This window comes from Terrapene carolina, unplaced genomic scaffold (genome assembly GCF_002925995.2).
Source record: "Terrapene carolina triunguis isolate 2854851 unplaced genomic scaffold, T_m_triunguis-2.0 Scaffold88, whole genome shotgun sequence".
Taxonomy (NCBI): domain Eukaryota; kingdom Metazoa; phylum Chordata; order Testudines; family Emydidae; genus Terrapene; species Terrapene triunguis.
This window is the reverse complement of record NW_020664439.1, coordinates 5,542,725-5,614,302: the sequence shown is the minus strand read 5'-3', so window position 1 is coordinate 5,614,302 and position 71,578 is coordinate 5,542,725. Positions and strand designations below refer to the sequence as shown.

General features: G+C 42.0%; 3 protein-coding genes across 6 annotated transcripts in view; 2 read left to right on the top strand and 1 right to left on the bottom strand.

Annotated features, from left to right (window-relative positions):
• Positions 1–8,087: 8,087 nt before the first annotated feature.
• Positions 8,088–10,253, top strand: DUSP28 (dual specificity phosphatase 28). Of its 2 annotated transcripts, XM_024199996.2 has the most exons (3): positions 8,088–8,295; positions 8,396–8,630; positions 9,818–10,253. In XM_024199996.2, the coding sequence occupies exons 1-3, from the start codon at positions 8,237–8,239 to the stop codon at positions 9,947–9,949; spliced, it is 426 nt and encodes a 141-aa protein (XP_024055764.1). In that variant the 5' UTR covers positions 8,088–8,236; the 3' UTR covers positions 9,950–10,253. The 2 variants fall into 2 exon arrangements, with proteins under 2 accessions (XP_024055764.1, XP_024055762.1); XM_024199994.2 differs by having other exon boundaries at positions 8,088–8,630.
• A 2,618-nt stretch (positions 10,254–12,871) lies between these two features.
• LOC112106628 (claudin-15-like) lies at positions 12,872–45,608 on the bottom strand. 3 transcript variants are annotated; one of them, XM_024199987.3, is made up of 6 exons: positions 45,499–45,608; positions 44,798–45,062; positions 21,725–21,889; positions 21,473–21,554; positions 14,413–14,523; positions 12,872–13,046 (listed from the first exon to the last, which is right to left on the bottom strand). In XM_024199987.3, exons 2-6 carry the CDS (start codon positions 45,015–45,017, stop codon positions 12,947–12,949), a joined length of 678 nt encoding a protein of 225 aa, XP_024055755.1. In that variant the 5' UTR covers positions 45,018–45,062; positions 45,499–45,608; the 3' UTR covers positions 12,872–12,946. The 3 variants fall into 3 exon arrangements, with proteins under 3 accessions (XP_024055755.1, XP_024055756.1, XP_024055757.1); XM_024199988.1 differs by lacking the exons at positions 44,798–45,062; positions 45,499–45,608 and adding an exon at positions 29,077–29,408; XM_024199989.1 differs by lacking the exons at positions 44,798–45,062; positions 45,499–45,608 and adding an exon at positions 28,179–28,284.
• Positions 45,609–55,177: 9,569 nt separating this feature from the next.
• PARL (presenilin associated rhomboid like) overlaps positions 55,178–71,578 on the top strand; it is a 16,532-nt gene continuing 131 nt past the window's right edge. The window contains exons 1-10 of the mRNA XM_026649921.2: positions 55,178–55,497; positions 56,620–56,812; positions 58,048–58,188; positions 61,278–61,326; positions 64,104–64,199; positions 65,454–65,603; positions 66,143–66,213; positions 67,631–67,732; positions 70,237–70,334; positions 71,385–71,578. The exon at positions 71,385–71,578 is cut by the window's right edge and continues 131 nt beyond it. Of these exons, the coding sequence (XP_026505706.1) occupies positions 55,427–55,497; positions 56,620–56,812; positions 58,048–58,188; positions 61,278–61,326; positions 64,104–64,199; positions 65,454–65,603; positions 66,143–66,213; positions 67,631–67,732; positions 70,237–70,334; positions 71,385–71,499 (1,086 nt within the window). The 5' untranslated portion in view covers positions 55,178–55,426 and the 3' untranslated portion in view covers positions 71,500–71,578. The remainder of the gene's footprint in view (positions 55,498–56,619; positions 56,813–58,047; positions 58,189–61,277; positions 61,327–64,103; positions 64,200–65,453; positions 65,604–66,142; positions 66,214–67,630; positions 67,733–70,236; positions 70,335–71,384) is intronic.

Here is a 71,578-nt window from a genome sequence, read left to right as displayed (position 1 = left end):
GGGCATCGAGAACTTCAGCATGGAATCATATGGATATCACAGTATTGTGGGAAGAAAAATCACAAATGAGAGTTCTATTACAAAACCTGGTAACAAAGTAAAACAAACAACAGAATGAGGATATAGGGGAGGATTTAAAGGATGTTCGGGATGCTAGGATAACAGGACAGCCGTTTAGGGAAGTGGAAGGAGCAATCAATGAAATGGGAAAAATCATCAACCATCCTAATGTATCAATTAGCAGCTTCCTAATACAGGACCTACATGGAAGGACTAAAGGAAATTCAGGTGGGGAAGTGCCTAGGTTCATAACAAATAAGATGCTAGAACAATGGACAAAAATAAAAGGAGTAGATTGATGCTGGGTTACTAGGAACTACTAAAGGATCTATTATGCTGCGAAAAGGGGCTAGCTTGATGAAACGTGGATCCTTCCTATGGTACTAGCAGTATCAATGCCCACTGGCCTCAGTCCTTAGGTACACAGGAACCTATCATGGCAGGTTACATCTTAAAGGTATATGTCACTCATACTCAGATTCTGGTAAGGAAAGGTGGGGGAGTCTGGAAAGCTCCAGATACCTCATGTTGTTCCAAGAGGCATGGTACCTGGTTATGTCATTGTGATGTACTGCAAAGTGCATTGCCAGCATGTGTGTTCCCCTAAGATGAAGAAACCTTAAATTGCACGATACAGCTGAGGCAATAGGAACAAGGTCAAGCCAACGTTTCAAGGGCTGGATAAGGCAAATATTGTGTAACCTCTTGGGTTGGACACTTCCAATATGGGACACAAACATATTATTATGACTGGCCAATGTTCTGCTTAGTTCCAAGAAAGGTTACTTGACTAGAGGTAAAGGTAATTTTTCCAGTTCCCCAGCATGAGGTCCATAATGTATCAGCTGATGCCCCTCTGATTGGCGCTGCCCTAGATTCTGTGCTACAGTTAGGTCAAGTCATACCACTATTATGTTTAAATGTGCAGGCCTTAATGAGCAGATGTCCAGAACATTTCTTGACCTTGAGACAGGGAAGTCGAAGTATTCAAAGTGACAAAGATACACTGGGAAATGGCCCACGGTGGAAGTTAGTGTACAATATTGGGGACCATTCATGGAATCAATGGGCTTTGTTATTCTCCAAGCCATACTAGTAGTGGTGTTAAGTGTATTGATTTGGAAGGTTAGGAGGTTGGTCAGGCAGTTGGGAAAGAAGAGATGTATCTGAAATACAGACTTTGATGACGACTTAGAAAGGATTCCACAGCTTCTTCAAGGTGGGGAGTGTTGGGAGCGAAGGTAAATTCAGGCCTGCTGCGGATTTTAAGAGTCTTACATTTAACAGCATAAGCATATGCAGAATGCTGTATGTGTAAGCAATTGCAGAATAATCATGTTTAATGTTCTGCATGTGGAAGAAACTGCAGAGTAATCATTGTTGTGAGAACAAAAGAATGAAAAAGTAACTAAAAAGCTAGAACAGACCGGTTTGAACTAACACTAAACCTGTACTGAGGGGGAGAAGAGTTAACATGGAAATCAGAGACTAATACATATGTATAAGAAAAAATAAAAAGAATTATTTATAAGTTTTGTGTAACAAAAGGAAGCTGAAGCTGTATTGTCCAGTGCCAGCAGTAACTGTGATGAGATCGTCCTGATGAGCTTCCCACTTCTGAGTAACTGATCTGAGTAATATGAGTTTTGTCTTAATAAATATTTATTAGATCCATCTGCTGAGTAAATGAACCTCAAGCCAACAATTTCCATGTTCCAAAAAGATTATAATTTACTCAAGGTGGCTCTGTTGACTTAAAAAAGAGTGGAGTGAGCGCTGTGTTTGAATAGCAGCAGAGCTTCAAGAATGAATTCAAACCAGTGTTCATACAGGAACCATCTATTTGTTGTTTTTAAAATATTTTTATAAAATAAGAAACCATTCCTCATGCTACTCCCCTGGGCCTAATTACAACAAAGATCAGGAATGACTGAGCTCAGAGAGCGAAAATAAGCAGGCTCTAGTAACAGACTCATGATAATTTTTGACAGTTTGGCCAACTCTCATGATTTTTGGCATTTTTCTTAAAGCCCCAGTTCCTGGAGGCATGTGATTAGGTGAGAATTTTAGCATAAGTTTAAATAGAAAAGTAAGTTTCTATCCTTCATGGTTGTTGAGAAAAGCTTGAAAATATTACCCAAGTGTACCCTAATTGTTCAAAAACTATGACACAAAAAAGGACCCACTGTTTTTTAAAAATCTCATTTCCACCTCCCTCAAAATTACTCTGTCAGTGTTGCATATATGGGGGGGGGGGTGTTGTCACTCAAGAATGAAGAGAATATTTGAATATATATGAAAGAGATAATCATTTTAGTCTTGTTCCTATTTCTGGAGCTTTAGACAGATGTCATGTAGGAAAGTGCTTATGTTCAGAGAGATTAACAGATTGTACATATTGCCTCTGTAAACAATCATTTATTTCATTCGGCTAAAGACTTCTGTTGGTCTTCTCATACATTTAAATATATAGAAACTCTTTTTGGTGCTTCTACCCTGTAATATATTTGTGACGTTGTGCAGTCTATATGGTTTTATAAAAATATAATAATAAGTCAATATAATGTAACTGGGATAGATTTAGAGAAAATACGGTAATAAGTGATATAATGTAACTGGGATATGCTTCATGCAAAAGGTCTCTTGTAAGGTATCATTACAAAGCTTATAATCTACTGAGTATGATAATCTGATTTGTATAAATGTACCACTCTTATATCTCAAACTAGAAATATAAAACATAACTCTGAGGGCCTATTGTAATTATGTAGAGTGTGGGCCATTAAGGATGGTTTGGAATCTTGATGACTCCCATTGTCTGCAGATGGCTGTATTTACCTTTGAGTCTCCCTGTATATGTGTGTGCTGGCAAGTAAGTAATGAAGTCTTGCAGTGACATGTGATCATGTCACCTGAACTGGAATCCATCTTTAACCTGGTGCTTTTCCAGTGAGGGGGGGTGGAAACCCAGAGGGACAAAGGATTCCCGCCTTATGCAAAAGATATATAAAGGGGTGGAAGAGAACAGAGAGTGAGAGGAGCCATCATGGAGAAGCCCCTAGCTAACACCTAAGCTGGAACAAGAGCTGTACCAGGGGAAAGAATTGTGCCCAGGCCTGGAAGGTGTCCAGTCTGAGAAAAACTTACTGAAGCATCTCTGAGGGTGAGATTATCTGTATTTAGTTTGATTAGGCATAGATTTGCGCATTTTATTTTATTTTGCTTGTGACTTACTCTGTTCTGTCTGTTACTACTTTGAACCACTTAAATCCTACTGTCTGTATTTAATAAAATCACTTTTTATTTAGTAATTTACTCAGAGTATGTATTAATACCTGGGGGAGCAAACAACTGTGCATATCTCTCTATCAGTGTTATAGAGGGCGAACAATTTATGAGTTTGCCCTGCATAAGCTTTATGCAGGGTAAAACGGATTTATCTGGGTTTAGACCCCATTGGGAGTTGGGCATCTGAGTGCTAAAAACAAGCACACTCCTGTGAGCTGTTTTTGGGTAAACTTGCAGTTTTGGGACAAGTGATTCGGACCCTTGGTCTGTGTTGGAGTCAGACAGGAGTGGCTGGCTCAGCAAGACAGGGTGCTGGAGCCCTAAGCTGGCAGGGAAAACAGAAGCAGGGGTAGTCTTGGCACATTGGGTGGCAGCTCCCAAGGGGGTTTCTGTGATCCAACCCGTCACAATATTAATTCTTCTTTTATTTTTAACCAATATCTCTGCCTATCAGATTCCATAATATATTGCACCTTTCACGCCTCCCAAAGCAGTTTATTAACTATACACACTATGTTGAATTATTTAATGTTAGAGCACCAATCACCTTAATATGTGGGCATTATTTACAAAATGTTAAAGATCATAAAATACTATAGGCAGGGCTGGTAGTGCCACCTGTTTTTAAGGTTGCACAACAGTTCCCATTATAAGATCCTGTTTTCAGTTGCTTATAACTTTGCCAAACTTCAACCATTTGGGCCAAAATTCTACATGCCAGGTGTCTGCCTCAGCCTGAATTTTTTGGGGAAAGCTTCAGTCAAAACAGTTCAGACATTTCCAAGAATGAGACTTAGGAAAAATAAGTTTTAACCATGCATGGTAGATCTAAATGTTCCAACCAGGCCGATGACCCACAGGGGTGTCAATATGATGCCACATGATGAAATTTGTTTTTTTCAGTTTGCTTTTTTTTTAAAAAAACATAGGAAATTACACACACAAAAGCTAAAAAAACATTATTAAGGTTGCAGAGTGAAGCACCCAAAAGTGAGGAAATTATAGTATTAAAATTGCCTGTACAACCTGAATTCAGCCCCCTTGTGTGTATGCATTATGATACAGTCTTTAATTACATGATCGCATACTATTTTTTCCACAGGACCCCTGCCTCATTCAGTGCACAGGATGAGCTTGCTCTGAGGATGAATCACCATTGTGTAATGAATGAGACTGTTTCCTGGAAGCCCTCTGCCTCATTTGTTGCAGAAGTAGTGAATGAGGCAGAGGACTGCAGGAAGGGGAAGGAGGGTCTCATGGTTAAAGTAGTTGAATGCTGCTCTGGAGAACTGGGAAATATAATTTACCCCTTCACATAACACAAGAACCAGGGCTCACCAATGAAACTAATATGTACCAGGTTTAAAACAAATATAAGGAAGTACTACTTTACAGAATGCACAGTCAACCTGTGGAACTCATTGCCAGGGGATGTTGTAAAGTCCAAAAGTATAACTGGGTTCAAAAAATAATTAGATAAGTTCATGGAGGATAAGTCCATCAATGGCTACTAACCAAGATGGTCAGGGATGCAACCCCATGTTTTGGGTATCCCTAAAACTGTGATTGCTAGAAGCTGGGACTGGATGACAGGAGATGGATCACTCGATAATTGTCCCATTCTGTTCATTACCTCTGAAGCACCTGGCACTGGCCACTGTTAGAAGACAGGATACTGGGCTAGAAGGACCACTGGTCTGACCCAGTATGGCCATTCTTATGATGCCATTCACACATTCTCCTTCTACTGGCCTCAACCATATCCATTATTATTGTAACTACAGTTATTTCCATTGCTGTTATGCCACCAATACTCCAGGAGCACACTGCTTCAGCTCCACCCATTCCCAGGACTCAAGCAGCTTACAGTTCCAAAAAATATCCAATAGACATGCCTTTCCCATGGCTTCTGGATATCCAGCCAATCATTCCTCCATTCAGATTATTCCCTAGCACAATCCACATAATCACCTATCTCAGTTCAGTGGAAAAATGGACATAAGAAACAAGGTTCCAGACATCTAACACCTGTATGCTGCACAAGACCACTACTAGGCATGGGCTGGAAGCAGAACACACAAAACAACATGAACTAAAGATGATATTGATCAATGCAAGATCTACCATTAACAAACAATAAACAATCCATGACCTCATCAGTGACGAAACACCCAATATAAGCTGCATCACTGAGACCTGGTTGAATGACACAATGAGCCCTGTGCTAGCCCACCTTGCACCCTCAACCCCTTGATACATGGACCATCACAGACCCAGACAGGACAAGAAGACAAGTGGCACTGCATTCATCTTCTCTGCAAACATCAAATCCAAGAGATGTGCCTAGATAAGACAAGTTTATACAAATTAAATCTTTACACCAGTATATGAAGTGCAAATTTTGCTCAGTACAACAAGTTGTGTATTTCACCCTGCTCACTGCGCCACTGTGATGGGATCCCCAGGGTGCAGCCCAGGACCATGGGACCGCTGTGCCCCCTTAACTCTCTCCGGCCTGGGCTGTCTCTCACAATGCCTTGCTAGTGACCAGCCGCAACCCCCTCCAGGTGCTGTTATCAGTCAGCACAACCGGATGTGGAGCCCCCCCACCCAGCTAGATTGCATGAATGCTCCCAGAGCCACTCATGAATCACACAGAGAAAGACACTGGCCAAATCCCCGCAGCTCCCAGTACTGTACCTCAGGAACATACCATCTTCCACTGCTCAAGACAGGCAGTGCAAATTTATTAATTGGTTCACCACTTCATCAATGGAAAGTAGACATACACCAGCCTTTGCAAACCTGAGCAGATTTGCCACGCACTTCAGGCAAACTCACTGGTAAAGATAAACAGTTAAACAAATTTATTGACTACAAAAGAAGATTTTAAGTGATATTAAGCGATAGACAAAAAGTCAGGCCACACAGTTTTTGAAACACGGGCAGAGGTGAAAGTAAGCCGGTACGCCCCAGTACGGCATACCGGCAAGAACCGGTTTGCCGTACCGGGGCGGCCCAGCTTCCCCAGGGGGCAATTTAAAGGGCCTGGGGCTCCCAGCAGTGGCTGGAGCCCCAGGCCCTTTAAATTGCCACCAGAGCCCCACTGCTGGAGCCCTGGGGTAGAGCTGCGGGGCTCTGGGGGCTATTTAAAAAGTCCGGGGCTCCTGCTGCTTCTACTGCCCTGGCCCTTTAAATAGCTGCCAGAGCCCTGGAGTAGTGGCGGTGGGGCTCCGGCGGCTATTTAAAGGGCCAGGGCGGTAGAAGCAGGGGAGCCCTGGGCCCTTTAAATAGCCCCCGGAGCCCAGGGGTAGCAGGGGGCTCCAGGGGCTATTTAAAGGGCCTGAGGCTCCTGCTGCCTCTGCTGCCCTGGTCCTTTAAATAGTCACGGGAGCCCCGCCGCTTCCCCAGGGCTCCCGCAGCTATTTACAGGGCCGGGGCAGTAGAAGCAGGGGAGCCCCAGGCCCTTTAAATAGCCCCTGGAGCCCCGGGCTGCTGCTGCTACCCCGGGGGGGGGGCACTTACCTTACAGGGTGGGCTGGGGCTGGCTCTGACTCCCTCAGCCACGCCCCTTCCACCCTAGGCCCCACCCCTTCTGGGGGCCAGAGCTGGCCCCAGCGTACCGGTAAGTCCCTGGACTTACTTTCACCCCTGAACCCAGGGACCGCGGCATACCACGGCTCCAGGAACCGGAGTGTGGGGGGAACCCCCAACAAACTCTATACTAAGACACTAATAACTCTACTAATACTAAGGAACTAACTATATACAACCAGATAAAAACCGAACTTGCTGAGCAAGAGCTAAGGGAAGTTCCAGCCACCGTCACTGGCGGTAAGAAGAAACTGAAGGAGGGGCGGGTTGGCAGGGCTATATACTAGGCGCCATGAAGGCGCGACTCCAAGGGGCACCCAGGCCAACCCAACGGATGCTGCTAGGGGAAAAATCTTCTGGTCAACGTGCACGCGCGTGCATACACCTGATTGGAATGGACATGAACAAGCACTCGAAGAAGAAGTCATAGTTTTTACAAAGAATCATACCAACATTAATTAATCCTTGTAATACTCATGGGAGATAGGTAAATAAGTATTTTATGCATCTGATGGAGAAACTGAGATGGAGAGGTCAAGTATTTTCCAAGGTTGCATGGCAAACAAGTGGGTTGGGCAGGATTAGAACTCAAATTATTGTCTCCTAGTCTCTTCATTTTTCAATCCATCACCTTTTACAATAATATATGATATCTTGCATTATTATAGTACCTTTCATTATATCATTTCTTTGCTCACTTTTTAGCCACAAAAAGTGCAGAGTGATTGAAAACTTTCATCCACAAACATTCTGCAAACTTCAGAATGCTGTGCTGAGCAAAATGGGTGTGCCGTTTTCTATTAACATTAGCATTTTAGAAAATACTCCAAGCTCCTAAAAACAATCCACTGCTTCGGATTTGGTGCAATATATTCTATTTGCTTCAAGTTCCATTTTATTCCAATATTTCAGGGGTTACGGTAGTATTACTTTCTGAATAAGCAGTAGTCCTGGGGCAGATTAATTTATTTTTGTGTTGAGAAGCTACAAAATTGTTGCAGAAATTGGTGCTATTCAAATTTCTAAACTGTTCTACAATTGCTCTGTGGGCTCTGACATGTGTTTTAATTTATCAGATGTTTCTATCACACTATAGCACTAGGACCTGAAGGAATCCTTTAGTTCTGGTACAGTAAGTGTAGAATAAATATAGCACAGCACAGATGGCTAAGGAACAGGACAGCAGAAACAAGCCAAAGTGCTGCAGGAAACAAACTGCACTTTCAATTAATAGGGTTTAAGTATCATTTTGTGTTCTGCCACAGTCCTTAATGCTTCTCATCAAAATCAGCCTATGAAAGCATCAGAGGGCAGTGGTGACACTGCACCCTTTGTTGCCAATGTTACAGCTCTGTAAGATCACCGACTCTTTGCTAATCAGTAATTCTAGAGCAGCCTGCAACAAAGAACTCCTCACTCAAGAGGGAGTTACATTCTGTATTAATGTCTCCAGGCAGCAGCCATTCCCAGGCCTTCACCACGTCCGAAGCCTGCGCGTTCCTGTTTTTGATGACCCTTTGGAGGACTTGTATAAGTATTTTGAACAGTGCAACAATGCCATAGAGGACACAGTTCAAAGTGGTGGAAAATGCTTAGTTTACTGTAAAAATGGCCGCAGCAGATCTGCAGCGATCTGCACTGCCTATCTGATGAGACACCAAAATCTCACTCTCAAGGATGCCTTTGAGGTACTGTACTCATGCTTGAAAGTTATCTCTTATGTTTGATAAGAAATTCATTTCAAATTATGTTATGAATAATGACCCAATTCCTAAGAACACAAGAAACAAACAATATAGGAGACAGCATTCCTATCTGAAAAAAATAAGCAGCTGGAGATAAAACTATTTAAATTGCTTTACTAACTTGGACACATATGAGTGCCATTATTGATAATACTGACAAAATCTGATGTAGTTTTATAGATGCATTTTAGTGGCCTTAGCCCATTTTATTTATATATTAAAGCAGGGCAAATCATGCTTTTTTTATCTTTTCCAATTTTATTCACAAATTGTCTGAACATTTTCAAATGTATTCACTTGAAATCCTGTGAATATTATTGGACTGTGGTTTGTAAGCAGTTTAAGAATATTCAGCATTCCAAATTTGAGCTGTTATGATTGGACACAATCCCATCCTAAATTTCTGGTCCCTGACTGGACAAGGGAAGCTTTTAAAATTAGGTTTCTGGAACAAATACAATTACAAAGTCAAATGTTCTTTAAGAAAACACAGCAGAATATTCGCAGAAAGTTGGCTGTTTCTGTGAACATTCCTGATTGCATTTGCAAATCCATGGCAAATGAACATAAAATGAGGTGTAGACAGAGAAAGTCACTCAGTGGAAAAAATCAAGCAAATCTGTGCAGATATCACTTGGCAGTGTTAATCCTGATCTCCTTCATAGCAATGTTATCTATGTAATAGCCAAACATTGCACAGAGACAATATTTATTGTTCCTGATAAACAGTACCTTAGATAATAATAATGCCCTACTAATAATGCCTCAACTTTGATTTGGAGTGCCCACCAAGTGGGGCTCAGTCTATATGTGCTTTCACCCTTGGCCTTTCTATTAGACCTACCAGAAAAGTTACTAATTAAGATGATTGTCATGTTGATGCCACTTCACTAGGAACTGGACTAACCCTCACTTCCCCAGATACAACAGATCAGATTACTCAAAAAATGATACATGTATTCTTTGGCATACGCAAAAAATATACAAAACAAGGACATTTCACAGTTATTCTCACATAGAAATATCAAAATCAACTTTCTCAGAAGTCATGGGGGCAGAGGAGGGGGAATATCTTGCCTGATTTCCTGCACAATTTCTACTACACATGCAATGTTTGTCACTTTTTCTAGACTGTGAAGACTGCCAGACCAGGAGTAGAGCCCAACGCAGGATTCTGGACTCAGCTGCAGAGATATGAAGAACATTTACAGACGCAGCATCAGTTGGGTCATTCTTCTGAAAAAATGATTTCTTCCAAATAAATATAATTCTGATTAAAATTTTCTTTTTCAAAGTTTTAAACACAATTGCTTCTAAAAGGCCTAGCAGGGCTGCAAAACCAACTAGAAGAACATAAAACATCCAGCCTTCTCAATGTATTTTTGAGGTTTGCATGACATTCAGATTCTGCAGATTAAGCAGACTTTTAAAAAAATTCTAAACTTTATGGGTGCAAAGATAATCTTCCAAATGTGAACAGAGTGTAACCAAAGCAGTATTATTTTCCCCGATCCTATAAACAACCTACAACAATGACATGAGGTGTGAATTTCCTCATTCAGCTCACTGAGGTGCTAACTTTAAAGCCTAATGAAATATTTAACTGTTGATCATTTTAGCAGATGGAATTGGGGTAGGAGAGCAGCCCGCAGGTGGCGGAAATTGCTGCAGGGAAAAAGGTGCAGAGTGAAGCAAGGAAGAGAAATGAACAGGGAAGAGAGACAAACATAAAGGATAGGGAAGGAAGAAAAACAAAGGGTGCTGTCCTAATGATGAGCATGTTTTCCCTTTGAGTGATGCTAAATATGACAATAGGATACTAAATAAAAACTTTTCATTACTAAATACAGGCTATATTCTACTCTTGATCTTGGTACAAAGCTCCCAATGACATTAGTGGGAGAACTACTGTGCCTAGAACAGTATATAGTTCGAATCTGTACCCCATCCATTGGGCAATAATTAAGAGTGCAATTTGGCCTCTCCACAAAATAAGTTTGACAACCCTCACCTACTTGTTTATAAGTAGGTCTAGAACTAGAATAGAGGGGCACTGCAGACCACAGGCTGAATACTGGCAGAGTTCTGTGTGGGAAGCTTACACAGCTACTGCTCATTCTATGCCTGAATTAGCTTAGTTTTCCCTTGGTTTCAGCAGTACTGAAATATCCATCACAATATTAAAACAAAGGGGAAGAAACTGGCATTATAACGTAATCTCCATCCATTCCATTACCATTTACTAAGCCAAATGAGATTTAACAGTCCCCAAACTGACGTACTGAATAGATCACCAGGGTGTAAAAGAACATTCTGTATCACACATGCAAAACAATGTTTCTGCTAAGAGCCCTTATACAATTTAATAGGAAATATGTTATCTGGGTATATTGGAGACAGAATTTACAACTCAGGCTACATTTAAATTTAATCATGGGGCTCAACATCGGACAAAGTAGAGGATTATTTTGTTGAACTGTTTTAATACATTTGAAATTTAAAAAATAATTATGAAAACTGTAAAATTGTCAATGTGAAATTTCATTTGGCATTGCTCAGCAAACCAATGTAATTTTTACAAAGGTTAGCTAATCTTCAATGACTAAATGCTTATACAATACAAAGGATGTTCCCAGCAGCAGAGTAACTTGAGATGAAAGTGCTAATGACTGAAAGTTACAACCATAAAATTACTGCAGACCAGAGCCACCTTGGAATAGTTTGAATTAGACAATTCTAATACAATGGGTTTTTTCAGTTTCAAGTGTAAATGGATTTTTTTTAATCCACAAAACAATAAGTAAAAAAATAATCAATGATTTGGGAATAAGGCATCAGATAGATAATGCATCCCTTTATCAGATGGCTTCTCCATTCCTGACTGTTTGCAGTATTCCTTGTATATTATTCTATTTGTATATTTGGCATCCACTGGAAAAGGATTTTAGTGTGTTGTGTTCTGCAATTTTTTTTTAAAAGTTCCACTACAAATCCCACATACTAGACCAGTGGTTCTCAAACTTATTTGATTGTGCCCCCCCCCTTTGTGCCTATAGTAGCTTATGTGACCCACTACCCCGCCCCCACTCATGCCACACAAGTACCTATACCAATGTATGTGGCAGCAGTGCTTCACTTGAATCAATTTTGGCTTCTTTGTTTTTCACCTGAGTGGGGGGTTTTTCTGTTGCACGAATGAGCCAGTGATCCATTGTAAGAAGAGCAAAAGCAAAGCTGTGATTGTGGTCCATGCTTACAATTAAATATCAGAGGGGTAGCTGTGTTAGTCTGTATCCACAAAAACAACAAAGAGTCCGGTGGCACCTTCGGGTTTTTTACCCATGAAAGCTTATGCCCAAACAAATCTGTTAGTCTTTAAGGTGCCACTGGACTCCTCGTTGTTTTTACAATTAAATGTGCACATCACGTCATAGCAAACAGATTAATGTACAGATGGCCATGACTTTTTATAATGCTATGCAAACTTAACAGAAATCCATCAAAATGCACAGAGCCATCTACAGGTAAATGCAGAGCGCCATCTGAGGACCTGATATGTCTGGAATAATCAGCTTTGCTAGTTATTCATCGTTGTGGGTAAAATGTGCACAGTAAGTTTTTTTCCCCCTAAAGCTTCTCACCCCACCCCAAATACATTCCAGACACCCGAGGTGGGTGCACCCCCCAGTTTGAGAACCTCTGTACTAGACATAATGTGAACATCAATAAAACATATGTCTTTAAGTGCAAATATAATAAAATTAATGTTTCATTAATACTGTCCATAACAACTTTAATTAAGAACTGCAAATCACTCAAGGGTTAATTCTTATTTACTCTTAAAAGCTAAAACATTTTTTAAAAAATAAGAAGCTGAAGTATTAATAAAATTACAGTAAATTTTACAACACTAGTTTTATTAGGTTGTGATTAGTTGCAGCATGTCAGTTTCACTGTTTGAGCCAGTCAAAAATAGATTAACAATTAGTCTTGGTTTGTTGTCAGGGTACACCATACATTATGGCTTCATTTTGCTTGGTTTGTCAATGAACAGGATATCTCCATGTGGCAATATCTTTCCAGAAACTTAACTGTTTCCATTTTCAAAATATTCCCAGAAGGAAGTACTAAAACATATAACAACCTCAATACTGAGATAAAGATTGCAGCCTGAACTAGAACACTCAAAAATTAGTTTCTCTTTTTATTTGGATTGACAAGATGTTAACGTACAAACAATTAAAAAATAAAAGAAGAGTTTACACATAATCTTTGGCTGTTCTGACTGTATCCGAATTTTTGGTGTAAATGCGTGGCTGATGAGCTGTCTGGCCAGCGGAGTAGTCATACTTGCGGTCGCTGTAATTAAGAAAAACGAACTGTAAATTATTAAGTACTATACATCCACATGCTCTTTGACAAAATCAGTTTAACTGATCTAAGCAGGAATCTTTATTTATGCTAGTTGCAAATTTTAACATAAATCAATACGATAAAGAATGTAGTGGAAAATTATCTTGGGTCCATGCTGTTGGTATCTCACCCTTAGTACAGAGCTTTAAATTCTGCACTAGGTTTCACTGAAGGATTTACTAAAATCATGTTGAAAATTAGTGAGTCAGTGCATTATGGGTCAGATCCAAAGCCCTATTAAGTCAATAGAAATTTGTCCATCAACTTCAGTGGCTTTGGACCAGGCTCAATATGCAATAGTATATCGTGCTCAACGTAATACTGTCCCTCATTGGCTGTTCTCACGCAGCTTTTTCTAATGTTTAAGTAAAGCATCATACAACATGCTTCTTCCTTCTGTGCATCGCCTTTTTTTAAAGGTTTAAATTAGGGTGACCAGACAGCAAATGTGAAAAATCGGGACAGGGAGTGGGGGGGGGAGGGGGGTAATAGGAGCCTATATAAGAAAAAGACCTAAAAATTGGGACTGTCCCTATAAAATCGGGACATCTGGTCACCCTAGTTTAAATAAATGTGGTTTAGATGTACTTGGTCCTAGTATTCCTTGGACATTTCAAGGGTGCACAGACCTTTGCTATTTCTGACAAGTGCAACCTTTTCCCAGACAACTGCTGCATATCTGACTTGCTTTAAATAAAGATTATGTTTTTCCAATGAAAAAGGATAAGTAGTCAGGCCAGAAATCTTAGTTTTTCTGACATATTGCTAAACAAACCTTTCTACAAGAAACAAGAAAAATCTCAGAATTTCTTAAGCTGTATCAGTTTCTTTGGGGGAAAAAATGATTTTATTTTCTGCAAGATAAATGGAATTAGATTCTTTTAATGGTAGTGAAAATATATGATTAGAAAATTATAGCACTATTGCCATAATACAAAAAAAAAGTTAAAGATCTGTATTGCAATTTTACCAATACAAAGGAAGCTCTGCTCTTTGACTGCACAATTCCATTGTACATTCATTAGAAGCACCAACACTGCCCATAATTATAAAAAATATAAAACTGATTATTTCAAATTTTAACAAGCCAGTGTCAAAGGTCAGAAGGATAGGCGTAAAGAGTATATACATGTTTACATCACAAGTTTATGGCAAGTTGACTACTTATCAACATGAATTGACAGTCCCAGCCTCTAGTTTTTGCATCTACACAATACAGAAGTGAATAATTGGGAACAAAATCACTTTCTATGCATAAATTGACACTGATTGAAGTATATAATTTATTTTGATCTTTAAGATAAAGAGCTACCTGTGCTTTCCTCTTTTTCTCCCTTTGCATGAACAAGTCAAGAAGATCCCACCAAGCATAGACAGAATCGATCCAGCCCAGCCTAAGTACAGTGCATCTCCTAGTTCATACCTGGAATATGAAGGATTTTATGGAAGCATCATACAACAGGATCACACATAGAAGATTTAAAGCTTTCTCCATGATATTATTATATATTTTATATGAAGCAGTAATACATTTTACACTGTACTAGCTATAAGATGTGCTAATTGTATAAAAAGCTAGCATCATTCTTGGTAAAGAATGCAGAGAATTATAAACCAGGCAGTTTCAGTACCCAATTAAATGTTACATAATAGATGATATGGCCAATAATGTAAGCATTTGTATCTCTAATCAACAAACCTCTTAAGCATATGCTTAAGTGCTTTGCTGAATCAGGGATTTAAAGAACAAAAATTAATAAGCAACCTGGAGATAAAGGGGGATAGGTAATTGCTTAGAAAAACCGAAGAGTTGGTCATAAAGGACATATATTTACAGTGTCTGAGAACAGAATACATGGAGCAACAGCTTGAAGATAAAAGGGGAAAAAAGGTTTACTGCACTTATCCACTTACATCTGGAGATCTCAGTATTATCTCTTCAGCGTAATAATTTTCTCCTACACAGAATTACCAATACAGATCCCCACTATAGGAGACTATTAAACAGATAAGCAATTAGTGTCTGATCTAGCACTCCTACCAAGAAAACGTTTAGTTAAAAGTGTGAACTGATCTGAAAGTAGCAACCCTAAAAATCTCAAAGACAGCAATGTTATAGATGCATATTGTAGATATGGTTCCCTTGCTGTAATGTAGAAAACTTAGTTTCCTTCTAGCAAAGGAACTTCTGTCTATTCATACCAGGTCTGAATGCAAATTCTCATCCAGTTCTAACCTTTGCTTTTCCAAGATTGCTTCACCCTTATACTTCTCCCTATATTCTAATAACAGCTGGTGGACTTCCTGAAGAGCTTAGCTCTATGTAGTCAACTGGAGTTCTCTTCATGTCCAGATTTTTCATATCTAACCTGGTATTACCAGCAAGTGGTAACAGTAAGGAGGACTAACCCAGAATATCAGTAATAAATAGTCAAGAATGACTGGTTTAGTCAGTCTTTCACAAGGCCAGATAGAAACTCATCACCCTTCTTTTTTTAATGGAGATCTTAATGTTATTATTTGTATGATCGCAGTACCTAGGAATCCCAGTCATGGAATAGGGCCCCATTGTGCCAGATGTTGTACAAACACGGAAAAAAAGACAGTCCCTGCCCCAAAGAGCTTACAATTAAAATATAAAACAACAGATGGATATAGACAAATAGTTGAGTACAAGGAAACAATAAGACAATATTGGTCAGCACGACAGGCTGTGGTCTCAGCACACCAGCAGCCTAACTGCTGTCATGTTTTTGTAGGCATCAGGGCAAAGGAGAGTTTGAAGGAGGAATTTGAAGGAGGATAATGAAGTACAGTAGAACCTCAGAGATATGGACACCTTGGGAATGGACGTTGTCCATAACTCTGAAATGTTTGTAACTCTGAACAAAGCGCAGGTCGGACTCCAGATCCAGCAGCTGAAACTCCAGGCCAGGTTTCAGCAGCAGCTGAGCTCCCTACTCAGCACCAGCATGAGTTTGCTAGCTTTCCCCCTCCAGGCAGGGTCTGTAACCCCCTCCAGGGGAGTGGGGGAAGGAGTGAAAGTGGTGCAGACCCCAGTGCTGCTTAGGGTGACCAGACAGCGAGTTTGAAAAATTGGGACAGGGGGTGGGGGGTAATAGGAGCCTATATAAGAAAAAGACCCCAAAATCAGGACTGTCCCTATAAATTCGGGACATCTGGTCACCCTAGTGCTGCTCCTGCTCTACTAGCTGGCTCCGGCTGCCTTGGGCTGGCAGCCCCAATGTCTTGCTGTTAGTGGCTACCCCATGCATGGGGGTGGGGACAGGCAGCCCAGATGTGCCTACCTTTAAGATGCAATACAGGCACAGTACAGTATTTGTTGTTGTTGTTGTTGGTCTCTGTTACTGCCTGATTGGTTACTCCCGGTTTCACTTGGTATCCTGTTGACTAGTCAGTCCGTAACTCTAATGTTTGTATCTTTGAGGTTCTACTGTAGCTTTGTGGTTGTTTATGAGGCGCTTCTCCCAAGGGTAAGGGACAGCATGGGAGAAAGCACAAAAGTGCTTGTTTGAAAATTTAACAAGTGAGCTATGGCTGCAGATTGGAATCAGGAGCTGATCTTTCAATAATGAATGAGAGGTGATAGACAGGTTGGGGATAGGCATGGAAAGTGATGAGTCAGAACCATGCAAAGAGTGGGGTGACATGGTCAAAGTGATGGGTAAGGAGAATGGTCTTTGCAGAAGCATTCTGAATGGATATGAATGGGGAAAGATTGCATTTGTCAAGGCCAAAGAGAAGAATGTTGCAGTAACTGGGATGCAAGATAATAAGAGCAGGATGATAGTTGAACTGTATGGATGGATAGGAAAGGCTGTATCCTAGTGGCGTTATGCTGAAAAAATCTGCAAGATTTAGACACAGCCAGGATGTGAGGACCTAGAGAGAGATCCAAGTTGAAGACGACGCCCAGATTACAGATGAGAGTGACTGGCAGGATGGTGGTGTTGTCTACAGTGTACAAGACAGGAGACAGCGGGAAGGATTTCAGGGAGGAAATTAGGAGTTCTGGTTTAGCCAGGTTGAGCTTGAACTGACAGCTAGACATTCCCGAGGAGATGTCAGACACAAGCTGAGAGTTTAGTTTGGACAGAGGGAGACAGGTCCAGAGTACAGATAGCACTGTGAGTAGTCAGCATAGAGATTGTATTTGAATTTGTGTTTCTGAGAGTGATTACCCAGAAATAAGGTGTAGAGGGAGAAGAGAACAGAACCTAGGACAGAGCCCGGTGGAACCCCAACATAGTGTTATAAAGGGATGGGTGAGAATCCTCTAAAGCAGTGGTCTCCAGCCTTTTTACACCCAAGATCACTTTTTGAATTTAAGGGCAACCCAGGATCTACCCCACCCCTTCCCTGAGGCCACGCCCCACTCCACCCCCCCCCCGTCGCTCGCTCTCCCCCACCCTCACTCACTTTCAGCAGGCTGGGGTAGGGTGTTGGGGTTTGGAAGGGGGTGAAGGCTTTGGGTTGGGGCCAAGGGGTTCACAGTGTGGGAGGGGGCTCTGGGCTGAGCCTGGAGAGGGGGTTGGGGTGCAGGAGGGGGTAAGGGGTGCAAGTTCTGTGAGGGAGTTTGGGTGTAGGGGGAACTCCAGGCAGAGGCAGAGTGTTGGGGTGCAGGAGGGGTGTGGGATGTGGGCTCTGAGAGGTAATTTGGGTGCAGGAAGGGGCTCCGGGCTGGGACAGAGTGTTGGCGTCCAGGAGGAGGTACAGGGTGCTGGCTCTGGGAGGGGGCTCAGAGCTGGGGATTGGGGTGTGGCATCCCACCAGGCAGCACTTACCTCCGGCGGCTCCCGGTCTGCGGCACAGCGTGGCTGCCGCTAAGCCAGGCTCCCTGCCTGCCCTGGCCCCACGCCACTCCCGGAAAGGGCCAATGTGTCCCTGCGGCTCCTGGGGGAGTGGGGGTGCGGGGACATGTGGCTCCACGCACTGCCCCTCTCTGCAAGCATCACCCCCGCAGCTCCCATTGGCCACAGCTCCCCGTTCCCGACCAATGGGAGCTGCGGGGATGGTGCTTGCAGGCAGAAGCAGCCCGCGGAGGGAAACCCCTGCCCCCAGAGTATGAGGTGGGAGGGAGGGAATGAAATGTTTAGGGGGATGGGGGTTTCCCACAGGTATCTGCTAGGATCTGTTTTATGTAACAGCTTTATTCATGAAATGGAAGAAAGAATAAAGAGGAGTGTAATGAAATTCATAGATTAAACTGAATTGGGATGACAGGAACACAACATATACCCACAGCTAGCCAAGAAATAAAAGAACAGAGGTTGCCAGGTACTGCACATCTTCTTACAGCTTCAGCGCCAAATAGCCAGTGCTACAAGGAGGCATTCATGCAACCTTAACAGATATTGCTTTTATAAAAGGTTCCCAAATCTCAGAGGAGCAGCAGTGTATAGGCCATGCTTGATAGATTCCTAATGTCTCAGAAACATGCACCAGCCAGCTTCCAAATGCCCTCCCCTTTCCTTCAGTTCAGTCACCAAGGCAGCTGGCTAAGACATCCACCAACGGCTCTGTACTATGAGCTGACAAATTTGGGCCCTGTCCATTGCAAAGTGTGAATCCCAAAGATCTGCCCTTTATCCACTTTAACATTCCCAACAGGTAGTGGAGATAGTTCTGTATACAATATAGCCTGGAAAGATGGACATGGGTGTGACGGTACCTCCCATAAGGCTCTATGGAAATATGCTTAGAATGTGTTTTATGCTACATATGCCATGTAACATATCTCCATAAAGGTTATGATCTACTGAATGTAGTAATCCTATTTGCATGCATCATTTTTGTATTCAATGTTATGAATGTTATGAATGTTGTCTGTGTACTGGCTTGATTTCTAAATAACCTTAATAGAGCATTTGGTCAGTTCCTGGAGAAAGGAATGTTGAAATTAAGTACCTAATCAAGAAACACTTAAAGGACAATGGATCTTTGAATGCTCCAATCCACATAAGAAGTCTACTTGAGGACGTTCAAGGTAGCATGTAAACCAGGGGTAGGCAAACTATGGCACGCGTGCCGAAGGCGGCACACAAGCTGATTTTCAGTGGCACTCACACTGCCCAGGTCCTGGCTACTGGTCCAGGGGGCTCTGCATTTTAATTTAATTTTAAATAAAGCTTCTTAAACATTTAAAAAACCTTATTTACTTTACATACAACAATAGTTTAGTTATATATTATAGACTTATAGAAAGAGACCTTCTAAAAACGTTAAAATGTATTACTGGCACGCGATACCTTAAATTAGAGTGAATAAATGAAGACTTGGCACACCACTTCTGAAAGGTTGCCGACCCCGATGTAAACAATGGATGCTACCTGTAAAAACTGTGAGTCATGCATGGACATGGGACTGGCCCAGGTGACTCCTAAACTCCATCTTGGAGCTGGACTTTGCTGGAATGAGTGAGGAGTGAGGAGGGGGTCTCCACCAACAAGAGAAAGTCTATTTAAACCCCTGGGAGACCCCTCCATTTTGTCTTCAGCTGGCTAAAGAGAGCCTCTCCACCCCCACCCCACCCCCAGAATACCTGGAAGAAATTGGAACAAAGGACAGTGACTGCAAGGGGTGTGAGTGATTGCTGGACCCAGGCTAAAAGGAGATTAGTCTGTAAAAGGGAGCATTCTGGAACCGGTGAGGATCTTATCTGTATTCAGTTTGATTAGGCATAGATTTGTGCATTTTATTTTATTTTGCTTGGTGACTTACTTTGTTCTGTCTGTTACTACTTGGAACCACTTAAATCCTACTTTCTGTATTTAATAAAATCACGTTTTACTTATTAATTAACTCAGAGTATGTATTAATACCTGGGGGAGCAAACAGCTGTGCATATCTCTCTATCAGTGTTATAGAGGGCGAACAATTTATGAGTTTACCCTGTATAAGCTTTATACAGGGTAAAACGGATTTATTTGGGTTTAGACCCCATTGGGAGTTGGGCATCTGGGTGTTAAAGACAAGGACACTTCTGTTAGCTGCTTTCAGGTAAACCTGCTGCTTTGGGGAAAGTAATTCAGACCCTGGGTCTTTGTTGGAGCAGACGGGAGTGTCTGGCTCAGCAAGACAGGGTGCTGGAGTCCTGAGCTGGCAGGGAAGGCAGGGGTAGAAGTGGTCTGGGCACATCGGATGGCAGCTCCCAAGGGGGTTTCTGTGATCCAACTCGTCACAATGGGTTATTGCCATACTCAACAAGTAAGCTTTTAAGCCTAGAGACACAGGAAGGGTGGGGATATGGAGCAAAGGTAAGATTGGTCCTGGAATTTTTCCTGGATGTTTCTGAATTTTAAACTGTTCATATTATTCTGAAAAGGCAATATATTACCTTCAAGTTCTTTCTTTGGAATTTATATTCCATTCAGACAAAGGGATCTTGGGGTGGGCAGAAGTCACTCTATTATGTAATATGATTTATACTCGAATTTGGTGGTGGCTATTTTTAAGACACTCTTAACCAAAATCCATTTAGTCTGAGGGCACATATCATTGCACTGTATATTCTCTAGACAGAAGGACAGGATACCAAAATGTCCATCATTGTCATATCCTCCAAAGCTGTTACTGCCATTCTATGAATAGGCCTCCAAGATGTTCCAAACGCAGTTTAAGTTGTATCCATTCTACTTAGATTGTAAGCTCTGTGGGGCAGGGACTGTATTTATGTTCTGAGTTTGTATACCACCTGGCATAATGAGGTCCCGGTCCCTGACTAGGACTCCTAGGTGCTATGGTAATACAAATAATTACTAATAAAGCCAAGTCCTTCCCACAGCACCACCTATTCTGTGTGTTTCACCTTCCCTCAGAAATCTCTGTGCAGCCACATAGGAGAGGCTCTGAATTTCAGGGAGCATGAAGGAACAAAGAAGAAGCCATTTTGGAGCAAGCACACCTGTGAATCTGGAGGATTTCTTGCTGGTAAATGCTCCATGTCACATTAACTTTGGTTCTGCATTCTAAGAGCCACAAAAGGGTCACAGACAGCCAATGCAATGGTGCATTAGTGACAGGAGATCCTGCCAATAGAACAGAGGGATGTACACTCTGTGCCAATGCGCCATGACTGAGAATTTGAGGCTGGTATGCCTTGCACATTCCTTGACTCCTTGAAAGTGAGAACATACCCCAGTCCTCCCAACCAGCAATAATTCCTCCATCCTGTGGGAAAGAGGATTTCAAAGGCTGAGTTGTTGATAAATTTTTCTTTAAGCAGGATGGGATAACTTGACCAGTACAGACTACGGGGTCCTGGAAAACCCTTACAGGAAACTGCCCACTGAAATTACTGATGCTATCTTAAAAATATTCACCAATTTGGTACAACAGGTCCATTTACTTACTTCGTTCCACCATACAGTGGGTCAAAAAACTGAGCAGTAATCCTTGCAGCATACCAAGAAACAGCCACCATGGAAGAGAGTCCTATGGAGAAAAATTCAAAATGCACATACTTAAATAAACCATTAAATAGTTCTACAGCTTTAAATTATGAAAACAGATGTACATTTCACTTAGTTTGCTAATCATGAAAACAGTATTGAGCACCAATGGTGTCCTAAGTTCAGTCTCAATGCACAATGTTGGTATCTTACCTGCTAAAATGAAGATCGCTCCCCCCGTTACAGAAATCTTTACTTTTGTGTTTTCATTACTCATCCCAACTTGCGTGCACTTTAAACCAAACAATGACAGCACAGTAGCCAAGAGACCCAAGACGATGGAAATGATCATCAGGGCACGACATGCTTGTATGTAAGCTGCATTAGAAAAGCAGGACAAAAAAAATCAGTTCCTGCACAAGTAATTTAATAAAATTCAATTTTGAAAGTACATGTTCATCAAAGAAAACGTCAAATAATTATCAGAATTATTGATGAGTGAAGTTTACAAGGTATAGCTATTTGGTTTACAGAAGCATCTAAAAGTCAGAATGTTTATGCAGTAAAGAAATTAATGAGGTTGCAAATTTTAATGCTGAACTGGACTAACTAGTAGTGATGGGGTTAATGGTTTCAATAACACCTGACAGAGGTTTTTGTAAACCTGAAAAATTACATCCAAATTAGTGAGTTGGTTATCTGATCACCAGAACTATATGAACCATTGCTTGTTGTAAGGCCAAATGTGAGTTTTTGTGTCCATTAAAAATGGTGCATGAAAAATAGTAGGTACTAATTTAGAGGAGACCTTGGAAATCTGGCTCTTCATGTTTAAATTCTCTGATGCATTTATCAGATGTCCATTGTCCAAGGTATTTGGGCTTGAAATCTCAAAAAAAGATTTTTGCAAATTGAACTTCCCTTTTAAAAAAAACTTGCCAAGTGCCTCCAAATTGCCCACCTTAATCCAGTTCCCAACCACAAGCAATAAATGCCTGACCTACTGAGCTAAAAACTCCAGAATATTAAAGGGTACAAGTGTTTGAGGAAACAAATATTTTATAAAACATCTATTTCAAGCTTTCTTGAGGAAACAAATCACAGGCAATAAAAGGGCAAAAAATCGTTTTCCGTAAAATGAATAGTTTTAGCCCTGATTTTCAGCTAACCTGGTCTTTGGAGGCATATAAAAAGGGTGAGTGCACAGCCTGAACAGTCACAGCTTTCTAGAAAGTTTAGGGTTGCATGGCACGGATGTGTGTATCACCAAAGATAGGGATCCATATGGACAATGCTCAAAGAATGTTAAGATTTAGTTCTTTCAAACTCCTAAAGTATTAAGCAGGATTACTTGTAACTCGACAGAGTATTAAGTCATACCTTTTGGGTAACTGATGTAAAGTTTAATGATTACATTATTTTCTAACAAAACGATTTACTACTACACCCCTTACCACATTATAATAATCTCAACAACCTTAACTATGGAGCTCCTAGAGTTAATTCCATAAGAGGAGGGGTTACTCTCAATTTTTTTTTATAGAAGGTATTTATTAATCAGGTTACAAACTAAGCTAATTTACCAATCAATAGTAATTGCAGCACATGATTCTACATCAGAGATGGCACAGAGCTAATTGCACCACCTCAATCTGTTTCATTGCCAATGTTCTATTTACACAATAGTTTTATTGTTTTTCAACTCAATTTATATTTAGTCTCTGACCTTCTGACATCCGTTCGATATCCTAGTTATTGTTTAACATTTGCTTGGCAATAGTTTTTCCACTTCCAGCTTTGTAGAAAGTAGCAACAATTTGCATATAAATGGCATCTGTCAAAGACCTTGAGAAATCTAAGTATTATTCCCATTTTATAGATAGGAAAACTGAGGCACAGATACTCCGTGACTATCTGATTCCCAGTCCCCCACTCTAACCATTACATCATGCTGACTCTAGATGAAAATATGTTACTTATGTTTAAGATTAGATAATATATATGGTGCACAGACCATTCAGAATGAACCACTTTCAGGTTGTGTATATAGTACATAATAGTTAGTGATTAAAATTTGTTTTGTTTTCCAGTCAATCTTGTCGGGTAAATATTTGAACCTTCAAGCCAATCCTGTTTTTAAAATTTAAGACTCACAAAAGGAAGCCCAGTAGGTTAAGGAATATGCATCCTTTGTGTATGAATTAACACCACAAAGGGCAATTTAATTCCTGTCTTGTTTTAAGGCCTGATGATCAGTATGTAAAGAAATAGTCAGTGGCGATAGCTGAATCTCAATTTATTTTGCCAAAAACATATTAAATTCAATTTTTGTTTTAGTCCAAAGTGCTTTCACATACAAGATCCCAAAGGAATGTGAATCTGAATATCAAAAATAGATTAGTTGTAGGAGGTGGTTGAAGAAAACAAGCTGGTCAGTTTCACGTTCTGGGGCTTCATCACCCAATTTGAGGTCCTGGGATCCTCCTTTTAGATACTGCAAAACAAGTCTCTGCACCCTTAGGCCTTTTGTTGAGCAGCTCATCTTCTTTCCATGCAATATTGTTTGATGTTTGCCTTCTAAGATTCTCTGTCTGCACTGATTTTGTCCAGTAGCTTATCTCTTGGACCCATCATCTCATCTTTCTTGTTTTTCATCAATCTGCTCTTCAGTTTGTTTTTCTATTTTCCTTGTTCAGTTTTCTTTTTCCAGAACATCGTTCATTCTTTACCTACTTCAATCTCCTCCTTTGATGCGATGATGAGATACAAACTATCTACAATAGCACCTCAGAATTATGAGCACCAGAATTACAAACTGACCAGTCAATCACACACCTCATTTGGAACCAGAAGTACGCAATCAGGCAGCAGCAGAGACAAAAAAAAAAAAAGCAAATACAGTACAGTACTCTGTTAAACATAAACTACTAAAAAAATAAAGGGAAAGCCACATTTTTCCTCTGCATAGTAATTTCAAAGCTGTATTAAGTCAATGTTTAGTTGTAAACTTTTGAAAGAACAACCGTAACATTTTGTTCACAGTTACGAACAACCTCCGTTCCCGAGGTGTTCTTAACTCTGAGGTTCTACTGTATTATATATTCCATAAGTATATTCCTTATATGAAGCCTTGATTAACCTCACTAATCTGAAGCAGAGACTTTGAATCTTAACTCAAGGATAATAAAACTAGAGTTTAAAGTGCCAATACAAATAGAAATTGGCAGCTGATTAACTGCTTAGTGACAAATGCTTGATCTACAGCTGTAACACAGGTGCTAAATACATAAGTAATTTAATATAGTTGGTCTCCTTTGCACCGCACTCTGAATTAGCAGTGCCTAAAATAAGATATTCAATTCAAACCCCTTATATGTGTTAAAGGGATCTGGATATCTTTGACTACAGGGAGTTGTATTATACAAATACAGATTCTGGGCCATATCCTGCCCTTTGTCTATGCATCAACTGTGGTCAGATTGTTAAGTTTAGTTTGTTCTCAATTCTGACTATTTCATCGACGGTGCTGTGAATTGCCCATGTACAGTTGCTCAGATAAACTTTGGCTGTCATAACTTTTAGGCACCTGACTGGGTGATATCTTATCTCCACAGTTTTGTTTCCTGAACAATCCCCAAACCCTGTATAACACTCCTTTCATTCTAAAGTTTCATACTTTAAAAATAATTGTATTCGTGTCCAAAGAAGCTCAAGGCATCTTATACAATAGATGAAAATGTAAAAGTTAAATCAAAATTAATATACTAAGTAAAGTCCTACTGATCTCAAAAAGGTTTTAAACCTGATTTAAAGGGAGCTAAATCTGATATCAGAGGGCACTCTAACCAGCTAGGGCTGCCAATGCAGAGACCTTCAAGAGATCCCTCCTGCTTCTGTTTAAAACCATGCTCTAACAGCCCATCACCAAAGATGCCTTTCCTTTCTACCTCTGATCTCATTCATTTTCATTGTTTCAGTTACATTTCTGCGCAGATGATTCCTGAATAACCTCTACATTGGAGCTGAACCCTGACCCTCATCTGTGCGATCTTATGCTTCCAGCTCTCTCTGGATGTCCTGCTGCTCTCTTAATCTTCAAAATTGAGCTACTTATTTCTTCCAAACCTTTTTTCTCCACCTTCCTGACCTGTCACCATAACAACTCCACTATCCTTCCTGTCTCCCAGGCTTGCAAATCTTATCTTTGATTCTTCTCTTCTTCCATAAATGCAGTGTCTCCAAGTTCTATTGCTTTTTTCCTCTGTTATAGGAAAATCCACCTTTTCCTTACTATCTTCATCTCTTTTCCTCTCTCAAATATTGCAAACTCTACACCCTCCAGGCTATCCAACATGCCTCTGCTTAAGAAATGTTCCCTTCCTGCTGGTCTAACCATAGAGCCACCCTCTGAATATATTCATTCACTTCCTCTTACTGCATCAAATTTAAGATTCAAGTTCTCACCTTTAAAGCCCTACCTATAAATTTCCTATATGTCTGCTCTCATTTCTCCCTTAGACACCACCCGCCCCCACCTCCCACTCCCTACTATGCTCTCATCCTCTACCAAATCCTCTTCGGTTCCCTTTCCCTCCTCCCACTTTTGCCTTTGTATCCTCACTCCTGATATTCTTGTCTGCCTCCTCTGAATTTCTTTAAAGCCACATCTTCCAAAAGGCTTTCTTACCTTCTTATCAGTGACACACTCTTGTGTTACTGGGTAGGGAATTCTAAAAAAATTCCCACTGGTATCACCACTGTGTAAATTTATAGTGCCATATAAATAAAATGTTATGTGGAGCCAAAAGCTCTAAATTATGAGGCCCAGTCCAGTGGTGGATTTATATAATAACACAATCCATGCTCAAATAAGCAGCCTGCGGAGAGAAAACAGATGGATATTATCCTAATTCTTATTGTAGAATGCAAGAAGTTTATTCACACCACATTTTATGTTCCTCTCAGTCTAAAGTAATACACCTCTACCCTGATATAACGCTGTCCTCGGGAGCCAAAAAATCTTACTGCATTATACGTGAAACCGCGTTATATCGAACTTGCTTTGATCCGCCGGAGTGCGCAGCCCCTCCCGCCCCGGAGCGCTGCTTTACCGCGTTATATCCGAATTCATGTTATATCGGGTCGCGTTATAATGGAGTAGAGGTGTAAAAAGAAACCTACACAAACCATTTTAAACCTGCTTCTGAAAGAAAAATAGTTTAAGGAAATTATAAATCTCCCCTAGCAGTTACCTTTTACCTTTAGTGTACTGTAACTTAAATTCTTAAAATGTAATTAAAATCTTTTCCAGATTAGAATGTATGTTTTAGGGCTTGTCCACACATGAAATTTATTTTGGTTTAAAGTAGAGTGTGAATTTAAAGTGGAGTAGCTACTGTGGAATAACTCCAAGTGCAGACACTCGTATTCCAGAATAAGACTGCCTTTTTCCAAATTAACTTAATCCACTTTGGAAGCTAAACCAGAAAAAGGCAACCTTATTCCAGAATACAAGTGTCCACACATGGAGTTATTCTGGAATATTCCAGAATAACTCCATGTGTAGAAGCCTTTAGGCTGCCTTAGAGTACATAAATCTGCCTGGTTTATGCCTGCAGTTTACAATATAATGAATGTTGTCACTACATAATTAAAACTTTAGAACAATGCAAAGAAAGATTTTGTTGAAGATTTACATATTTAACTCAGATACACGGCAATTCAGATTTCGGAAGTTTAAAACCAAATCCAATCAGAAAAGAACCCTCTACTTCTAATACACAGATTAATTTAAATAATATTTAATAGCTTTTTTAATTTCTCTCACAACACAATGTATTAGTCTGAATAGGCAGTTTGACATAAATGCTATTTCATACCTACTTATATTAAAAAGCTCCCTATGCAGTATACTAATGTCAAATAGTAAGATTATGCCTATAAAATATCTCTCTGAAAAAAATAAAGAAACACTGTAAGACACATTAAGGCTAGAAATGGTACAATACCCAGTTATCTTTCCACAGGATGTCAGAAAGCAGATTACATTATGTTTAAAATGCATATTAAAAGAATATTTGCCTGATTAAGTGAGTTGATATATATTATTTTTATAGCTTTTTCTAGTGTGCTTTATTTGACACATTCTGCTTCTTTATAGACTTTTGCAATAAAAAAGTCTGAGAAGCCGTTATTGACCAAAAATATCTATTTTACCTTTTGTCACAGTTCCCAATGAGCGCCCCCTCCTGCTCACTCACTAGGACTTATGTAAGGAGAATCCAAGCCTCTGTGCTCTGGATCCCTAAGGTATGAAACTTCCAGAGCCTCAGCAGACTGCAGCATTAGTTCCTCTCCTGGTTTCTCTGGCACATTTCCTAGGCACTGATTCTGAGTCTGTACCCCTTCTCAGAAATGGGGGTCTTCAGCCGACCTGCCCTATGCCCCCCAACCGGCACTGAGCCCTGAATACCCCAGTTACTTAAACACAACCTCTCCCAGAACTCCACTTCTATTTTATAGTTTAACTCTCTCAGGAGCATGCAACAGCTGTAAAGCAGTTAAAACACACGCACAGAGCACAGTCTAACACCTTTATTCTCTTTTATATTTAATCATGTAAAGCACAGAGTACAGATCATACAAAACAATAAACACCTGAACCTACTATGTCCCTCAATTTCTAGCTCACCCTTCCTTTGTGAGTCCTTGGGGAACCATCTGGGCCCCAGAAGGCAGGCAGGATGTCCCTGCCTCATGCACACTATTATATAGTGAGTGGTCTTTCCCTCATGGACTGAAGAAAATGTCCCCCCCACACATCCCCCAACAGACCAGCCTCTGTCTTTTTAAAAACTTCAGTTCCCTGTATCAGGTGACATCTTTGTCAGCTTCCCCACATGAGCACAAACCCATCAGATGACTCTGTTGCCAAGGTGACTTTCCCCCTGCTAACTCAGTTACTTTGTAAAGGAACCACCAGTCTTTTGTCTAGAGGGAATAGATTTCCAACGATTGGGTACTTAAGAGTCAACTACCCTCTATTATTATTCGTTTGCCATCCACCTTCAGAATTTTCAACCCAACATGGAGACAAAGGGTATATCTTCACTAGCAATGTGTAGTCGCGGCACCAGCGCTGGGAGAGAGCTCTCCCAGTGCTGTAAAAAAAACCACCCCCACGAGGGAAGGAGCTACCAGTGCTCGTGCACTGTCTACACTGCCACTTAATGGCGCTGAAACTTGCAGCGTTTAGGGGTGTGTTTTTTCACACCCCTGAGCGAGAAAGTTGCAGCGCTGTAAAGTGGCAGTGTAGACGAGGTCAAACAGACAATAGAGGAGGCAAAGGCTGCAAATTCAGAAGTTTACAGCCTGATACAGACATATAGGGTTAATAATCTCACACAGAATTCATAAATTGTACAGACATAGTCCCAATTCATCACACCTTTATCTTCCATTACTAGTAGACAGGATATAGGGTTAGATTTTTTATAACTGACATTACTTCTTTCCAACAAATTCTTCTATTATATAAAAAATATTGCACAAAAATAGAGACGTACCAGGCAGTGCCAATATAGAATCGAATTTTCTGCAGTTGGAGACTCCAGTGCTATCTTCTGCACAGCTTTTCCACAGATTTTCAAACAAGCTAGAAGTTGTAATCACATTCCCATGTATGGTGGAGATTTTCCAGTAACTATTCGATAAAGTGGCTCCCACAATTAGCCACCCACACAAGCTCAGCAGAAAGCCAGTGATTTCCAAAGCAGCAGACATTTTTGTGAATATTAATACACTCAACTATGTCTATCTTTTATTAAAATGAAGTGTATACAAATATTGCTCCCTTCAGAAGACTACGTGCTGTTCTATCTCTGGTTTCACTCCAAAATGAAGCTACCTTTGCTCTTTGCTCAACCCACAGAGTGATAAGGCTTTTTGTGCATGACTGTAATATCTGGGAGCAATTTATGGGAAAGATATTAATTGAAATAGTTTGATAAACTTACAAATTCTATTTAACATTTTTTGTGATTAAAAGTTACAGAGTGAGCCCATCATGCATCCAGAGTCAGAAAGTCTAAACAGTGTTCTGACTATCACTCCTCTTGTGAAGTGTTTGAGATTGGTAAATTTTTGTGATGTTCATAAATCTCTATCTTATTTTTATCAATCACAGGTTTACATAAGGCTACTATTACTTGGAATTTTATTGCTGCTTTGAAAGTTTAGTGTTCTTATATTATTTGCTTTAAGACAAAATTGGATTGTAAATTCAACAGCAGGAACTTTGTTTTGTACACACAGCACTTTACGTACTTTTGGAACTTTATTATGCACAACAATAAATCATCCCATCATAAAATATATTTTAGTTAAGATAGACAGCTACTGTATTACTATATTGAGTATTTCAAAGGATGTTAAGTTTGTGGATAAAAGGTAAACATTAATATTTTACAGACTATTGATCTCTAGTTAAAGTGATATATCCTCATGAAACCGCATCCCACTCACACTGGAAAATGAAAGTATGACAACACAAGTTTCATGGAATCACAGCAAAATAAGACAAAGTCTCAGGAGGATTGAATCACAATTTGAAAACAGTTATATGGATAGCAATATCAATTTATTAAAAGTTTCAGTTTGTCACAGGTTGTTATTTTTTTAGAGTTCTAGTGACTAAGGGTATAATCATATCCCAGGCTAGCTCCACAGAAGAAATGTGCACTGGCACTTAATGACTTTAGTAACTTAAACTGCTTGCAAATATCAATAGGGTTAACCATCTTTTACAGGTGGTAAACTGCTTCTACCTCACCTTGAAAAGAAAGCAAAATTTCTTTACAAACTAGATTAGGGATCGGCAACCTTTGGCACGCGGCTCGCCAGGGTAAGCACCCTGGCGGTCCAGGCCAGTTTGTTTACCTGCCGCGTCCGCAGGTTCGGCCGATCGCGGCTCCCCCAGCTGCGGTTCGCCGCTCCAGGCCAATGGGGGCTGTGGGAAGCGGCACGGGCCAAGGGATGTGCTGGCCGCCACTTCCCGCAGCCCCCATTGGCCTGGAGCGGCGAACCGCGGCCAGGGGGAGCCGTGATCAGCCGAACCTGCGGACGCGGCAGGTAAACAAACTGGCCTGGCCCACCAGGGTGCTTACCCTGGCAAGCCGCGTGCCAAAGGTTGCCGATCCCTGATCTAGATCCTTATGTTGTGTTAGAATTATATAGATATGCAACTTGATATAATACAGTTATAAAGTGATGGCATTATGTAAAGTTTACATACAGACTCCCAAAAGGACATCACAAGTGCCACAAATTCTTAGTAAACCAGATGCGTCTGCTCTTTTAGATATCCTCGTCAAACCTCTCCGGCCATTTTGTGGCTAGGCTGTAGAAGGGTGGGTTTGGTTGCAAAGGGATGTTAGAACACTATATGCCTGTTTCTGCTACCATAAAAATCAATGGGAGTTTTGCTGTTGACTTAGACAAGAGCAGATTTGGGACTCTAAGGGTATGTCTGCACAGCAATTAAACACCCGTGGCTGGCCCATGTCAGCTGACTTGGGCTTGTGGAGGTTGGGCTAATGGGTTGTAAAACTGCGTTGTAGACTAAGTCAGCTGACACAGGCTAGCTGCGGGCATTTAATTGTTGTGTAGACATACCCTAAATGCCTTCTTGCAGTATTTGCTGTGCTCACCTGTGCCTTTGCACTTGAAAGGCAATCTTAAAGCTCTGAGATGGCCATGAGGATTTGCTCCTCGTAAGGTATGGGTCAAAAATTGTGCCAACAATTTCACTTCTCAAGAGAATCCTACCAAATCCTGCACTTCTGCCTCAGGGGGTCTCTGCAATTTTAAAGTGATGGTACTTTAGATCAGTATATTATAGCAGTACTTATATCCCTTTTGAAGAACTTGCTGTTTTTGCCAAAAAAGAAGGGGGAGAACTTCAGGGTCATTTATCCCTACATTGGCTTTGATCCTCACTACCTGACAGACTACCTCTCCTCACACATCTCTGGCACAGCTGAATTCAGTTAGGCACTTTTTATATTAGCGGCAGTGATCACTTGTGTTTAATGAAAGGGCCTTGAGTCATTTTGCTTTCCTTGATGCTCAGAGATCTGAACCTTAACCTTTAGAGCACAGTGCAAGACTTATCTCTTCAAACATGTGCTTGAGAGGGTAGTTTGTGTTTTATGCTTTGTTGTGTCTTCCCAAGATCTGCATACATGACTTTTCCATGACCATCCATAACTGCTCATTCATTCCTGGCCAGCATACAGTCTCTCTGGCTCACCTTAAGCAACCTTCAATACCCAGATGTGAAAATTTCATTCGAAAAAGCTGCTGGAATAACCGCTCTTTCTCCCAAAAACATAAGGCCATTCTGTATGCACAACTCGTCTCTTATCTGAAAGAATGGTGTTACCTCTTTAGGTACTTGGTCTGTTGTTGCTGGCCATCCTTGTAAGATCATGAGTTTCAATGTCTCTAGCATTCTGACTTGCTCCGTACCTCTCAGTATCTTTCTCAGTCTATCTTCCGAGATAGATAAATACTGTACCATATTTACTGTCTCCACCTCTGCCTCTACGGACCTCTCCTTGCTGGGTTCTGGCAGGTATGCACAGCTCAAGGTGTCCACCAACACCAAATTTCTGCCAGGGCAATACTTGATCTGTATGTGGTAGCTCTGCAGTTGCATCATCATCCATTGTAAGCTTTTTGGTGCACTGAGGCTTGGTGTACACTATCAACTAATGTTAGTAGAACTATATCGCTCACAAAATCCACACCCCTGAGTGACATAGTTCTACTAACATACTGCCACAACCCCTAGTGTAGACAGTGCTATGTTGATGGGAGAGCTCTTCTGTCAACATAGCTACCACCTGTCGGGAAGATGAAGTACCTACAGTGATAGGAGAAGCTCTCCCATTGGTGTACGTAGTGTCTTCACTATGTGCTACAGTGCTGCAGCTGCTCCACTGCATTACTCTAAGGGTATGTCTACACTACGAGAGTAGTTCGATTTTACTTAAATCAAATATGTGGAATCGATATTACAAAATCGAACGTGTGTGTCCACACTAAGGACAGTAATTCGACTTTGTGAGTCCACACTAACGGGGAAAGTGTCGACATTGGAAGCGGTGCACTGTGGGCAGCTATCCCACAGTTCCCGCAGTCCCCGCTGCCCATTGGAATTCTGGGTCGAGCCGCCAATGCCTTCTGGGTAAAAAAATGTGTCGAGGGTGCTTTTGGGTAACTGTCGTCATCCGTCCGTCACTACCGCCCTCCCTCCCTCCCTGAAAGCGCCGGCGGGAAATCAGTTTGCGCACTTTTCTGGTCAGTGACAGCGCGGACGCCACAGCACTGCGAGCATGGAGCCCGCTGCGACCATCGCTGCAGTTATGGCCATTGTCAATGTAAGCAGAGTCAGGATGAGCTCTACCCTGACATCTGGTGGTGAATTATGGCGAGTGTGGAAAAGAACTCCAGGGGCTGATCTTGTTTGCATAGGCACACCCACTCGCCTGGCAGGAAACACAGCAACTGAAAGTGGTTACTTTGGCTGGTGTGGGATCCCCAGTTTCTCTATTATTGGGGCAGGAAGAATAAAGTTTTGTTACCCTGATTCTGTGAATCAAGGCCAGTGGAACTGTTGTATGACAGAAGGACTGAGTGAGTCCTTCACCATTACCTAAGTAGCACTTGCTTGACAAGGGGCATGGGTTACAAAACCCAGTGAATTGAGAGAGGATGGGGACAGGTATTTGTACCTGATGGTATGGGCCCCCTCTGAGGGTCCGAAACACCAATTGCACCACCTCCTCTCTCCACTGTGGAATGTCAGAGCTAACTTTGATTCCCTTAGGAGTCTAGTTACAGGCTGCTGAGCTGAATTCACTTTGGGCCAATGGTGCACCAGCACTGGGGCTCCCCTACTATACTATGAGCTGAAATCGCTAAGAGCTGAAATCACAAAAGAGCTGATGTTATTAAGAGCTGAGATCACTGAGGCTATGTTAACTAGTGGGGGAGCCTGAAGCTATATTGCTCAGCAGCTGGCGGAGCAATTTGTGGGGACGACTGGAGGAGCAGCGAGCGGCGTGGAGCCTTGCGGGGCCGGTTGGAGTGGCCCAAGGAACGGCGAGCAGAGCTGTTTGCGGGGACGGCTGGAACGGCTCACAGGTCGGTGAGCAGAGCGGCGCGGAGTGGAGCGGAGCAGCTTGTAGAGCGGAGCAGTTCGTGGGATGGCAGGAAAGTGGACTGGCTCGTGGTAAAGGCTGCGGCGGAACCCCCACAGAGAAACAGACGGCTGGCCAGCCTCGGATCACGTAAGGTGCCCCTTAACACCCTGCGTGCCCCCCCCCTTTACTCTGGGGCTGCACTGACCAGGGGCAGAGACTTTGGGGGTTGTTGGACTTTTGGGACTTTGGGTGGTTGCTGGACCCCAGAGACTTTGGGGATGTTGGACTTTGGGGACTCTGGGTGATTTTTGGGTTGCTGGATTCAAGAACCAAAGGGAAAGGACACAGCCCAATTTGCTGGGGTGGGTTTTGCTCATGGTTTGTGTTATGAATCCTGTTTGTGGTGTTTTTCCAATTTTATGCTGATGTCGTTTACCTCATGTTATTAAACATTTTCTGCTACACTCAGACTCCGTGCTTGCGAGAGGGGAAGTATTGCCTCTTAGAGGTACCCAGGGGGGTGGTATGTAATTGTCCCAGGTCACTGGGTGGGGGCTCGAGCCGGTTTTGCATTGTGTTATTGAAACGGAACCCCTAGATACAGAACCCGGCCCTTGTTGCTGCCAACTTAGATGGGCAGAAGGGTTACATCAACACCTTGCAGCTTATCATCCACCTTTCCCAGAGGCAGATGCAGAGAAATCAGGCGAGGAGGCTACGGCAGCGCGGTGAGGGCCTGAAGTCTGAGAGTGGCACAGACCTGTCAGAAAGCACGGGACCCAGCGCCGAGGACATCACGGTGACAATGGGTCATGTGGATGTTGTGGAACGGCGATTCTGGGCCCGGGAAACAAGCACGGACTGGTGGGACCGCATAGTGCTGCAGGTCTGGGATGAATCACAGTGGCTGCGAAACTTTCGCATGCGGAAGGGGACTTTCCTGGAACTTTGTGAGTTGCTGTCCCCTGCCCTGAAGCGCAAGGACACCCGGATGCGAGCAGCCCTGACTGTCCAGAAGCGAGTGGCCATAGCCCTCTGGAAGCTTGCAACGCCAGACAGCTACCGGTCAGTCGCGAACCATTTTGGCGTGGGCAAATCTACCGTGGGGGTTGTTGTGATGCAAGTAGCCAACGCAATCGTTGAGGTACTGCTCTCAAAGGTAGTGACCCTGGGAAACGCGCAGGTCATCATAGATGTCTTCGCCGCGATGGGATTCCCAAACTGCGGTGGGGCTATAGATGGAACTCACATCCCTATCCTGGGACCGGACCACCAGGCCAGCCAGTACATTAACAGAAAGGGCTACTTTTCAATGGTGCTGCAAGCACTGGTGGACCATAGGGGACGTTTTACAAACATCAACGTCGGATGGCCGGGCAAGGTTCATGACGCTCGTGTTTTCAGGAACTCTGGTCTGTTTAGACGGCTGCAGGAAGTTATTTACTTCCCGGACCACAAAATAACTCTTGGGGATGTGGAGATGCCGATAGTCATCCTCGGGGACCCAGCCTACCCGCTAATGCCCTGGCTCATGAAGCCCTATACTGGCGCCCTGGACACTGAAAAAGAACTCTTCAACTACCGGCTGAGCAAGTGCAGAATGGTGGTGGAGTGTGCTTTTGGCCGTCTCAAGGGGAGATGGAGAAGCTTACTGACTCGCTGTGATCTCAGCGAAACCAATATCCCCATTGTTATTGCAGCTTGCTGTGTGCTCCAAAATCTCTGTGAGAGCAAGGAGGAGACCTTTATGGCGGGGTGGGAGGTTGAGGCAAATAGCCTGGCTGCTGATTACGCCCAGCTAGACAGCTGGGCGATTAGAAGAGCCCAGCGGGATGTGCTGTGCATCTGGGAGGCTTTGAAAGCTAGGTTCCTGAGTGAGCAGGGTAACCTGTGACTTTTAAGTTTGTGTACAGAGAAGCTGAACCTGCCCCCGTTTCTTTACCCACTAAATGTTCAGTATCCTCTCCAGTTACATACCCCCTTCACCCCCTTCCAACACACGTTTAAAAATAAAATCACTTCAATTTTCTTAATGAACACCGTTTTCTTTAGTACTGTTTTCGCGGGAATGTTTTAAACCTGGGACGCAGACTGTGGTGGGGAGCGGGTGTAGTGTAGTGATGCAAATGATGCTTCTAAACTCCAGGAATGACAGGCTCCGCAGTGGTGGACTGGTTGTTTCAACGGAGCCTGCCACCCCTCCTGATCGGGACTGTGTGTGTGGGGGAGCTATGTGACTTTGTGGCAGGGGGAGGAGGGTTACAGATCCCCTGCTGCGTGGCTCTGTGATCCAGGATAAGGACCGCTGCATAAGATCTGTAACTGCCCTCCCCCGCCACAAAGTCACAGAGCAACCCTCCCCCCCCCAGAACATGAAAACCACCTCCCAGACTGACCAGGGTAACTAGTGACTGCACTGTGTATGTGCCCTGCTGCTGGACCTGCCCCCGCCTCTGTACTCTGCTAAAGGTGACTGTCCTGTCCAATTACCAACCCCCTTCCCCTCCTTCAGACAGACTCTCCTCCAAAAGAACATGATGGAAACAGTAATTAACAGAACATATTTTTTATTAGCAACTACACATGAAACTGGGGGGTGAAACTTGGACGGGGGCTTGTGTGAGGCGGGAAGGAAAGGACTTGTCAAATTTTGGGGAATGAGAGCCTTCTAGTACTAGAGCAGTCTGCAGGGGTGGAGTGAGAGTTTTCACAGACTCTGCCGCCCCTCCTTCTTCGGACTTTGGGTGAGGGGGGTATGGGACTTGGTGGCGGGGGAGGGCGGTTACAGATAGACTGCAGTGGGGCTCTGTCCTTCTGCCTCCAGGAGAGCTTCGTGGAGATGTCCATTAAGGATTTCAGCTCTATCCCCAGACATATAGACCGCATTTTACTGTAGCTGCACTGGCAGGGACTAAACAGTAGAGCGGCTTGGGCAGAACAATCATGCTAAACGGAACATTGTTAGATTTTTTTTCAATACTTGCACTGCCCAGGACTGAAACGTTAAGCGCCTAGGGCAAACTAATCATGAAAAACCCGTTGTTATTATTGTTAATATTCCTGTTCTGTTAAAAATAAATGTTTAGATGTTTAAAACACTTACTGGCTGATCCTTCCCCTGATTCTGTGTCCGGGTTAACGGCTGGGGACGGTTGGTAGGGGATCTCTGTAAGGGTGATGAAGAAATCCTGGCTGTCGGGGAAATCAGCATTGTAAGCGCTGTCGACTGCCTCGTCCTCCTCATCTCCTTCCTCATCTTCCCCGTCCGCTAACATGTCCGAGGAACAGGCCGTCGACAATATCCCATCCTCAGAGTCCACGGTCAGTGGTGGGGTAGTGGTGGCGGCCGCACCTAGGATGGAATGCAGTTCCTTGTAGAAACGGGATGTCTGGGGCTGGGATCCGGAGCGTCCGTTTGCCTCTTTGGTCTTCTGGTAGCCTTGTCTCAGCTCCTTGATTTTCACGCGGCACTGCGTTGCATCCTGGCTGTATCCTCTCTCTGCCATGGCTTTAGAGATCTTCTCGTAGATCTTTGCATTCCGTCTTTTGGAGCGCAGCTCGGAAAGCACGGACTCATCGCCCCACACAGCGATCAGATCCAAGACTTCCCGATCAGTCCATGCTGGGGCCCTCTTTCTATTCTGAGATTGCACGGCCATCTCTGCTGGAGAGCTCTGCATCATTGCCAGTGCTGCTGAGCTCGCCACGATGTCCAAATAGGAAATGAGATTCAAACTGGCCAGACAGGAAAAGGAATTCAAATTTTCCCGGGGCTTTTCCTGTGTGGCTGGTCAGAGCATCCGAGCTCGGACTGCTGTCCAGAGCGTCAACAGAGTGGTGCACTGTGGGATAGCTCCCGGAGCTATTAGCGTCGATTTCCATCCACACCTAGCCTAATTCGACATGGCCATGTCGAATTTAGCGCTACTCCCCTCGTTGGGGAGGAGTACAGAAGTCGAATTTAAGAGACCTCTATGTCGAACTAAATAGCTTCGTGGTGTGGACGGGTGCAGAGTTACTTCGATGTAACGGCGCTAAATTCGACATAAACTCCTAGAGTAGACCAGGCCTAAGTGTAGACAAGCCCTCAGTAATGTCTTTCTCCAAATGCTTTTGAGAGGTTTATGGTCAGACTGTATGTCCACGTATGTGTACTGGTGAAATTTTTCCATTCCAAAGAGAATTGCTAACTCTTTTTCAATTTGAGCACAGCCCTTCTCTGTCACGTACAATGCTTTGCTTTTGAATGCACCAGATTCCCCCCCCTTGCAGCCTGGTAACCCCTAGACTTGACTTAGATGCATCACATTGCAGCAGCAGGTGTTCCTCTGCATTGTAATATTTCAAAATGGGAGTCTTCCCAATCATCTTTTACTTTCTGGAATGCTTGCTCACGTTGGTCCGTACACTCCCATAGGGTGTCTCAACTTGTCAGCTGCCTCAGGATCTCCAAGCTCTCAGAGAGATGGTTGCAAAACTTTGCTAAATAATTGACCATTCCCAGAAATCTTTGTACTCCTTTAACATCGCTGGGTCTTGGAATTTCTCTAATTGCCCTCACTGTCTTTGGATCTATTTTTAGGACTTTGGGGGTCAACAAATGTCCAATATATGGCACCTCGGTTACTCTCAACCTGAGCTTGTCTAAGTTCAATTTAATATTTTTTTCTCTTCATCTCTGTAAAAACTGTAGTAATTTGTAGTCATGATCTCATTGTGCTTATTCTGTAGTGTCACCCTCTCCTACTAGCAGCACATTGTCTGCTATTGCTGGATTCCCGTCATGCTTGGGTCAATCTGCTCTGGAATGATTCCCATTGGCATCCTTGGCATACCATACCACTGGTATTGCCCAAATGGAGTTGCGCAGGTTGTCAAGTAAGCTTGGATTCTACATCACGTACTGTAAAATGTCTCACTTTAGACAGATCTGGTAGTACCTCCTCAATTGTACGCAGAGGGAAATGGTGCTATTTCAAAACTTGTTTAAAGGCTTTGAGTCTATGCATATTCTCAGGGCTGATCTACACTACTGTTTAAGTTGATGTAACTTACATAGCTCAGGAGTATGAAAAAGACACCCCCATGAGTGACACAAGTTACATAGACTTAAGTGCTGTCCACAGCAGCGCTATGTTGGCGGGAGACTCTTTTGCCAACATAGCTTCCACCTCTCACAGACATGGAATAATTATGCTGGTAGTAGAGCGCTCTCCTGGCAGCACAGTGTGTCTTCACCAGATGTGCTACAGCAGCGCACCTGCATCGGTGCAGCTCTGCCAATGTAGCACATAGTGTAGACTTGCCCTCAGTTTCCAGATGGCCTTCTTACCACCACAAGACTGCTTATCCAGTTTGTACTCTTCTCTACAGGCTGTATAATTCCATGATTCTGTAGGCTCTGTAGTTCCTCTTTCAGCAACTGTAGTAATGCAATGGGTACTTTTATTTTTGGTAATTTAACTGGCTTCACACTAGTGTCAGCGGTGCTTAATTTGTAATGAAAGAGGTGCCGGGGCTCAAGCAATTAGGTAATGGGGCTCAAACAATTTTTTTTACTTTCATAACTGATGTGGCAAGCCCAGAGGTGCCAGGGCTATGAACAGCCAAGCCAAGAGATTCCAGGGCTCAGCCTTGGCAAGCCCTTGCACAAATTAGCCCTGGCACAAATTAAGCATTGGGTGTCAGTCTTTATTTGGGTGTCAGTCTCCATCTAGCCCTCTGTCTCTCTGAAACACATCTCTATATTCCCTCTGTGTCATCTCCTGGTCCCAGGTAATACCATCCAAGGTATCTTCAGTCACCCTGCTATCCACTTTCATTATGTTCTGGAACTTTTATTAGGTTCATGGCTTGGACAGTCTTGATGCCCAGAAGTGATACTGCTGTCTCATCATCCATGACCACAAAGTCCAGTCAGTATTTCATTTTGTTCCTTGGATTTCTTAATTTAATTTTACATTTCCCCATGGGCTTTAATGTGGTATGGTTTTACACTGTTAACCGCTGATTGGTCCCCTCCAACCATATGTCTGGTTTTACCAGACCAATCTGGATAATTTTAAAACTTGTGCCACTATCTAATTGAAATTGTACCACTTCCTTCCCAAGTAACATGGCTGCATGTAACTTTTTCTGCATGGGCAGTGGGTATAATAGGCCAGGGGAAGCTAGCCTCCCCTAAGCCAAGCCCGGGCCCCGCCCAAGCTCCACCGTCTCCCCCAACCGGTGCCCAGCCCAGTGCTGGCGGCTGGCACTAAGGCTGACCCAGCGCTGGGGGCGGCAGGCAGCCTGGCACCGGGGCCAGCTGGTGGCCCGGGTGGTTTGACCAGGGCTCCTCTGGCTGCGGGGGGGTGAGCACTCAGGGCTCCAGTGGATGGGGGTGGGAGTCAAGTGCTCAGGGCTCCAGCGGACATGGGGTAAAGGCGGGGCCTTGTTTCTGGTACTTACTAGTGTCTTTCTGCACTGTTTACAGCTCTTCAGCCACCCACAAAATGTCCTCATAGTCACTGTTGCTCTCTTCAGTTACTGTCTGTACCTTGGATTTTATTTTCTTTTTTCTGGACAAACTCTTGGCTGCAAAATGATTAAATTTCTCACAGATATGGCATTTTTTTCTCATAAGCCGGACACTTTTCTTTCTGTATTATACGTTTTCCACAGTTTCCTTTTTTCTAGAGTTACAGTGAGTATCAAAACAGCTCATTACTAAGGTGTGTTGAAGTTGGGGAATTTCCATGCACAGAGTCTGAATCTCTCTCTCCCCCTTTCTACAATCTGGTAACAAAACAGTTTTATTTTCACAGCATCCTCTTTAGCTGCCATAGCAATATCTATATAGAGATTAAATTCCTCTTTCTAGCTCTTCCATGCAGGAGCTAAATGCTTAGCTTGCAAGTTTAATGTCCCTCGAGGTTTCAGCTCCTCCATTTTCTGTTATCAGCCTTGTCTTGTAAAACAAACTGTGTACTCACAGAAGTATTCTGCTCTACACAGTGCAGCTCTCTGTCACGTTGAAATGAGTGGCTCATGACTGAGTGCCAACCTCAGGGCAGACTATTAAAAAGCAGGTCAGAAACCCCAACTTGCGGTATATTCTATCACTAGATTTCACCAACCCAGTAACAAACATGAACTCCTACAGCACTACAACAGACAGTCCCCCTGGGGTATTCTAGTCTATCTTGCCACCCAGGCAAGCTGGACCATGTTATAGATGGTCACTTTACACCTAAAAAATCACATCAATATTCAGGTTACTCCCAGTCCTAAAGGACCAGTCACTTACTCCAGGTCAGCTGTACTCAGATCTCAAACCAAAGACACACCTGTAGCCAATACTGTATTAAACTAACTAAAGATTTATTAACTAAGAAAAGAAATCAGAGAGTAATGTATAAGGTTAAAACAGGAAACATACACAAATGTGTTAGTCTTCAATTTTAAAAGGTAGTATAAGCTTCTATAATAAGCAGCTCTATATGTTCTTTAGGGCTGACCCATGCCAACCAGCATGGGGATCTCTTGCTTATGCTTAGGAATCTTTGCCCCTCAACAGTCCAGACAGCATAACGAGACCCAGATTCTCCTTATCATGGATTTTTATCTTCCTTTCAACCCAGACTCCAAGCTGATGGGGTAAATTCATGTGCAGGACTCCCCTTCCTGGAGGGAGTGAGGAATGCAATCAACAAAGTCTCTGTCCTATGATGCTGCACAACGTTTCATTTGCCTTCTTGTATACAGGTCAAGCACTCTACCTTAATTAATGCTTCTTTTCCTGTTTAATGAGTTGCACAATTACAGATGTTTAAAATACAAACACTCAATATAACTTTATACCATGGGATACAGATATTATAAGTAGGATTAATATATGCAGCATCCTACAGGCATTCCATAAAATCTAAACACATTCTTATATTAATATCTAGTGTAACTATACTAACCCACAGGTAAGCCAGACTGGTTTCCAGATATGTATTTGTAAGTGTTTAGTGAAGCCCTGGGCCTTGGCATGAGCTAGCATCTGGTCTGCCAGCATCACACTCTCAATGGTGTCTCCTGCTGTCTAGGACTTTATTACGACTGCCACCATGTTTTACCCTTTATTGTGTCTGGATCATCTGCCATATAAGATCTCATTCTGAGACAGGGTTAATTAACAAACTCCAGCTTGATTGTGGCTCATGGCCTCTTAGACAGATCCTCAACAGATGTCACTTCCAAACAGTTTCCCCAGGAAATAGCACGCTGCCTGAAAGTGTCTGCTAGCACTTTCATATTGTTACAGTTTGGGTGAGAGTGGGACATGTTTGGGCATGTCCCTTTGCCTCTTGTAAAAGGGCAATTTCAGATGTTAATTAAATGGTATAATATACCCACAGACATGTAGACAAGGCACATCTTATTAGACATCTAATAAACACATTTTGACATCTCTGGGTTTCTTAGCATTTCAGGTAGTTTTATCTTTGTCAAGTGGAATGAAGCCTTTCCTTCTTTTATTAAGTAGTTTAAACTAACTAAAACAGTAGAAGCTTACTCCCATATTGAGATTGTCATTGAGGAGTTTCCTTCCAGAGCAAGTTTTCAAACCAGACAATCTCTGACAGTAACACAGAGCAAGGTGTAAAAAATCCCACAGTATACTGATATAGGATAATCTGCCTTCCCTTGCCCCACATGAGGTCTAATCCTAATCTCTAATAGTTAGAGGTTGGTTTAAAATCTGAAGCATTAGGCTTAATGTACCTTCAAAAATTTGTATTGCAAATCAAGAATTTTTAATCCTTAGTCTGAGCCCCTGAAGTCTGTACAAGTTTTACAACAACAGGTATTTATCAGCAACTCAAACTATCTTTTAACATTTCTACACATCAAGCAAATGGAACAAAGAAACAAAATACTGCATACTGCTCACTATATTTAGACCCAAATAAATAGCTCTGTACAATCATGAAAAAAATAAGCTGAATACTGAGGAACTTTAACGTTTAAAAATGTACAAAGGATTGGGCTGGGATCAAGGACAATTATTAAAAGGTCACAAAAAATTCCTTCTAAATCACACAAACATCCAATTTACTGAGCAACAACAGATTTGTATGATGGTCACTAACACGGTAACGGAAGAAGAGCAGAAGTCACCTTTATAGCTCTTATCTGTTAAAGTACATTTCCTCACATGAAAAGGGAGAGGAACTGAAAATCAAACAGGTGCAGGAAGAAAATGCTGAACTATTAGTTCTCACCCTAGATACTTTCCATTACAAGTGGTCTATGCAGGCAGATGATTACTGAAAATTACTCCAAAATATGTTACAAATGCATTGAGATTTCCTGAAACTTTAAGCACAGATGGAGCTTTCTAGCTGGCTGCCAGTGATGTCACAGCCATATAAGAAATCCCAAGTACACCTCTACCTCGATATAACGCTGTCCTCAGGAGCCAAAAAATCTTACCGCGTTATATTGAACTTGCTTTAATCCACCGGAGTGCGCAGCCCCGCCCCCCCGGAGCACTGCTTTACCGCGTTATATCCGAATTCGTGTTATATCGGGTCGCGTTATATCGAGGTAGCGGTGTAAGTGCAAGTACTAAATGCAGAAATTTGTAGTAAATGCAATTCCTAGTAAAAATCGAACATTTTATTTAAAGATGGGATAAGCTAGTTAAGAAGAATTCCTATGCTATTGACTGTGTTGGCTAGATGTATTACAGAAGAGGATCATTTTGTTTTCAAAAGCATCAGGCATTGGACACTACAGGAAGCAGGACGCCAGACTAGTTCTATGGTCTGATGTCAGTGAACATATTGTGCTCAGAAAGCTTTAATGATCCTGAAAACTTTGTACTATCCCACCAATAAGGCACCTTTGCATCATTTTTTTCCACTTTCAGGTGGAATAAAACATTGGCTTGTACCTTTCAAGTAAGAAACTAATACAGTGGCTGGAGGATTCAAGAAGTAGGGAAAAGAGGGTAATCGGAACATTGTAGTATTAAAAAGGCAATATCTCATCTTGTGCTAACCAATTGAAAACAGCTGTATCCCACAGAACAGCCACAAAGTGCCAACCTTTCAATAGTATACAGCAATTGTTTCTATTGTATTTATAATTGTTTGTGAGGTAAGAACTTATAAGTATGTCAGTCCTTCACCATGCCTTCAGTCTAGCAGGGGTTTTTGGAACTGGCTCTAGGAAGGAATACTGAAAACCCAGAATAATTCAAACCAGAGTATTTTTCAATCCCTAGATGTAACAATTCTTCTGTTGCTACAGTTGGTGCTAAATTCTCACACTATCATGTTTTGTCCTAAATAGTTGTACACTCAGAAACATTTTTAAATTTGTTCATACTGAAACTGTCACCTTTGAGTAATCAAAATTCTAGGAGCACTTTGATATGTGGCACTAACCAGAAATGAAATTACTTTCAGCAAATCCTAGTTTCAAGTAAACAATTCTGTCAATCTGAAGTTAGATATTTAAAGTCAAGATTTTTTTTCTAGGTCGATCCATACAATGGAATTAGTACATGTGTTCCTTCTTGAAAATAATGTTTATTCTGACAAATAGAAAAAATATTTGAGTGATCTGATTATGACACAAAGTTCTGGAGTACCAGCAAAGTTATATCCCAAGCCAACATATGAATGAACATCTCAAAAACATTCAGATGTGATATGTTTATAATTAAGAACAAAAACTAAGTAAACTATTGGAGATTGTATTTTTTCCGAACTGTAAGGGTGAAATTCACTTCCATGCAAAGAGCTAGGATATTTATACTACACGTAGACTGGATGCACAGGAGCACCATTCTCTGTGCACTGCAGGGTCTCCATGCATGCAGCTGAAGAAAGAGCGGAACCATGGTTCCACAGCAACAGGGGGGGTGGGGAGCTAGAAGAGGGGCTGCTGCTACTCTAGATCATAGGCTACTGTAGTGGCCATAAAGGGGCTGGGTTGGCCTGTCCATAGTGAATTCTGTCCCCTAACCTGTCTAATCCCGTACCCAAAAGGGGAGGTAAATTGCACCCTAGTATTTTATGTACATAAACCATACACTTACTGTCTAAACTCAGCAAGGAGAAAAATTTCTTGCACTGAACCGAACCCAAGGCAGTAGCTGCACAGTTCATCCAGAGACCTTCGTAAATCCAGTTTGCAGTAATAACTGCTGTTGCAGTGCTGGAAATTTTCCATTTGTTGGACACAGTTGTAACAAGTAAAATGATGAGCCCCGCCAAAGCCAGAAGCAATGCAGAGATTTGTAAAGATGATGATCCCATTTCTTGGTTTTCAAAGTAGCCCCCCAAAATTCAGATATCAGAAACCTATTAAAATAGTTTAAATACATGCAATAGATCAGATTATATTTACATTAGTCACATTGCCTATGCTTCATGTAAACTACAAGCTAACAGTGAAAAGATTAGCAAAATTATTTTACAGTATACCTGATAGTTAAAGTTTAATCATTTCTTTAGAAATAAAGTAAAAGTATTCTAACTATACCAGGACGTTTGTTCCATATTGTTAGGTTTCTACATCTTTATATGTTTACCATAAAAAACAGATACTCCAATACTTTGAGTTTGCAATGTGTCTCTTGTTACAACAATTCCATTTCACTAGTTTACAAACTCAGTTTGTTTTTTAAATTAAAGCAATCAAATACAAGAATAAAAATAATTTAACTGAATCAATTTATACTTTATCACATTACACTACATAGATTCAAATTTCAAACAAAATAATGTCGACACTTACGTTTACAGATATGTTTTCTGCTTATTTCAGTTGCCTTTCTGCTAGACAGTAATGTCAGCACTTTGTGAGGCTCAGTTTGGTCAAACACAAAGTTTGCACTGTATTAGGACCTTTCCCCCTGTACTAAAAATCAAGGCCTCACTGCCAGATCATTGACTGGTGGATAAGAGTTCATAGTATTACACTATAGGCTGGCTTCAGTAATATGAACAAATTAAATTAAACAAATTAAAATCAATCATAATGCTAGAGAAGCTAATTGCAAGAGGTTTTCAAACTATTCTGGGGATCACTTGAGGGTGGCCTGATAAGAGCTGATTGCTCACATGGTGTCAGCTTCCCTTTGTTTCTTGCTGTTAAATTGCATTAAAAGACAGAAAAATATGTTTAATATGCCTTAATAGGGCTGTTGATTAATCACAGTTAACTCACACGACTAACTTGAAAAAATTCATTGCAATTTTAAAAATTAATCGCGATTAATCACAGTTTTAATCATACAGTTAAACACTAGAATACCAATTGAAATTTATTAAATATTTTGGATATTTTTCTACATTTTCAAATATATTGATTTCAATTAAAACACAGAATACAAAGTGTACAGTGCTCACTTGATATTATTATTTTTATTATGAATATTTGCACTGTAAAAATGATAAACAAAAGCAATAGTATTTTTAATTCACCTCATACAAAGTACTTTAGTGCAATCTCTTTATCATGAAAGTGCAACTAGGGCCAACGAGGGGGCGGGGGAAAGCCAGTACAAATTACCGGGGCCCGGCGGTCCGGAAGGGGGCCCGGGGCCCTGCTTCCCCCCCCTCGTCGGCCCTGTTTAGCCTGTCCGCCCTTGCTGGGGGGCCTGAAAAATTTTTTTCACCGGGGCCCAAACCTGCTCTCGGCGGCCCTGAGTGCAACTTACAAATGTAGATTGTTTTTTGTTATATAACTACAATCGAAAACAAAACAATGTAAAACTTTAGAGACTACAAGTCCACTCAGTCCTACTTCTCATTCAGCCAATCACTAAGACAAACAAGTTTGTTTACATTTATGGGATATAATGCTGCCTGCTTCTTATTTACAATGTCATCTGAAAGTGAGAATAGGCATTCGCATGGCACTTTTGTAGCCAGCATTGCAAGTATTTACGTGCCAGATATGCTAAACTTTCGAATGCTCCTTCATGCTTCAACCAGCATTTCAGAAGACACACTTTCATGCTGATGACGCTCATTAAAAAAATAAGGCATTAATTAAATTTGTGACTGAACTCCTAGTGGGAGAACTGTATGCTTCCTGCTCTGTTTTACCTGCATTCTGACCTATATTTCATGTTATAGCAGTTTCCGATGATGACCCAGCATGTTGTTCATTTCAAGAACACTTTCACTGCAGATTTGAGAAAACGCAAAGAAGGTACCAATGTGAGATTTCTAAAGATAGCTACTGCACTCAACCCAAGGTTTAAGAATCTGAAGTGCCTTCCAAAATCTGAAAGGGACCAGGTGTGGAGCATGCTTTCAGAAGTCTTAAAAGAGCAACACTCTGATGCGGAAACTACAGAACCCAAACCACCAAAAAAGAAAATCAACCTTTTGCTGGTGGCATCTGACTCAGATGATGAAAATGAACATGCGTCGGTCTGCACTGCTTTGGACTGTTATCGAGCAGAACCCGTCATCAGCATGGATGCATGTCCTCTGGAATGGTGGTTGAAGCACGAAGGGACATATGAACCTTTAGCGCATCTGGCATGTAAATATCTTGCGACACCAGTTACAACAGTGCCATGCAAACGTCTGTTCTCACTTTCAGGTGACACTGTAAACAAGAAGCAGGCTGCATTATCTTCTGCAAATGTAAACAAACTTGTTTGTCTGAGTGATTGGCTGAACAAAAAGTAGGACTGAGTGGACTTGTAGGCTCTAAAGTTTTACATTGTTTTATTTTTGAATGCCTTTTTGTACATAATTCTACATTTGTAAGTCCAACTTTCATGATAAAGAGATTGCACTACAGTACTTATATTAGGTGAACTGAAAAATACTATTTTTTGTTTTTTACAGTGCAAATATTTGTAATAAAAATAAATATAAAGTGAGCACTGTACACATTGTATTCTGTGTTGTAACTGAAATCAATATATTTAAAAATGTAGAAAACATCCAAAAATATTTAAATAAATGGTATTCTATTATTGTTTAACAGCATGATTAATCACATGCTTAACGGGGGTGGGTTTGACAGCCCTACTCCCCAATAATAATTTTCCAAGGAAGAATTTGTTATGTTACTGTGCAGCAAGCCAGTGCACTGTAGATTCACACCGTCTTATGTAGATAAAAAATTCAGGTTCTGGCCCATAATTATGTACTCAAATCCCATTCACTCATTGGAAGTTTGGTTGCACAAGGAAAACAGGATCAGGCTCATTCTGTTTTTAAAATATTTCTATTCCACTAAAAAGGCTCAGCCCTACATTTCAGAGGGGAACATTTTTCTTCCAAACACTTCTAAATTTTGTAATCTATTAAAATAAATATATTTAGTGATCCATTAAGACAATTTGCAACAAATTATAAGCTTAATAGATGCAATGAGATCAAACAGACTTTACACCAAACAAACAGACCAATAACCCAGATTAATGGGTTTTGTAGGCTACATAGCTATGGATCCAGGTAATCACTATTAATGCTTGATAGTAAGGATCATAAGATTAAAACTTTATATAATGCCCTACCCAACATTTTTAAGTCTAGTCAAAGTTGGACATATATCCTCCTTCATTGGAATGCAGTAATTCAAAACACAAGATGTTTGAAAGTCAGGAAATTCTGAGTTTAGGTTCCACAAACAACCTGAACTCTAACCCCATATCCACATCCAGCCTTCTCCTAATAGGGATGTAAGTACAATTTTAAGAACCTTTTCACCTCAGTGACTATAAGTATTAGTACTCCATGTTGGATGGATGTGATACCATCAGCTCCAAACAATATTTGTAGACTGAGTAGAGTAAAAGTGCATGTCTGGTCTGAATCTGGAGGATCTAGTATCAGTCATATTAGCAGGGTGGATAGATATAAGGTGGATGAAACAAATTCGGTTCTCTGAGTGGCGAGGTATGTGAGGTATCAGATGAAAGATGTTTAGCTCTTTGGACCACTGCAGAGAAAAAGATAGTAGTGTGGGGGTTAGAGCTATCCTAAGAATGGGATGCTGATATTTGTAACTCCTGAAGAATGAGTAAGTAAGAGGAGTGTCTTGTCTCCAGGCAATGTTTAGGAGTCAGATGGTTGGTCACAGATTAATACGTAATATGGAAGGAGATAGTAAAGGTCTATAGCCCTTACTGGAAATATAGAGGTCTCCTATAGTAGGCAGTAGGTTGGGAAACAAAGCCAGAGTTTCCTATCTTTCAAATATTTAATTTTTCATCTGCAGCATTCTAATGAGGTTTTGTTTAAGAGATAGTAGATAAAGTTTAATCCACTATAAGTATTAAATATTCTCAATCATTGGAAAGGCTGCAGAAATTCAAATGTCTGCAAGTTCAACAGATGCCACTCTAATCAATTACATTTGAAATCAAAGGACTGGTTTTTGACTCTCATCACTCTTGTTCTAACCCTTCTTGAAGAGTCACCTTCACATCATCCCTTCCCTGCCTTGCTATTATGATGCAATGTTGCTATGAAAGCCATCTCCAAAAGTGACAAGGTAGCTCAGTCTCCAAGCTCTCTAGCTTTTCAGTGACAAGATTGCCAGATTTGATGGCTGATTTGTTGTTGCTCTTGTACTTTTAATTATATAAAAATGTGTGTGAAAAGTGCTTATTTGACAGCCCTAGAATTAAGTTATGAAGACATTTGCAATGGAGACATTTACAAATGCTAATAATTGAATAATTAAGCACTGTTTACAGTGTTCTTGTAGCTGTGTTGGTCCCAGGATATGAGATGAGATGGGTGAGCTAATATCTTTTACTGGATAAAGCTCAAAAGCTTGGCCCTTCCAACAACAGAAGTTGATCCAATAAAAGTTATTACCTCACCCACCTTGTCTCTCTAATAATTAAACATGTTCTGTGACTGTCCAAACAAGACTTTGGCATAATGTTCTGACAATAAAATCAAGGGAAGAGTCCAATCATCTAGCAAGGGTAGCTCTGCTGACCATATCAAATTAAGAACTACAACTTTATTAAAAGGTTTTTCAAGCCTTATAGGAGGGCAAAGAACATTCTTGAGATTAGAAAGAAACTTCCTAACCAAAAATTTAAGTGGATTGCAGACATGACAGTAAAGGTTATAAAAGAAAAATATTAAGGCTGGAAAATAAGTTAGTGAATTCTGGTAAGACCCTGGAAAGGCTTCCAAATGTTATTGGGGATGGGGAAACCACACCATGAAACAAGAGGAAATATGAGCTGTGCAAGACTCTTCACATTATGAAACTCAATTCTCTTGTATTCTTTTTACCAAATTAGCTGTATTGTTGAACGAGGGGTAGGTGAGGTATATAAATGAACAATACTGACTACAATGTTGCTTTCACTTCTAAAAGTATTGCAATAAATGTTTTTACAACAGAAATATGTGGCCTGGCACCTGCTCCTTGCTTAATTTTAATTGTTTAAATTTAAAGAGATTTAAACAAAATGCAATATATGAACACACAAAGCAGAATCACACAGCAATCTTAAGGAGGTTGCTTCAGGTCACTGTCTAGTATTCATCTTAGCAGACAAAATCCCCATCCAGTTAAACAAGATGCAAATTCAAAAAAGGAAACAAATCTTACACCTCTACCTCGATATAACGCTGTCCTCAGGAGCCAAAAAATCTTACCACGTTATAGGTGAAACCGCATTCTATCAAACTTGCTTTGATCCGCTGGAGTGCGCAGCCCCGCCCCCCCAGAGCACTGCTTTACCGCGTTATATCAGAATTCGTGTTATATCGGGTCGCGTTATATCGGGGTAGAGGTGTAATTCATTCCCCACAATCCACAAGTGGACTGCTTTCCTGCCCCCATCCCTACACTTGATGGGGATACTGAAAATACTTTTATTTGGCCGGTGACCACTTGTGATTCCTATGATCAAACTACTAATATATGCAAATGACATTCATCTTTACCATTACTTTGCCCATCACCCTACACTCACGTCTCTGTTTATCCATCTATTGCATTTGTCAGTCCTATATTGTGAGTTCTCTGGGGCCAGGCAGGGACTGTTTTACTTGCCTGTACACTGCCTTGGTCCCTGATTTGGACTTGTAAACACTATAAAAGCAATCTCAGACTCTGCCACTTCCCATTGCAGTCCAGTTCCTTCTTCCCAAACCTGACACCATCACTGAGTCTCTCCCTCAGTATTGCTAACACCAAGCAATAAAAAAATGCAAGTTAGGTCTAAAACCCAATGAGATTGGTTTAAAAAAACATGAGATTTAAAATAAGGTATATTTATTTAATTATAGTTTATATTCTTTTACTTGAGTCATGTTTTCAAGCTTTTCTTCACAATAGAGCTGTCAGAAGCTGTTTTTTTGTTTTATGAATGAAAAATGAGCTTGTCACATAATCACAAGATTTCAGGAGCTGGGTATATATATATATATATATATATATATATAAAACAACTACTGTGAGCCCCAGGATAAAAAACTGCGAGAGTATAACAAGCCCCCGTCTCATGCTTAGCAGAATTTGATTTTTATTTATTTATAATTTTGATGGATATCAATATGTATTTTAAAGATTTTTTCACAATTTTTTTTTATCAATTTACATTTTCACAGTGCAAGAAATTATGGGGGAGTCAGACAACAATTATTTAATGACAGCTATCGAGAGTTAAAAAGTTAAAGATTTGCTACAAAAATGGTCACCATCACATGTCAACATATACAAAGTAAAAATCCTTAAATCAATCCAGTGGCGGATTAATGATTTTGCCACCCGAGGCCCTGAAATAATTGCCGCCCCCGGCCCCATATGAACTTGTTTTAGTTTTTTTACAAATTCATTTGAACTAAAATGAATCTAAATATCATTAAAATAATTGAACATTTACAAGTTTTATTATAAATAAAATTAGAAGTACAGCGGACCCTCACTTGAACGCGCATCTGTATAGCGCGATTTTGCTTATAGCGCAGGACCGCGCATGGATCCAAAACTGAGAACCGCTTAATTTCTTCCTTCCGGTCATATTATTAACGTTTAGGATTCTCGCAAGTATGTTTACTAAATGGCGTTGCGCCGTCACTGGTGGTTTCAATACGCGCTATGATTGGTATAATTGTGGCGTCACTGATGCCACGATTACAAAAATGCTACTATTATAAATTTGCCGACCCTGAAAATTTGCTGGCCTAGGCGATAATACACTGCTGAATCAACCTCTAATATGTTCTCAAACAGCATTTTTCTTACCATGTCTGAGCTGTACATTTTGATTGTTACCGATGGAAATATTTTTCCCGGAGCTTGCATGTGCACTCGGTGAAATCAATGTTTACCGATGTAAATCGATTCCCTACTAGTTTAGCTATGCCAGCCAGGCTCTCATGCCCTGGACCTTGCTGCAGGAGCCAAGCCCCCTCAGATTACAAGCCCCATGGGTCCAGGGCCATCCCTAGCCATTTGGGTGCCCTATGCAGCCCCCCCATGGGGGGGCTGTGTGGGAGCCCAGGCCTCCTCTCCCAGGGTCTGGGAGGCAGGAGCTGTGGGGGGGCACTTTGGGGGGCCCCACAGGCCCAGAGTGGCCTGGGGAATTAGCGGGGGGCCGGGAGCAGTCTGCTCTGCTTCCCTTGCAGCCGTGTTGCTCGGGGGAGGGGGCTTAGGGGAAAGGGTCCCCCCTGCACTCACCGGCAGCAGCGGAAAGCGGAGCAGCCCGGCCCCAGCTCGCTCTACTCCACCACCTCCAAGCCGCAGCACTCCGCTTCCCGCCGCTGGTGAGCGTGGGGAGGTTGGGGAAAGGACACCCCCTACACTCGCTGGTGGCGGAAAGCGGAGCGACGCGGCTCCAGCCAGCTCTACTCTGCCAGCTCCCAGCAGCAGGGCTCCGCTTCCTGCAGCTGGTGAGTGCGGGGGGCGTCCTTTCCCCAACCTCCCCGCACTCACCGGCGGCGGGAAGCAGAGCGCCGCGGCTGGGAGCTGGCGGAGTGGAGCGGGCTGGGGCCGGGTTGCTCTGCTTCCCACCGCTGCCAGTGAGTGCAGGGTTGCTGGGGGAAGAGGTGGCATGGGGGCAGGCTGGGGGCGGAGCAGGGGGAAGGGCAAGAGGTGGGGCGGACAGAGTTGTCCGGGGCCCCACACCCCGCTAGGGATGGCCCTGCCCCTTGCAGTGGGCGCAGCCTGTCGGGGGGCCGGCCGAGGGATAGGGCTGGTCACCGGGGCTGGTGCTGCCACATATGCAGCACGTGACGCAGCTGCCCAGGGCACCATGAAATTTGGGGCAATTTGGTGCCCCAAATTTCATGGTGCCCTACGCAGCTGCATATGCTGCATATGCCTAAGGACGGCCCTGCACCAGGGCCGCCCGGGGGGGGGGAGAGGGAGGGAGGCAAGTGGGGCAATTTGCCCCAGACCCCGCAGGGGCCCCGCGAGCCCTGGCCTGGCGGCGGTCCGGGTCTTTGGCGGCATTTCGGCGGCAGGCGGCCCTTCAATCGCTCCAGGTCTTTGGCAGCATTTCGGCGGCGGGGGGGCCCTTCAGTGCTGCCGAAGACGCGGAGCGACTGAAGAGCCCCCCGCCGCCGGGTAAGTACAAGCAACGTAGCTCCCCCGCTTTGCCCCACGCCCCCAGAATCCTCTGGGCGGCCCTGCCCTACACAGGTCTGCAGGGCCTAGGGGAGAATGTAGGAGCTGCCATGGGGCTCCCCCAGGCCCAAGGCCTCCTGCTGCTGGGCTTCTGCCTCCCCCAGCCCTACAGCAGCTGCTACCCTCAGCCCCCAGGGTCAGCACCCCTCAGCAGCAGACCCAGTGGGATCTCCTCCAGCCCTCCCCAGGGGGCCCACAGACACCACAGCCCTGCGCGCCTTCTCATGGCCGCCATCTTTGAAACAGCTTTTCACTTAGGCATCAAGGCGGGGAGGATTCATAGATTCATAGATTCTAGGACTGGAAGGGACCTCGAGAGGTCATCGAGTCCAGTCCCCTGCCTGCATGGCAGGACCAAATACTGTCTAGACCATCCCTGATAGACATTTATCTAACCTACTCTTAAATATCTCCAGAGATGGAGATTCCACAACCTCCCTAGGCAATTTATTCCAGTGTTTAACCACCCTGACAGTTAGGAACTTTTTCCTAATGTCCAACCTAGACCTCCCTTGCTGCAGTTTAAGCCCATTGCTTCTTGTTCTATCCTTAGAGGCTAAGATGTACAAGTTTTCTCCCTCCTCCTTATGACACCCTTTTAGATACCTGAAAACTGCTATCATGTCCCCTCTCAGTCTTCTCTTTTCCAAACTAAACAAACCCAATTCTTTCAGCCTTCCTTCATAGGTCATGTTCTCAAGACCTTTAATCATTCTTGTTGCTCTTCTCTGGACCCTTTCCAATTTCTCCACATCTTTCATGAAATGTGGTGCCCAGAACTGGACACAATACTCCAGCTGAGGCCTAACCGGAGCAGAGTAGAGCGGAAGAATGACTTCTCGTGTCTTGCTCACAACACACCTGTTAATACATCCCAGAATCATGTTTGCTTTTTTTGCAACAGCATCACACTGTTGACTCATATTTAGCTTGTGGTCCACTATAACCCCTAGATCCCTTTCTGCCGTACTCCTTCCTAGACAGTCTCTTCCCATTCTGTATGTGTGAAACTGATTTTTTCTTCCTAAGTGGAGCACTTTGCATTTGTCTTTGTTAAACTTCATCCTGTTTAACTCAGACCATGTCTCCAATTTGTCCAGATCATTTTGGATTATGACCCTGTCCTCCAAAGCAGTTGCAATCCCAGTTTGGTATCATCCGCAAACTTAATAATCGTACCTTCTATGCCAATATCTAAGTCGTTAATGAAGATATTGAACAGAGCCGGTCCCAAAACAGACCCCTGCGGAACCCCACTTGTTATACCTTTCCAGCACGATTGGGAACCATTAATAACAACTCTCTGAGTACGGTTATCCAGCCAGTTATGCACCCACCTTATAGCAGCCCCATCTAAATTGTATTTGCCCAGTTTGTCGATAAGAATATCATGCCAGACCGTATCAAATGCCTTACTAAAGTCTAGGTATACCACATCCACAGCTTCACCCTTATCCACAAGGCTCGTTATCCTATCAAAGAAAGCTATCAGATTGGTTTGACATGATTTGTTCTTTACAAATCCATGCTGGCTGTTCCCTAAGGTTCCCTAAGGAGGTAAGATCAGTCTTCGAAAATGCCCCTCTCAACATGGAGGGCAAGGGGGAGCTCTGTGGTCACGTGGTAACGACTGTCTCCACATGGCAGCCCAGGCTGCGCTGGGAATACCGGAAATGCCCTTCTCAACATGGCCGAGGTCGAGCTGGGAAAGACAGGCGATGACCCTCTCAACATGCGTCTAAAGTGGGATGCGGCCTATATCCTTCTCAACATGGCGGCTAAAGTGGGATGTGGCCTATATCCTTCTCAACATGGCGGCTGTTGTTGACCGGAGAACCAGAAATATCCTTCTCAACATGGCGTCCGGGGAGCGACCGTACAGTCTCTACGGGACCGGTAGCTGCCGGCCAGGCCCAGCCTTGTCCCAGCTATGGCCGGGCATGTGTGCGTGGGGTGGGCTGTCCTCCCCCGCACTGTAGGATGACCGGGATCCAGCCCTCCCCTGTCCCCTTGTGACGCCCCGATTAGATGGCGGCCGGGGCTGCCGGGTGCTCCGGAAGCGCTTGAGGTGCGGGCGGGCCAGGGTCGGAACATGGCGTGGAGCTGCTGGGCCCGGCTCTGCAGCCGAGAGGTGCTGAGCGGCCGCCGCTGCCGGGGGCACAGGTACGGGGGGAGCGGCCCGCCCGGGACGGGGTCCCCGCTGAGGCCGGTGCGATGAGCCGGGAGGGGGGTCCGGTGCTAGGCACAGGGGACGGGGGCGTGCCCCCGATGGCTGCTGGTGGGTGGGAAGGGCCCCAGCACCTTGCGGGCTGTCACCGACCCCTCAGGCTCTGCACAGTCACGGTGCCGTGTGAGCAGCGCCCCGGCTCCGAGCTGAGGGCTTTAAACGGCGAGACCCAGCCTGGGCACTGCCCGTCTCCCCCTGCCCTGTGCCCTGGCCGGGCCCTGTCTCTCCAGCCGGCCGCTGAATGGGCCAGGCTCGGCCAGGGGCGCGTTTCAGAGGAAATGTTGAAAATCACACCAGGGAGTGGAGCCCGGCTGTGTAGAACCAGTGTTGGGCCTATGGGTCTCCAGCACGCACCCGGCGCCCCATGGCTAGGGCAGGTTGAGATCCCCCCGGGGGGGCATTTAACCGAGTGAGAGCACTGTCTGTAATGGTACATAAGTCCCCAGGTGATAGTGCAGTACTAAGATCGAGCATTAAAATGAGGAAATTCCCACAGTTGAAATTCCTTCAGCATTAACTCGAGCACACTGCCATCCAGTGGTGTTATTTTAACCAGATTACTTGATAACAGGGTAATGCACTAAGATTACACTTGAAGTGACAGAAAATTAACTTGGCCATTTCCAGGCCTGAAATTTCAGCTGCTGCCCAGCAGCTCCCCAGCCTTGGGAAATGAATTGTCTGAGTTAGTTTCCTAACACAATGAAGATCAGGTAGAGTTGCACCATGTTGCCAGCACTTTTAGCTAGTATGCTCATACCATGATTATTGTATTTTCATATCCTTATGCAAGCTAGACTGGAAAATGAGAGTATGAAACACACAATAGCTAGTTTCCCCATTCTGTGAAAGGCAAAGTAAATCCTGAAGCAAGGAAATTCTGTAACATGCAGGTGAAGAACACACACCTTTACAGTTGTGAAAAGAAGTTAGCTGGTCTATCTCCCCCACCCTACCAAAAAGTTTCTGTCATGTCTAGATAAGGCAGTCTGGGTTTAAATTGAAATAGTGAGTCAACATTGACTTTGTCTATGGTGCACATTTCTTCTTTTCCCCAGGTTTACTTTATATACACAGCAGAGAAATGGATTCAAAAGAGTGCCCCAAAAGACTGAACCTCGAAAACCAGACCAAGAAAGTGGCTCCAAAACGTACAAAAGCAGTCTGTCTCCTCCAGTACAGGAAACAATCTTTTATACTTCTTCCCCTTCGCTGAAGCATCTTGTGAAGCCATTCTTTTTTACAATAGGGGTAATTGTTTGTGCCATCATGTTACATGTATTAGAAGTAGCATTGATGTGGAGTTACTTGTGCAGGTGACTGCACTAGAATTTGTGCATGATAAGCAAGAGTATTCCATTAAAAATAATGCAATTAAATCCCAGAAGCTTATTGCATGAGGCTGTACACCTGTCACCATCAAGGTACCTTTTCTTAATTTTTTAAAACAGTTTTCTCAGAACATACTTTTTTCTATCTTAATTCACCAAACCCACTGAAGATAGTGAGTTTCTTCCAGAAGGAGGATTACCAAATTGTTACCCCATTAATCTGTGAATGCCTGCTTAAATAGTCCTGTATTTTTCTAATCTGCACAGTGTCTTGCTTGCCAGTCCTAAGGGAGCTGCCATCCCTTTCAAAGGGAGAGAATATTCTTGAATACGTTTCCCATACATATACTATTCAGCTAGCTTCTTATTGAGCCCTGAGTGTTGCCAGTACTTCTCCCTCTCCCAAATAAGGTTAAAAAAAAAATCAGCCTGAAGCTAAACAAACTGCTAGCTGTTTTCATATACTCTACAACCTTTCTGAATCATCCTTGAAGGTCAAAAGAACGAGGAGTATTTGTGGCACCTTAGAGACTAACAAATTTATTTGAGCATAAGCTTTCGTGAGCTAAAACCCACTTCATCGGATGCATTCAGAGTCCCTTTCCTGTTGCATCCCAGTCAGTGTCCCATCCTCTGGTACTTGTTTCCCTTCTCCCTCCAGCCTGAAAGAAAGGGAATGAAGACCTCTCCTAACAAGTAGAAAGGAGCAGAGGGTTTAGCACACTGACCCTAAATTTTGCAACAAGAGTCCTGATTTTTGTGGCACGGTATTGTCTAATCCTGCCACAAACTGGCAGTTAGGCAATAACCTGCAATGTCTGGCAAAATAACCATAAAAGAAGGCTCTTATTAAATATTGTTTCAGAGTAGCAGCCGTGTTAGTCTGTATCCGCAAAAAGAACAGGAGTACTTGTGGCACCTTAGAGACTAACCAGTTTATTTGAGCATAAGCTTTTATGGGCTATAGCCCACTTCATCAGATGTAATACAATCAATATTGCTGCATAATTCAGTGAGAACCTCACTCTTTGAATGTTTATAATAGTATTAATATGTAAGTGCAGTAGGAGCACATGCTATATTTTTACCTAAAATTGTATAAGGATTTGTCTTCCATATTAGACTTTGATTTTGAATGCATCTAATGTTACATAGTTTACAGGCTGTGCATTTGGATCAGCTGCTATTTGGCAGTATGAATACCTAAAATCCCGGGTCCAGAACTATTTTGATGAGGCTCGAGCAGATTGGATGGATAAGTTACGACCTCAGAAAAATGGGGACTTCAGAAAGCAGGTACATAGAACATAACTATCTTGTGCATTTAAATGTGGTCAGTACAGTGACTATAGGACTATAATAACATGTATTGCATATGAATAGTGTGCTTAGTGTTTTACTGAATATGATGCTTGACCTACCTCAGTAATGTAACCTGGGAAGACTATGTGGTCAATACTGTATAAAACAAACTAAAAATCAGGCATGCATATTGATGCCGCTAGTATTGGTTGAGTACAGTAATAGGTACTTGTCTGTCTTTTATTTTATAGTATCAAATTCTTGGCACTTTAACAACTTTTCTAATTAGTGCTGTATGGCAAAACTGTTTTGATCAGAGGGATAACTGTGTGTATTACTCTGAGTTTTGTATTTAAAGAATGAAACTGGACCCTGAAGGAAGGGCCTGAACAGACTTTTGGGGGTGGTATTAGTCCTTTCTGGGCTGGGGAGACAGGCTTCCAGCTTAGAGTGTGCTATATGTTCAAAAGGAAGCTGATTTACAATTAGCACAGATGAAAAGTAAACATTTGGCACTGCTATCAAATAGATACTGAAGAGATGAAATAGCAGCCCCCTTCTTGCTCCTCTCCCCCCTCCCCCCAAAAAGAAAGGGAGACCAATAGTTCTTGGTATGTCTAATATATCTTAAAATGCCACTCACTTTTTTATCATGTTAGAAGGCGTAGTATTGTCAACCCTCGGTGTTCAAAAATCATTGGCTTAAAAATTGGCTTAAAAATCATGAGATTTAAAAAAAAAATGCATAAATATGAGATTCTTGTCTTCAAGTTTCATGTTTTCAAGCTTTTCTTTGCAATTATAAGGACTAGAAACTTTTTATAAATGAACATTAAAAAAAAAATCCCAAGTAAACACCTGACTCCAGAATTTGTGACTTTAAGACAAAGACCAAATATTGCTAGGCTATGATAAAATTATCAGTTGGCAACACTGGATACCATAATCACTTGCACTTTGCTGTAATATTTTCATTTAAAATATAAGAAATGGGTTCTGTACATTATGTCCACGGAGAGGTTGGTTCCCTGGCAAGCAGTAGAGCAGATCTGATTCCTAGTCCTGGTCTGTTTCTTCCACTATTAGTAGGGGTGAGTGTGCAGCTGCAGAGGCACTGTGCCCTGAGCAGGATGCAGAGGAACCCTTTGTGTCCATGATGTGAGTTGAAAACACTGTAGTACTCCTGTCCAAATGCATGTCTCGTCATCTGTGTTTATATGAATCATGTGTAAGATCAAAGCTGCCCCTTAAGAATATTTAGAAATTGTGAAGAAAACAAGTTTAGTACTAAATTCTCTGATAGGAAAGGGTTGCTGGATTCTAATTAGCTATCTAAAATATAATAAACAAAACTACCGTGTCATTGCTAATACATTTTAAAAAAAATCTCCAGCTCCCATCTCCATCTGGTAATACAAGTATCCTTCTAAATTCAGCATCCAGTGCTAGTTAGTAAAGGCATGTAGGCTTTTTGTATTACACAAAATCATGTTTGCATAATGGCCATACTGGAGGACATGATGGGGAGAAAATATTGATATGGTTTTATCTAGATCCTATGCCAGATAATTAAGGAAGTGGGGAGAGATGGAGTGATGACTTGGAAATGAACAATTCACTGAAATCTTATTTGGTTACTTTTTGTCCAACCTATAGAAATAATTTATGTAGCACCTTGGAGTGTTATAAAACTAAGTATAATCAAATCAACAGTTTTTAAAAAAAAAATATTTAAAAGGGACTATTAGAAGGGGACAGAGGGAAAAAAGCACATCTAAGAGCTGCCTGTGGTCATAATAAATTTTTCAAGGGGGTTTCTTAAAGGTGGAGGAGGGACGGGCTGAGCTGGATACAAGGGGGAGTGAATGCCACATCCTGTTAGCTGCCTCTGCAAAAAATGACCTCTGGCACAAAGGTGGACTCTCAAAGGTGGGTGGTGTGAGACCACAAATAGCTGTCAGTAAGAGTCTCCGCCTAGAACAGAGGTGTGCAAACTGTGGCCCGCGGGACCCTCCTGCCCGGCCCTTGAGCTCCCAGCCAGGGAGGCTAGCCCCCAGCCCCTCCCCTGCTATTCCTCCTCCCCTGCAGCCTCAGCTCCCCGTGCTGCCAGCAGCCTGGGCGGTGGGCTGCGAGTTCCTGCCGGGCAGCGCGGCTGTGAGAACTGCCGGCCTGCCCTGGCGATCTAGACTGAGTGGTGGCAGGACTGGCTCCGGCCGGGTGGCGCGGCTGCCAGTCCTGGTGCTCTGAGTGGCATGGTAAGGGGGCAGGTAGCAATAGGGTTGGATAAGGGGCAGAGGATCCTGGGGAGCAGTCAGGGGACAGGGAGCAGTTGGATGGGGCGGAGGTTCCGGGTGGGGGCGGTCAGGGGATGGGGAACACGGGGGGGGGGGGGGTTGGATAGGTGTGGGAGTCCTGGGAGGCCTGTCAGGGGGTGGGGGTGTGAATAGGGGTCGGGATAGGGAGGAAGGGGATTGGATAGGGGGTGGGGTCCCGGGAGAGGGTGGTTAGGGGCGGGGGGTCCCGGGAGGGGGCAGTCAGGGGACAAGGAGCCAGGGGGGTTGGATGGGTCAGGAGGGGGCAGTCAGGGGGTAGAAAGTGGGAGGGGCAAGTAGGGGTCAGGGGCCAGGCTCTTTGGGAAGGCACAGCCTTCCCTACCTGGCCCTCCATACAGTTTCGGAACCCCAATGTGGCCCTCAGGCCAAAAAGTTTGCCCACCCCTGGCCTAGGAGATGCACATAAATACGCAAGGTCTTCATTGGTATAAACTGATATCAATCTTTGGAATTCAATGGAGCTCTGCCGTTTAATACCATGTAAGGATTGGATCTTTTTCTGTAACAGGATATTTAACTGAAAGAGGAGATTTTAAAAAATATATGAACAGGAAATATAACTTTTCTATAAAAAAGCTATTTTAAGTCTAACTGAATATTAGAAGCGTATATTAACTCAATCCTTCTGTTAACAAGAACTTGATTTTTATGAATTTATTTATTTAAGTGAAACCTTATGTGACTTTCAAATCGTTCTGAGATCTGGGCTATTTTGGAAGGTCAGTGAATACCCTACGTATTCTCTTTCAGGTTAACAAGTGGTGGAATAGCCTGAGTGAGGGTCAGCGGACTGTGACAGGTTTGTGTTAGCTTACAAGTATTAGACATTCACAGGAAGAGAATTATGGCAAACAGGTACAGTATGTCACAATAGATGGCTTTCATACCATGCTTATCGATTGTAAGAAACAAAGCAAATCTGTGTACGTACACGCTATTTTCATTCCCCATCTGCATCTGCTACCCATTCCTTCTCACAGAACATATTTCTTGTACATTAAATGAAATCTCCACTCGTTTTGAATATTGTGCAGTATTAGTCTCGAGACAACGAGAGGAGTACATGTATAGAAGTACAGTAAAAATTGGGCATGAGGGACCCTCAGAAGCAGCATAGTAAAGAATTTCTACAACCTTGCCAGAGCCTGAAAAGCAGTGCTGTTACTACCAGCACAAACCGTGTTGAATATTGGTTGTCCTTCAAGTTAACAGCTTTCTCATGAGAGATAGATTTACTGTGTACTACTGGGTAAAATGGCTCTTTTCCTTTTTCTGGAAATATTCTTTGTCATCCAAGGAATATCATGCAATTTTATGCACCATAACCAGAAACAATGGAAACGTTGTAATTTTTTCTCGATGATGTGTTGCAGCATAAATCACTGCTTCCTGTGACTGCATACACAATGTTGCAAACAGGAGGTAGCTATCTTGTTGTGTATCAGATTTTGTTACATAATACACAGGTATTTATATTTAACAGGAGGTGCATGGAATCTGCTTAATACAGAATTATTGAAATCCCATTAATAGACATCTCACATAGCTATTCAGATTAAGGAGAAAAATAGATGAGAAATAGCTAATTTACGGCATTTAATCTAGAACATGCTCCGTGCTATGTATGCTGTATGTAAAAATATTTGAGTACCTGAGCAGATTTCTGCTAATCATATTGGAGCCTAAATAACCAGTTTCCGTTTGTCATAAAACATATATTTATATAGAAAAAGTAATTTTTTAAGGACAAAATATTTAAATTGGTTTCAACCGCTTTCTGCCTCATTTTAAAAGATTGCTCAGTAGTATAAAAATAAATTGCACTTAAGTCTTGAATGTCTAGGGCAATCATAGACACATTAAAGAATTCCAGCTAAATATAAGGTCCTATCAACTGGTTTTATACAATATTTTGTATTTTTATACATCCAACTTAAGCTTTTATTATGTCTAAATGAAGTGGTGCCAATATTGTATTTGGAAAAATCAGGTGGAAAATTAATCATGCATAGTCTCTGTGGTGATTCTCAATATGTGGTTAATATTTATATTTAAGGCCCTATTTGAATTGCAGGATGATTGTCAAAAAATTGCAGCTGAGTTGCGGACAAGTCATGGAAAATTGCGGAAAAGTAATAAGACCTTTATTATTTGCACTAATAAAGCCCATTGTTACTGTTCCGTGATTTTCCACTGTCAGCGGCCGCCCAGGGCTCCCGTTGTCAAAATTGCGATGGAAGCCTAATACTGTGGAATTCGCAATTTCCACAATATTGCAAATTAAATAGGGCCTTATTTATATTACATGTAAATTTAACTGATATACATTGAAACCTTTCAAACATGCTTATCTGCCATGTTGCACCAGAACAGATTTGGAATTATTTTGCAAAAATTCCTTGTTGGGGTCTTCTATAATTTGGTGGCGTTGAGCACATAATGAAATCTTTGGTTAATAAGAAAGCACTGTAGCATAGGATAGGCGCTCTCTTAAAGCTAAAAGCAGCTCAGAGAAAGTAGATTATACAGATTCTAAATAGAGAATTTCAGATATAAATAGCCTTGAAAATATTTTTCTGGTTTGAGTTCAGCAGGAGTCTTTCAAATAAGTCATGAAAATAAGGAATCTAAGTTTTTACAAGGAAAGAAATTATCTCTCCCTCCCTCCCCACCCCCAGGAATGCCAGATTTATAATATAAACCGTTCAGATCTTTAAAGACAGTTTTATGTGCTTTCCAGAGCCAAAGCTATATTTTAATTTGGTTTTAGGTGTCAGCAGATACTTGGAAACATGCAAGGATGTAAACTTTCATCAGTCTGCTCTCAATCATTTACATTCTTATCTAAATTAGAATATGATCAGAATTAAAACTTAGCAAGTAAACAACAATTTGTAAATTACAAAGACAAATTTGTAGTTGCAGATTTCTTGGAAGATTAGTTGTAGCAGATTGGTTGCAGATTTCTTGAAAGTGACTCACTGGACAGTATACATGTGTGTATTTTGTGCAGCTAAAGGAACGCTAGTTTAGATACAAAATGTGACTTCTGTTAAAAAGGTTTTCATCGTGTAAAGATTTCTGAATTCCAGTTCATTTTTCTTAAAATCATCAGAAAATGAAAATTAAAAATTGCCATTTTTATATGGGAGTAGCAAAGAAAAAACGTAGATATTGTTGTAAATGTGGTTCTGAAATTCTGAAACTTTGCTACTAAGGGCTAGTCTACACTTACTGGGTAGTTCGACGGCTGGCAATCGAAGTTCCGGGTTCGATTTATCGCGTCTGGTCTGGACGCGATAAATCGAACCAGGAAGTGCTCGCCGTCGACTGCGGTACTCCAGCTCAACGAGAGGAGTACCGCGGAGTCGACGGGGAGCCTGCCTGCCGCGTGTGGACCGCGTCTGAACCGCGGTAAGTTCGAAGTAAGGTATGTCGAATTCAGCTACGTTATTCACGTAGCTGAATTTGCGTACCTTACTTCGACTTGGGGGGTAAGTGTAGACCAAGCCTAAGTGCTTTGTTCTTGCATGTTATATTCATACTCTGTCTCTAAATTGGATTTTTTCTTATTAGGTATCATAGCTGCAAATGTCTTTGTGTTCTGTTTATGGAGAATCCCTTCTATGCAGCGGACAATGATTACTTACTTCACATCTAATCCAGCCTCTAGTAAGTATACTGTGTGTGGGTATATGTCCATCCGTCCAATTCAACAGGTGGGTCTTGGGGAGGGTTAAATTTATAGAAACTTATATTTTTTTCCCCAAAATAGCTTTGCTAGAGATCATAATGTCAAGATTTTGAGGTCCAGCATCTTCAAGTGTGCCACGCTGAACAACAAATGGCTTATGTCTTTGCAAAGGGGGATTTCTCTCATAGTGGAATGAAGTCCTAGCTCTGTCCTGGTTATTACTCTTCCTGGTCTTTTGGGAGGAAACAAACCATTTTTATGGTTCTTAAAAAAGCTGTTTTGAAGTTGTTCTTTATTTTTGAACATTAATATTCCCCGCAGATAAGAATTAGAGGCCTGAGTGCAGGGGAGATGGGCACCACCAGACATGCAGAATGGTGTGCATTCACTTATCACTATATAACAATTATATACTCGCCCATGAGCATGAGAGGATTCCTACCAGTCCCTTGCCACAGAGCTGGCCTTTTCTCCACATGAAGAAGAATGTCAGCTTTCATTCAAGGTAAAATAGCCTTGAAAATGTTAACTGTAGGCTCTAAAGGCACAAGCATTTGGGGTCCATTTCCAAAACAGACGGGGGTATGGAGGACACATGAGGGAGGGGGCTCTTCTGGTCCCTCCCATCCCCTCACTCCTGCTGTAGAAGTGGAACCCAGATGTTTGTGCCTTTAGGCAGGGATTTGGAAAGCCTAAGGGAATTAGGCAACTAACTGAATTTCAATGGGAGTTGGACTCCCAGTTGACTTAGGATCCTCTGAAATTTTCAGACTTTGAACTACAGATTGGTTTCTATCTATTTACCTTTACCACTGCACTGAATAGGACTAGACATTTTTTAAAATGAAAGCTAAGATTCTCCTTCATATCTTAACCTAAGCAGTTATAATTGGACAAAACCCTCATAATGAAAAAAAAAGTGGCTTTCCCACTCTCCAAAGAATGGTGTGGAAGCTTTTGAAAAATCCATGTAATCTCTCCACAAGGAAATCTTTAATGTACTCACATGGGTGACAGATTTCTTAGAAAATGTTGCATGCTTCGGCAGTCACCACACTGCATCTGATGCTCATTACACTTCTCGCATTTTACATGTTTAAAGCTTATGAAATATTTAAGAAGTCTGATAACTATATTTTCTCTTGCTTATGTGTAAGTACTTATGCACACAAATAAAAATACTAAAATGGCCTGTATTTGTTCTTCAGTAACCACTTTTCTGCTTCTTATAGGAGTCCTTTGCTCTCCCATGCTGCTCTCTACATTTAGTCATTTCTCTTTGTTTCACATGGCTGCAAATATGTATGTGCTGTGGAGTTTTTCTTCAAGTATAGTCTCTCTTTTGGGACGTGAGCAGTTCATAGCATTGTACCTTTCTGCAGGTAATTTTTCAAAAAATTAATACTTTAAAGAAATGTCATGACCATACTTATGCAGGTAGGAAGTGAGAGAGAGATTAACATATTTTTCCCTGGCTGCAGACACTGATTCTTCATTCCCATAGGCTGTTGTACACCAACCACGGTGCTTACTTTAATGGTTTATTTGTATTACCATAGTACCTAGGAGCCCTAGTCATGGACCAGGCCCCCATTGTGCGAGGCACTGAACAAAGAACAAAAAGATGGTCCCTGCCCCCAAAGAACTAATGTTTGGTTTTAGGCTGTCAAAGTGCAAGCCTTGTATTTAAAGTCCTGCTCCATCACTGAACTATTAGGTTTTAACATTGTCTTAGGACATCCCTGAGATGACAGACAAAACTACAACTGTTTCTAGTCTCCATGTCTACTGCCTCAAAAAATTAAGTTAAAAAGTTAGTGTGCAAGATACCTCATGCAAACATTCAGGCAATGTTTTGGTGCCTCCTGCCCCTCACTTACATTCCTGATATGGTTTCTAACAGTAATTTCACCTTTTTTAGGTGTTATCTCCACATTTGTCAGTTATGTCACTAAAGTAACTACTGGAAGATTTGGACCATCACTTGGAGCTGTAAGTAGCATACGTTTTAAAATCCCCAAATACTATATCTCGTAGCATCATTAAAACCAGTTTCAAAGCACTGTATTCCACAGCTTTCTTAAAAATCAGGGATATGTTGGCTTGGGAAGGCAGGCAGAGGTTACCAGCGTTGAGAGTAATCAAACAATAATTCCTGTGCAAGAACTGGGCCATTCTTCCAAGCCCTTGGTACAGCAGCCCAGAACCAATGCTGCTAAATGCTAATGGATTGTAAACTAGTGCTTAACAGCAGGATCTCTTGTCACTGAGTAGATAAGTTGTAGAACTGAACTCACTATTTTATAAAGGTTGTTACATGAGGCTGTAATGCATAATTATGCTCTAATTATTGAAAATTGTATGCTTTTTGAAGAGATTACAAGAGATCATATGATCAGGGACAGTAGACATTAACAAGTAATGCTGGTGAAATGTTTCCCATCAACTTCCTTCCCAAAAATATAGAACTTTTGCTTGAGCACGCTCAATTTATAGAATTTCTGAAGTTGGCAGGAGTGGTATGCTTATTTTCTGTTCTGCTTACATTTTTTCTAAATAAAAATACCTGCTATCAAAGCTTTGGGATGTTTTAAGGCACTCAACTTATAGTAAGGGTAAAGTGAACTTGCTGCTGGATCAAGATTTATGTTTTTTTGGAGGTTTTATTTATATCATGTTTTGGCTTTTTTTAAAAAACATGTTTTGTTTTTCAAATGGAGGGAGAAACTTGTTGGACAACTAGAGCTGCAGTTTATAAGTTGAATTTCAATTAATGCCATACACATATGGTTCACTTATCCTGCAAGTCATTTGTATTTGCTACAGAGTAACTTTCTCACTGATCAGGTGTTGATATTACCACACAAACTTGCATACAGTTTAAGATCCTGTCCATGCATGGACTTGGAAGATCCTATGGGCTTATGTTGTTAGAGGAGGGGTTTGCTCCAGTTTCCTTGGCCAAAAAAGTTGTCATCTGCTGATGTCCAGCATGCTTTAAACTGAGTGGTTGCTTTCACCTTAGCTACAGTTACATTTCAGCAGTGCTACATGTATATTTCTAAAATTCATTGGGATGAAAGGCACTATATTCACATCGGTTATTTATGATTGTTACAAATGGCATGGTTTTCAGAAAAGGTTACAACTTGTTCACTTGTTTTTTAGAGGTCAGACAGGACATAGGAAACAATTCTTTCAGCTTTTATATATTCAGATCTCAAAATAAAGCAATGATTCCTTGATTTATTTCTGTACTAAACTTACCATACTGTTTTGTGCTTTGGGACTTGTCATAGGGCTGCATTGGAAAAGAAAGGCAGCAAGCAAAATAGGTTCACATACAGAAAAATAAATTTCCCTTGTGTAATATCTCAGCTCACTTTCATGTATTTTAATGTATTTTCAGTCAGGAGCTATAATGACTGTCCTTGCAGCAGTATGTATGAAGATGCCAGAAGCAAAACTAGCCATCATACTTCTTCCAATGTTCACATTTACAGCAGGAAATGTAAGTGCCTTTGAATATCAGAAATTATATACTTTAAATATGTTCCCTTCCCTACACTCCAACAGTATCTGAATGTCTCCTTTTAATATGAATATACAAACAATATCTAATTTTTATTTAAATACATGGTCATGGCTTGAAGTCTTAGGGCCTGATTTGCTGTTGCTCTGAACTTTATGTAGTCATTTACACCAATGCAAAGTGGGCATAAAATGTTGTCATTCTCATATGGTAGAGTTCTGCACTGACTCTATTCTAGTATAATGACTAGACGTGGTGTAGAGCAAACAAGAATCAGGCTTGTTTTCAATTGCTTGTCTCTTCTTTTTTAAATTGTGTAGAGCTTAACTTCTAGATTGCTTCCTGGAAATGTATTTCACACCCAATTCTTAAAGTTACAGGAAATGGGGGTAGGGAAAGGGAACCCGATGCCTGTGAGGAAGTACAAAAAAATTGTGTACGTGCACTGTGGGAACCTCTTGTCATTCAAAGTGTGACACATAGTGTACGGGCTATGTTTGTTAGGGATAAACTGCAGGACCTGGTTACTTATTTCAGGCAACTTTAAATTAACTGTGTGAAAAATAATTCGGGGGCGAATAAGAAGGAGAGGAAATCTGCAAAGGCAGAGGCAGATTTGAGAATTTAATTTTCCAGAAAAAAATCATTTCTAATCGCATTGCTGTAGATGCTTGTCTCCTGCTTTAGACGCTTCCTACTGCTGCTTCTAAGAACATAAGTTTTAGGAACAGGAATAGATCACTGGGGCTTTTGTGGCACATTCTTAATATTCTCATTCTTTGATTCCTTTCCCCGCTTTTAAAAATATATATATTTTAGAAACTCATTCATATATCTTGACTCCTGAGTTAAGATGCGTAGTCATCTTTTTTGTATGCTACTGAACATTGTTTTAGTATGATAGCTTAATTGCTTTGTTTTAACCCATTTTAAGACAACTGGATTTAAAATGTGTTGTACAGGAATGAGTTTACTGAGATTCTATCAGTTTTAAATTTCAAAGCATTTCTTAGGCCTTGTCTACACTGGCAAGTTTCTGCGTACCAAAGCAGCTTTCTGCATTGTAACTCCCGAAGTGTGCACAGTGCCAAGCCACTTAGTGCACAGAAACTGAGCAGTTGCAGTGCTGTAAAAAAACCACCCCGTTGAGAGGCGTAGAGCTTTCTGCGCCGGGGCTATAGCATCGCAGAAAGCCAGTGTAGACACTCTGGTCGATTACAGTGCTGCAGTTGGTCTCCGGGAGGTGTCCCACAATGCCTGTTTTTGCCTCTCTGGTCATCAGTTTGAACTCTACTAGCCTGCCCTCAGGTGACCAACCGTCATCCCCACCCCTTAAGTTCCTTGGCAATTTTGAAAGTCCTTTCCTGTTTGCTCGGTGACGCATACAGTGGTCTCAACGCATCTTTCTAGGTGACCATGCCTGCTCAATGCAGCTCTGTGTAAGCTTGAAAGCTTGTCTTTCACCAACAGAAATTGGTCCAATAAAAGATATCAAATCAACCACTGTTTCTTTAATTACAGTTTGGCCACAAAAAAAACCCCAAACAACCCCTCTAACCATAATAGTCCAAATGTGAGAATGTAACTCTGTCTCTCAGAATTGAAGGCAATTAGTTTAATCCTGAGTACATATAATTAGGTGCTAATTATTCTAGTTAATACTATGGTAAATATGCAAACTGTTGCCCCATATTACTGCTAGTGTATAACCCAAGAAACATGCACACTTGTATAAGTCTTAGGACTTATAGTTAGTAAACTGCATCCACTAAAGGGTGACATACTTTATCAGTACTTCTGCTTATACAGTAGTACTCAACCATTCAAGAATATCCTGATCTCCTACTCTTAAATAGGTCTGATATTTCATCCAGTATTGGTACTAGTTGTAGATATTTAGTGGGTGAGAAGTTGAGGATGATGTCCCACACCTTCCATCTAGTAGAGGCAGAGGTGTATACCTACATGGTTGGAGGGGGCAGTGTTTGGGAATACAGACACAAATCTAGGCTGTTACTGCATAGAATGATTATGGCTTATATAGAACTGACTTGTGAATGAGATATTTGCTACACTTCCTTAATTGGAGTGGTCTGTATGTAGTGTTCCTTTTTACCAGCGATTTACCTCCTTTTCTGGCTTGACGTTGCAATAGAGCTGATATGTTTTTAAAATGTAATAAAAGCACATTTTAGGTTGTAGAGTATTTTAAATACATTATATTTACTGCCACATTCTTAGCCTCCTTTCTTCTGTGGCTTCTGGTAGAAGTAGACTTCATGTATATTGTCTGGTGAGAAAAGAGCAGGACTAGAGTCTAGGCCTGTCTCAAGAGAAATCCTTATGTAGTAAGTATTGTTGCATGTCATGGGGAATGTTCCATCATTTAAATGTTTGCTTAATGGTAAATATGAAGTGTTCCTACTGCTGGATATTAGAGACTGCTGCAGATTCTGCTCTCACAATGCTTTGTTCATTTTTAGGCTTTAAAAGCCATTATTGCAATGGACACCGCAGGACTTGTTCTGGGTTGGAAATTTTTTGACCATGCAGCACATCTTGGGGGAGCTATATTTGGAATGTAAGTTTTTGTTATCTATTAACTTTATCGATTGTGTGCAAACAATTCTGTATTAGAAAAAGAGAAAATATTTAAAACCTTCTGGTGCATTAGTTTAATGGAGGGCACACTGGACTAATGAAAACATCTTTTCAACTGTGCAGCTCAGTAAAACTTCCCATGTCTCAGTGTATCTCATCAGTTTGGGTGGGTTAGTGAGCAACTGTGAGATCTGTTAGGTCAAATTCCATTGAAAAGCTAGTAATTTTGTTTGGCTGCGTTGTCTCCATGTATGAAGCCTTCAAAGGTTATCGCTAATTGGGTTGAAGCACTAGAAAATGTAGGAAACAAACAATTTGGCATTGTGTGGTGTTGAACTAATTACCTAATCTGTCTGTCTCTTTTTTGCTCTGATAGAGCTATAGTATTGTCTAGCTCCAGAGTTCTCAACTTTTTTTTCTTTCATGGTCCCTAAACTCACCATAGCCTTCTGTTAATCCCTGGTGCTGATGTTCATTTAAATGTCTGTGTTATGCCGGAAAAGTTACTTCCAATGGATTACTTCTGCATCCATCCAGTTAGAGGAGGCAGTTTGCTTCAAATGAAGAGACTCTATTCTAGATTTTTTTCTGAGTTCATTTGCATATCGGGAAATACCTCTGCGGCAATATAGTTGGAATGCATTGACATAAGCAATATATACTATACTCTAATATTCTTTTAAGTGGAGTAGTAATTGGTGCAAATTTTTTGGCTACAGAAGATAGAAATTTGAGGTGCTAACTACTGTTCAACTACATGGGGGCAGGTGGAAGTATAGAACTGTGTAAGTTATTAGGAGTAAATGGAACCAGAAAGCTTACCTAAAGTTGTCAGTGTTTTCTTCCAAAAGCTTATCAAACTTCTTTTAAAAACTTACCCTATTCATTTCTATTACTGCTTCTTCTGGGTTATCCCATCTATTTCGCTGTTTAACAGATATTCCAGTTATCATCTTTCAGTGTTCTATCTCATTCTTAACTTTAGCTTCGCATGATCTAATTTCAGTTGAAGTTTTGTTTTTGTTTTCAGTTGGTATGTAACTTATGGCCATGAACTCATATGGAAGAACAGAGAACCACTGGTGAAGGCTTGGCATGAAATGAGGTCTAAGAGCCGAGGAAAAGGAGGTGGAGGATCTCACTGATTCTAATTTTACAGCCTGCTTGTGCAGAAAACGGTGTGCTACTTGAAGACATGGAAGTGAATTGTTCTGGAATTGTTTT

Coding starts and splice junctions, on each gene's coding strand:
- DUSP28 (XM_024199994.2), top strand. CDS start 8,283: ATGTTACAGCTCTGTAAGATCACCGACTCTTTGCTAATCAGTAATTCT. Junction 8,631..9,817: donor CTCTCAAGGATGCCTTTGAG/GTACTGTACTCA, acceptor CACTTTTTCTAG/ACTGTGAAGACTGCCAGACC.
- LOC112106628 (XM_024199987.3), bottom strand. CDS start 45,017: ATGGGATCATCATCTTTACAAATCTCTGCATTGCTTCTGGCTTTGGCG. Junction 21,555..21,724: donor AGCGATCTTCATTTTAGCAG/GTAAGATACCAA, acceptor TTTTCTCCATAG/GACTCTCTTCCATGGTGGCT. Junction 14,524..21,472: donor CCACTGTATGGTGGAACGAA/GTAAGTAAATGG, acceptor TTCATATTCCAG/GTATGAACTAGGAGATGCAC.